The sequence below is a fragment of the Diplotaxodon limnothrissa genome, linkage group LG3, assembly GCF_057381915.1.
Source record: "Diplotaxodon limnothrissa isolate DT_005_m linkage group LG3, D_limnothrissa_male_GT1.1, whole genome shotgun sequence".
NCBI classification, from domain to species: Eukaryota; Metazoa; Chordata; class Actinopteri; order Cichliformes; family Cichlidae; genus Diplotaxodon; species Diplotaxodon limnothrissa.
The window spans coordinates 32,721,087-32,793,175 of NC_140598.1; the positions used below are offsets into that span (position 1 = coordinate 32,721,087).

The following is a 72,089-nucleotide window of genomic DNA, read 5'->3' on the forward strand; positions in this document are numbered from 1 at the left end:
AGTCAGTTCCCATAGGATCCAATGTTAAAATGTCCAGCTCTTAGTATAAATAAATATGTTTTAACCTCAAGATCCTAAAAAAGAAGAGGAAGTAACTAAAGGTACAAGCAAGACTTTGAATATGGAAGAATTTTGTACAGACTTCAGGGAGAAGCTGAGATAGGCTCTTGGTGGTAGGGATATTAACAGGGGACTGAGAAAGTACAGTTTGAAGTGGTGAGGGATATTACCAAGAAGGTGGTTGATGTTTCCTATACACGGAAGAACATCTATGGTATGACAGATGAGTATGACAGTATGACAGGTGGCGGTAAGGATGGTTGCAGATGACATTGTTATCTATTGTGAGAATTAGAGAGCAGTTGGATGAGAGCCTGGTGAGGTAGATGTATGCTCTGGAGAGGAGAGAAATAAAATTCAGAGGAAGTAAGACAGAATACATGTGTGTGAATGTGAAGGAGACAGGGGGGAAGATGAAAATGCAAGGAGCAGAGGTAGTGGAGACAGATGAGTTGAAGTATCTGGGGTAAACAATCCGAAGCAACAAAGAGTGCACAACATAGGTGAAGAAGGGTGAAGTTGTTGGAGATGGCTTACAAAATGGTTGTGACACCTGCTATCATGTCTGGTTTGGAGGCAATAGTATTGACAAAGATAGAGACGAACAAGCTGAATGTTACAGAGCTGAAGATGTTAAGATTTCACCTGGAGTGACCAGAATGGATGAGATTAAAATTGAGCATATCAGAGGGACAGCAGTTTTTGGGATGGGACAGGATCTTTGGACCTGACCAGTCCCATTTGAGGAAGACTTTGGTTGCATGCATAATATATCATGTCATAAATAGTGGCTTTTTACTTGTCAAGTTAAACATCTGAACAGAAGTAAAATATTCTTTCAGTTTTATATTCTCCTTTTGTTTTTCCCAGTTCTTCTTTTAATCCTCGTTAAGACGTCTTCCACCAGTGTTTTGATCCTCCTTTTATAATTTGTCGTACTGACTTTCATTTGTTTAGTCAAAGTAAAAATGGTGAGTTCTAAAACTACTCAGAATTTGTATGAACTCTGGTCCTGGGACCATGCCAGCATCAGCAGTGTTTTAGCAGAGCAGCTGAAGGATAAAACCAGACCTCCTACTGCTAAACTTAGACCAGAAATAATACTTGAATAATCCAAACTCTTCAGCCTTGGACCTCCTTTTGGGTTCCCAGGCCTTGCAAAAATCCCTTAAGGTTTGTGAATCTGAAAAAAAGAAGAAGAAACAAATGGCCTCAGAAGGTGTTTATTTTTGGATGTAAGGTCTTAGAGGAGTTTAACTATTCCTCAGGAACTTTAATAATTCTCAGGCTCTTTGGTATTTGTGATACATTTCTTCCATTTCCCTCGAGGTGAGGATTACAAAGAGAAAAAAGAGCTGTTGTCACTGAAAAGATGTCCTCATGTCTTTATTACATAATTTATTATACATATTTGTTAAGCTTCTTTATGAGCTGCATGGTGTGTTTTAGCCACATCAGTATCACTGCAAATGAGCTGTATTTGTACAGCCTTTACTGGGGAAACCTTAAGTCCTGACAGTTATTTGGATGTTGTTTGGGTCTATGTGGTTACATGTACCACTAACCTCAATATTGCTGCCAACCACACGTCTCCTGCAGGCAACAACCCAATAGCAGGAGGAGAGTGCATTTCTCAGGAAGAGTTTAAGACACTAACTGGAGGCTCCACCTCATAAACAACAAGAATCCAAGGACAGTGTCAAAATAATGGTGCTGGAGACCATAGGAGTCCCTCATTGATGAATTGTTCTTGTAATCAATGTTCTCTTCTAGCAGAATGATCTGTCTGCCACACTGCAAACATTAGGCCATTTCAGAAGCTATCAGGCAGTTTTTGAGCACCTAAACCTCTTTGTGGAACCTCCCCTGTAGGAGTGTCACACTGTCTTCGAGGAAGTCCTGGCCTACTGTTGAAGATGACTGGCTGCCAGCAGATGCAGCACACCTAGGCCTTCAAGGGTAAAGACATTATGTAGCATTCAAACGTGGCCTATCTTGAGATTCTTGCTCACAAGAAGCTGTAAGCAAGATGAATTCTCATGGACTTAAGGGGTCATAATGAACCTAAGAAGGTGGTGAGTATAAAGTGTGAGGATTTGAATATGACGAAATTTTAAGCATTCCGATTAACCCGGGAGCAATTTATACACAAAAAGAAGGGGGAAAAGCACAATAGTAGCTTTTAAAAACGTTGCTGAAGGTGAAAATGTCTGCTGCTGGAAATGAAAACCTGAACTTGTCACCTCAGACTATTACAATGCTGCTATGAAGACCAGTTATCTTCAGCTGCAGCTGTGAGCAGAACAGAAATTACATCCTGCTGCAGCCGAGGGTTTATTGACAGATATAGCAGAATATATTACACACACATTACATAACACATATTCCATGTATCCTCTGTGAATGTGGGGGTCTGAATTCATAGCAGTAGGGTTGTACAGCGCTGTTGTTATTAGATGATTTGCATGCATCTAATGTTGTGGACTTGTGGTATTAATGTTGTGGAGCCGGGAATCTGTCACATTATAGGGACCACTTTTGTGGGTGACAAAGAATAGTGAAATCATCGTGTTTATTATTCAATTTTAGTGTGAAGACATGGAGAAAGTTTGTACACCAATGTAAGTATTATTTACTCTTATACTGTCAGTCTAATATACATGATACTATTGAGAGATTTTATGTTTACAGAGAAATTTGTGAGAATATTAGTGTTATAGTGAGTTATTTTGCTTTTATAAACAATGAACTGTTGCTTATAAACCAGTTTTCTACTCTGTTTTAGCAATCAACACACATTCTTTCCATGTCTAAACACTGTAAACCTAGCCTTCACATACTCACACTTTGATGGATGCGTTCAGGAAAATGCGGCGGTTCAGTATTTTGCCCAAGGATATTGGAACATATAGCCTAGAGGAGTCAAACATCAGACTACCAACCTCAAAATTAGATCTTATCATTTCCAACCTACTTTACTTTACTTCCTGAGCCACAGGTGACTATAACTGCCTTAATTCTACATGACATAGATTCAGCAAAGTTGTAGTAACATTTCTCAGACATCGTGGCCCATATTGGCATGATAGTATTACGCAGTTGCTGTAGATTTGTCAGATTCACATCTATAATATGACCACATTACAAAGGAGCTCTATTAGATTGAAATTTGGTGTCGGTGGAGGCAGTTTGGCTAACCTGAACTCATGTTCAAGAAACCAGTTTGAGGTGATCTCAGCTTTGTGACGTGTATTATCCATCTTCTGATGCCTTCTGATGGCTGCTTCCAACCATTTTGGCCATAAAAACATGGACATGGTCAGCAAAAGGGCTGCAGTTGTAAACGATGCTCAGTTGGTTCAAAGGGGCCCAAAGTGTTCCAAGAAAATATCCCCCACAGGATTACATCAACAGCTGCCACAACTGTTCATACAAAGCAGGATGGATTCATACTTTCCAAATTCTGATCCTAGATCTGAATGCCATAGCAGAAATTGACACTCATCACACTAATGTTTTTCTTCTGCTGTCCAATTTAGGCCTACTTAGCCTTAGTTGTCCTGCTCATAGCTGACAGGAATGGGACCTGGTGTGGTCTGCTGCTGTAGAGCCCTTGTTGTTCCTCATGCATCTTGGAAACAGGTGAAGTTGTGCCAGAAACCTTTATTCTTTGTCCATCTGGCACCAACAACCATGCACAGTCAAACTGAAGTATGACTGTGCATGTTCTTGACTAATGTCTACATGCCTGAATGAACTGAATTTCTGCAATGTGATTGGCTGATTAAATATTTGTGTTAATGACCTTTGCTAGTTAAACTAATTCAACTGCTCATTAATGGGAATCCTTTATCATTGAATCGAATACATTCTGAAAAAGAAATTCTCAAAGTCCCCTTAAGGCCTAGGTTGACAATGCTGGTTTTGGTGAAAAGGATTCAGAACAGTGTTTCAGAGTTTGTTGTGCATGGGCTTGTCTTCAAACGTTTTGGCTGAACCTCCTTATAGTGAGAAAATGGCTGTTGGAACTGGACCATGATGCAACGGAAGAGGATTCAAGAGTTGCCTCAAGTTGCTTTATATTGTAAGGTTAAGACCGTACAATAATACAAGATGAATCATGTTGTTTCCAGCAGCAGGTTTTGTCCTTGCAAACTGTGAACATTGTTTGTGAATGAAGAGTTCAAGCTTGTGACTCAACCTCCGTATTACCTAAGTCTCAATTTAACCGAGTATTTAGGAAAGAAAGAATCTGATCCATGTAGAGCCTACAACGTAACTCCCAGGGCTCAAAGGATCTGCTGCTAACACCTTCACAACACCCTTTCTTCTGCTGTCCACAGATTGACAGTTCATAGCGCTTCCTTACAAAGATGTCTGTGAACTTTGGGCTTCTGTCTGAAAACTTCTTTGAAAGTTAATTTCCTTGCTACTGACCATTTGGTACATCTTAATTAATCATTGTCATTATCTCGCCGCCATATGTCCTAATTGTCTGCTCCACTTCTTGCATCAGAGACTATCACTCTCCACACCTCTCTGCACTTTTTACGGGTGTCAGAACATGAGGCGATCGATAGATAGGGGTGATCTGTGGGTTAATCGATAGTTCATCATACTATGGAGAGGAGATGTGGAGAAAGGCTGTCCATTAATCATGTGGTCTTTAACATGTTTCAGAGAACTGACGATGAACGGAGAAGTCAGAAAGTCACATTGTAGACATGAAACACAGAGAAAGAAAAGCCATTCCAGCACAGGTCATGTGGTTCCTGATGTCCTTTGTAATCAGTGATTACTGGGTATTTTAATTCTACGTAACATCATACTCTGTTACAGTATTTTTAACATTTGCTTGGTTTGAAATCTCAACTGCAAATGTCAGACTTCAGTGTCAGATCCTTTGAGATCAAACAATGAGCACCTCTTTTTCAGTAAGCCTTGATTAATATTTCTGTCTAATTTTACACAGCTGTGGGATTGCTTTCTTACATTGCCAACAATGTTAATCAAATATAATCAAACCACACATTCACGGCCCTAACAAAGTCACAATTTCTCTGTCTTTTGGGTAATATTAATGAAATAATGAATTTCTTCCTTTTTTAAGCATTTGAATTCAGAGTGCAGACAAATAAATATGGAAAACAAAAGGAAACAAAACTTAAAAAACTAAAAAAAAATTTAAAGAAAGCTTTCACTTATTAAATTATTCGTAGCGTTTAACATTTAAAGGTGCAGTTAAAGTCCTGAATATTAGCCTCATGGCACAATGTGACGTATTCTATGATTATTGGTGTCGTTACGGTCAGTACAACTTTGAAAGGAATATATTAGAGTAGGAAGATTATTTCAAGTTTGTGCACACACATTGTCAGAAGAACTTTCCTGAATGTAACAGTTTTAGTACATAACCTTGATCAAGTAGTTACTTTATTGCCTTAACCTAACAGAACATTTTTCTTCTACCTGTTATGATTGTTATTGTTACTGCTGTTGTTGTCTTCACCATGTTGAACTGAGAATACGATCCCTGGTATAAGTTGTAAAGTGATTCCAGTGGTGTGTAAAATGTCCCCCACTGTCTAATGTTGGTTCCTATGACTGAGAATGACTTTGTAAGTGAGCAGCCTGCACTATTCTCACCAGAGATGGGCAGTAATGCGTTACTTACTTTACTCGTTACTTTTTTCAAGTAACGAGTAAAGTAAGGGATTACTATTGCAAAAACGGGAATTAGATTACCGTTACTTTCCCGTAGGAACGCTGTGTTACTGCGTTACTAAAACCGTGATTCTTTGCGAGAATGTCTCACGACAGTGACGTAAGCGAGTGCGACGTTGGTGACAACAGCTGTGTGCAGATCAACAATGGATCACATATCAAGTGTGGGAGAGAGTATGAGCATGCAGCGTTTAAAGTGTGGCAGTACTGACCTTACTTTGAGTTTGATTCCATAAAAAGTGACAAAAACATTAGTGTCCATCGTGCGTGGGAAGAAAACTTATTTTTACAGCGAAAAAAAACCCTAAACTTCCGAGCAAGCACCGAGTCCGCAATGACGTAATGGGAAATTCACAGAGAAAGTCGCGGATTCTTCAACTGACCGCGGCACACCTGCACCAGGGTAAACCTCCGCCTACCGCAGTCCTGCTTTACAGGTGAAAATAGAGCAACAGGACCGCTGAGTCTTTGACTTTATTTATTTTCTGCTGTGTTTTACTTGCATCTATTTGAAAGACTGAGTGTAAACACAAAAAATATTTTATTTTATGTGCTGGAATGTGCAGAAAATAGGTTTAAATATTAAACAAATTTATTCAAGTCAGAATGTTGCATATAATAAAATTTTTGCTTGATGCATAAAGTTAAAAGATTAAAACTAATAAAACAAGTTTTAAAAAGAGACTTTTCCATTTGATTACATTTTGTATGATGGATTATGCAGAAAAAGTAGAATTGGGCTGAAAGATCTATCACTTTATCACCTATTCAGGTTGTAAATCGTGTTTTTAAAAAGTAACTAAGTAATTAATTACTTTTGAAAATAAGTAATCAGTAAAGTAACGGGATATATACTTCTAATGAACTAATAATGCCATATTAAAATATCAAATGATAATGAGAAAAACATCCCCTCCTTATTCTACAGGAAGTAATCAGTAATTAGTTACTGATTACTTTTTTCAAGTAACTTGACCAACACTGATTCTCACTGTGTTTTGTTTATCGCTTTAATTTCATGAGAGTTATAGTGTTGCTACAGAAGAAATTCAGTTGTGGCATTTGCTGTACTGGAGGTCACATACCAATTTTTGTTGTTACTCGCTCAGGGTTGGGAGTGCAGTTAGTGTCAACATTATGCTGTCGTATCTCTGGACAAGCTGCTGTGTTTGTGCCTCTCCACCTATATGTGAAAATCTGCAGCTGAATGCACACAGACTGCAAACAGAAAGAGAATCAGATGAAACCAAAAAGCTGGAGGTGATGGAAACATCCTGGAATGAAATGACTGCTGGAGAAAATAAATCTATGCAAATTAATTGGTAATGCTCAGTTAAAATGAATAAATCGATTAATATTCCTATTATTTATTCAGTTAAATGGATCACATCTCCTCCTACTTTTTCCTTTTTTTGACCAGTGAATTTGAATTAATGTAAATATATTGAAGGTAAAAGAACTGAGCAATGGAAAAACAGGCTTAGATGCCAGCAGTGTTTTTAACAAATTAATACAGATACGTTTTATTCATTTATTCCACATTCAAAGAAATAAAAAAACAAACAAACATACATTTTACATCTATATTTAAATCACATAGTCCCGGGGCAATTTTTTAAAGCATTGAGTGCTTCTTCACAGACAGTGCAGAGCTGATAATGCCATCTGTAGTAATGTGGAAAAAAATAAAGATGAAAAGATGACTGTGTTGTGTGGGGAAGGTCAGACTGAGAGAACTCTCATTGTTTTATGTTTACACACACACACACACACACATACGGGTCTATGTGGTATGGCGGGACTATACTACGTCAATCCGCCCGGTGGTGGTTTAAGTGGACTACCCTTTTGAAAGGACTTAGAGCCAAGGGAGCGAGGTTAAAGTGTTCGAAAAAATCTGAAAAAAATTTGGGTCACTTCAGACCTCATACACTCCCTATAGAAGTCTAGATACACTGATACACACCAACCAGACTCTATTGTGTTTTCTGGAGACATTGTCCACTTGACAACAATGTGTTTTATGAGGTCCAAAAAAAACAATATTGGGTCTTTAAAGGGACAATGATGTAATATGTAAATAGCTCATCATTACCATGAATACACATCTGACAGGACACAGGATTACTGGAACATCATTTTATTAGTGTTCTTGGATCTGAACATTAATTTTAACCATAAATAAAAAAAGAAATCTATGGACAAAAATGCCCACGCTTCCCACAGAAATATAAAAATATAGAAAACAGAAAAATTAAAAACATTTAAAATGAATTTTAATAGTTTAAAGGTAAATATTAAGGGGAGAAAATATGCATTTATAATTTTTTATTTTAAATATAACCCGTCAAAAAAACCCCTAAATAAATTAAATGTAAAAATTATGAAATACAAACTACTTCTGTATTTAACAAGAACTTTTTTTTCTTTAAACAGAACATCAGTGTTAACAACAATTGGCAATCTGACCAAGATGTAAAACCACAGCTCTCTAAACAGTTATTTTAGTTCATTTTTTTCTGCCTTTTTGCAGTTAATCCTCTGTTTCTTACAAAATCTCTTATGTTTTGAACTGTTCTTCCTGCCAACACCGGATCTTCTACCAATTTGCAATGACTGCATTCATTTTTGGTGGCTAGTTTCCCTTCGTTTATGTGGTCTTTCAAATGCCTCATCACTGCAGCAACCTCAGCCTTGGACCACATGTTTTTGGGAGCTCTTCGGGAATTGTGGGATTGAGCAGCATTTTTCTCTGGAAGATATATAAAGTAGTAGTAGTTAAAACAAACAAAAAACCAAACAAAAAAAACAAAAAACATTTGCTTGTTAAAAGAATGGATGCTACCCTGTACTAACTTCTGAAATGTGTTGCTACCATCAATATCAAAACGAGCTAAAATTCTGTTTGAAAATTTATCAAATTTCTAAAATGAGACAACATTTAGTGTTCCGCTGTGAATAAAAGACTGAATAAAAAGTTGAATAAAAGTCTCTTGATGCATGCTCAATCATCCAGGTAAGTAAATCCCAAAACGTTGATTCTGTTAATCTGGACGTAGCGTTTTCAGTGGGAGAAACATTTTGTCACTCATCCAAGTGACTTTTTGCCACCACTCTGCAGTTTGCCATATGTTGCAAAGTGATGAAACAATAATAAGCTTCGAGAACCAACTGCACCCCTTACCTTCAGAGGGAGCAGCAGTCTCACTTGCTGCAGGCATTGTGAGTAGTCCTTCATCTGCTGATTACACAATTTGATTAAGTTTTAATATTTGTAACAAACATTTTATCCACAGAAACCAAGCTAGTGGTAACTTACCACAATCTACAGTGTCTTGGGGCTGCGCTGTGTTTGTGGAATCAGCTACTGCATGTACAGGCTCACTGGTGCCACACGCCGACATTGTGAGTGATGTGTCATCATCATCTGATTCACTCTCACTGTCCTTTGTTTCAGCATCACTTAATGCAATTTCATCTGAGAAATTGTGGGGGAAAAAAACCCAAAAAAACCAAACACATACAACCCCCCCAAAAACCTCACATTAACAACGAGATATGACAAAAAACAGAGCAAATACTGGAAATTATAGTACATAGTTTTACTATTTAAGGCCTGCTGCTGGGTTGTTGCCCTCCTATGGCCTACTCCACATCCAGGTAGCACCTCCATGCTCTGGACACTACACTAACAGACACAGCAAACCTTCTTGCCACAGCTCACATTGATGTGCTACGCTAGATGAGCTGCACTACCTGAGCCACTTGTGTGGGTTGTAGACTGTCTCATGCTACCACTAAAATGAAATCACCGCCAGCATTCAAAAGTGACCATAACATCAGCCAGAAAGAATAAGTGCTGAGAAGTGGTCTGTGGTCACCACCTGCAGAACCAGTCCTTTATTATGGTGAATTGACTATAATTTCCACTTGTTGTCTACTCTATTTGCAAAACAGCATGTGAAACTGGTTGTCAGTGTTACTTCCTAAGTGAACAGTTTGATATAACAGAAGTGTGACTGACTTGGAGTAACATCGCATCGTTTAAGTGTTCCCTTTATTATTTTGAGCAGTTTATGTTATGGAATGGGGAATTGAGGACAATCCCAAGTATACCATTTTTACAAGGTCCTGCACCAATGAGGTAATACTACATTTCTTTAATTAGACGTGACCACCCATTAATTAAAAAGGGAGCAGTGTTCATTTCAGCTAGTCTTAACTTGTTGAACTCCATTAATGCTTTTTACTATATAATGTACCTATTCACTAAATGTCTCACCTTTGCACTTATAGCCAAGCCACTTGAGGGAGGAAACCAGTCCCACACACTGAATGCACTTGTCCAAAGATGATATTGTTGTGCACACCAGACGATGATTGTGACACTGTTAGCAAAATATTGCAACATTTATTTGTTTTGGACAGTTGGAAAGGTGAGGTGTTTTCAATTCAGTTGCAGATATCAACTAATAAACTTCGTCCATGTAAATCACATCACACCCAGGTGACTGCCAAACACACACACACACACACACACACACAGCATCCATAAGGAATGATGATAGATTAAATTATTAGTTCATTAAGTGGTACACTGGATTATATTTACCCTTTCAGGCTCTGGATGTTTCAGGTCCAGATCATTGTTTGGAAAGCTGTTTGGTTGCGGCTTTAGGCAGCTCACAGTCTTCTGAATCTGGCTGGTCTCAGTCTTCGTGTGTAACAGATAGAGAATGAAGACAAAAGAACAGTAATCTGACAGTTACTAAAAATGCATCACTCAAGAGGATGAATAGACCATTTCACTATCGGCAAATAGCGTAAGGTACACATCGTGCATGAGAAACATTCATTAAAATCTGTCCTAGGTCAATGTTACCTCTTCAAAATCTTGCACTGAAGAAGAATGCATGGCTTCTGAGCCTTGCTGAGGCATTTCTTCATCAAGATCCTGCAACAAAGAAAAGATGGCACAAAGATTAGACCAAGTGCTCTTCTTGCAACTGTACTGGGCAGGCCTGTGCTTCTGTCTTTAATTTGCATGTGTGTGTGTGTGTGTGGGGGGGGGGGGGGCTTTCCACTCAAGAAATGTTTTCTTCTGAAAAAAATACTGGCTACAATAGTTAACAACTGATTCCTTTGCAATCATCCATCCTCTTCCACTTATCCTTATCAGGATTGTGGGGTAGCAGTTTTGGGGCCTATACCAGCTACCATAGGGCAGTACAACCTGGACAGATCGCCAGTCTAACATGGAAGGACAAGCATTTGCATTCACACCAAAGGGCAGTTTTGAATCACCAGTTAACCTAACCCCATAAGCTACATCTTTGGACTGTGGGAAGAAGCCAGAGTACACAGCCAGAGAGAGCCCATGCACTACCAGCAGTAAAAAGTGCCTAAAACAAGTTAAGAAGTTGTATAGTACTATCTATCTTAATGTTCAAGCCTGAGTTTCAAAAAATTTCAACATAGAAACAAAGCACATGCAGTCAGCTCTGCATGCTGTAGGTCAAACTGTCAAGACATACGAGAAGACCCCTCCTAAAACCAGAGTGATGTCACCATGAAGCAAACTTTGACGGAGTCCCCCAATAACAGTGTGGTCCTCCTAAGTCACATTTGGGTGGTTAACACACACACACACACACACACACTCAGATGTTATCCAGACTTGCACTTTGAAACAATGAAAAGGACCTACAAGCCACGGTCCATGTAAATCACATCACACCCAGGTGACTGCCAAACACACACACACACACAGCATCCATAAAGAATGATGATAGATTAAATTATTAGTTCATTAAGTGGTACACTGGATTATATTTACCCTTTCAGGCTCTGGATGTTTCAGGTCCAGATCATTGTTTGGAAAGCTGTTTGGTTGCGGCTTTAGGCAGCTCACAGTCTTCTGAATCTGGCTGGTCTCAGTCTTCGTGTGTAACAGATAGAGAATGAAGACAAAAGAACAGTAATCTGACAGTTACTAAAAATGCATCACTCAAGAGGATGAATAGACCATTTCACTATCGGCAAATAGCGTAAGGTACACATCGTGCATGAGAAACATTCATTAAAATCTGTCCTAGGTCAATGTTACCTCTTCAAAATCTTGCACTGAAGAAGAATGCATGGCTTCTGAGCCTTGCTGAGGCATTTCTTCATCAAGATCCTGCAAACAAAGAAAAGATGGCACAAAGATTAGACCAAGTGCTCTTCTTGCAACTGTACTGGGCAGGCCTGTGCTTCTGTCTTTAATTTGCATGTGTGTGTGTGTGTGTGTGTGTGTGGGGGGGGGGGGGGGGGGGGGGGGGGGCTTTCCACTCAAGAAATGTTTTCTTCTGAAAAAAATACTGGCTACAATAGTTAACAACTGATTCCTTTGCAATCATCCATCCTCTTCCACTTATCCTTATCAGGATTGTGGGGTAGCAGTTTTGGGGCCTATACCAGCTACCATAGGGCAGTACAACCTGGACAGATCACCAGTCTAACATGGAAGGACAAGCATTTGCATTCACACCAAAGGGCAGTTTTGAATCACCAGTTAACCTAACCCCATAAGCTACATCTTTGGACTGTGGGAAGAAGCCAGAGTACACAGCCAGAGAGAGCCCATGCACTAAAGCAGTAAAAAGTGCCTAAAACAAGTTAAGAAGTTGTATAGTACTATCTATCTTAATGTTCAAGCCTGAGTTTCAAAAAATTTCAACATAGAAACAAAGCACATGCAGTCAGCTCTGCATGCTGTAGGTCAAACTGTCAAGACATACGAGAAGACCCCTCCTAAAACCAGAGTGATGTCACCATGAAGCAAACTTTGACGGAGTCCCCCAATAACAGTGTGGTCCTCCTAAGTCACATTTGGGTGGTTAACACACACACACACACACACACACTCAGATGTTATCCAGACTTGCACTTTGAAACAATGAAAAGGACCTACAAGCCACGGTCCATGTAAATCACATCACACCCAGGTGACTGCCAAACACACACACACACAGCATCCATAAAGAATGATGATAGATTAAATTATTAGTTCATTAAGTGGTACACTGGATTATATTTACCCTTTCAGGCTCTGGATGTTTCAGGTCCAGATCATTGTTTGGAAAGCTGTTTGGTTGCGGCTTTAGGCAGCTCACAGTCTTCTGAATCTGGCTGGTCTCAGTCTTCGTGTGTAACAGATAGAGAATGAAGACAAAAGAACAGTAATCTGACAGTTACTAAAAATGCATCACTCAAGAGGATGAATAGACCATTTCACTATCGGCAAATAGCGTAAGGTACACATCGTGCATGAGAAACATTCATTAAAATCTGTCCTAGGTCAATGTTACCTCTTCAAAATCTTGCACTGAAGAAGAATGCATGGCTTCTGAGCCTTGCTGAGGCATTTCTTCATCAAGATCCTGCAACAAAGAAAAGATGGCACAAAGATTAGACCAAGTGCTCTTCTTGCAACTGTACTGGGCAGGCCTGTGCTTCTGTCTTTAATTTGCATGTGTGTGTGTGTGGGGGGGGGGGGGCTTTCCACTCAAGAAATGTTTTCTTCTGAAAAAAATACTGGCTACAATAGTTAACAACTGATTCCTTTGCAATCATCCATCCTCTTCCACTTATCCTTATCAGGATTGTGGGGTAGCAGTTTTGGGGCCTATACCAGCTACCATAGGGCAGTACAACCTGGACAGATCACCAGTCTAACATGGAAGGACAAGCATTTGCATTCACACCAAAGGGCAGTTTTGAATCACCAGTTAACCTAACCCCATAAGCTACATCTTTGGACTGTGGGAAGAAGCCAGAGTACACAGCCAGAGAGAGCCCATGCACTAAAGCAGTAAAAAGTGCCTAAAACAAGTTAAGAAGTTGTATAGTACTATCTATCTTAATGTTCAAGCCTGAGTTTCAAAAAATTTCAACATAGAAACAAAGCACATGCAGTCAGCTCTGCATGCTGTAGGTCAAACTGTCAAGACATACGAGAAGACCCCTCCTAAAACCAGAGTGATGTCACCATGAAGCAAACTTTGACGGAGTCCCCCAATAACAGTGTGGTCCTCCTAAGTCACATTTGGGTGGTTAACACACACACACACACACACACACACACTCAGATGTTATCCAGACTTGCACTTTGAAACAATGAAAAGGACCTACAAGCCACGGTCCATGTAAATCACATCACACCCAGGTGACTGCCAAACACACACACACACAGCATCCATAAAGAATGATGATAGATTAAATTATTAGTTCATTAAGTGGTACACTGGATTATATTTACCCTTTCAGGCTCTGGATGTTTCAGGTCCAGATCATTGTTTGGAAAGCTGTTTGGTTGCGGCTTTAGGCAGCTCACAGTCTTCTGAATCTGGCTGGTCTCAGTCTTCGTGTGTAACAGATAGAGAATGAAGACAAAAGAACAGTAATCTGACAGTTACTAAAAATGCATCACTCAAGAGGATGAATAGACCATTTCACTATCGGCAAATAGCGTAAGGTACACATCGTGCATGAGAAACATTCATTAAAATCTGTCCTAGGTCAATGTTACCTTTTCAAAATCTTGCACTGAAGAAGAATGCATGGCTTCTGAGCCTTGCTGAGGCATTTCTTCATCAAGATCCTGCAACAAAGAAAAGATGGCACAAAGATTAGACCAAGTGCTCTTCTTGCAACTGTACTGGGCAGGCCTGTGCTTCTGTTTTTAATTTGCATGTGTGTGTGTGTGTGGGGGGGGGGGGCTTTCCACTCAAGAAATGTTTTCTTCTGAAAAAAATACTGGCTACAATAGTTAACAACTGATTCCTTTGCAATCATCCATCCTCTTCCACTTATCCTTATCAGGATTGTGGGGTAGCAGTTTTGGGGCCTATACCAGCTACCATAGGGCAGTACAACCTGGACAGATCACCAGTCTAACATGGAAGGACAAGCATTTGCATTCACACCAAAGGGCAGTTTTGAATCACCAGTTAACCTAACCCCATAAGCTACATCTTTGGACTGTGGGAAGAAGCCAGAGTACACAGCGAGAGAGCCCATGCACTACCAGCAGTAAAAAGTGCCTAAAACAAGTTAAGTTGTATAGTACTATCTATCTTAATGTTCAAGCCTGAGTTTCAAACCACATAGAAACAAAGCACATGTAGTCAGTTCTGCATGCTGTAGGTCAAACTGTCAAGAAATACGAGAAGACCCCTCCTAAAACCAGAGTGATGTCACCATGAAGCAAACTTTGACGGAGTCTCCCAATAACAGTGTGGTCCTCCTAAGTCACATTTGGGTGGTTAACACACACACACACACACACACACTCAGATGTTATCCAGACTTGCACTTTGAAACAATGAAAAGGACCTACAAGCCACAGTCCATGTAAATCACATCACACCCAGGTGACTGCCAAACACAAACACACACACAGCATCCATAAAGAATGATGATAGATTAAATTATTAGTTCATTAAGTGGTACACTGGATTATATTTACCCTTTCAGGCTCTGGATGTTTCAGGTCCAGATCATTGTTTGGAAAGCTGTTTGGTTGCGGCTTTAGGCAGCTCACAGTCTTCTGAATCTGGCTGGTCTCAGTCTTCGTGTGTAACAGATAGAGAATGAAGACAAAAGAACAGTAATCTGACAGTTACTAAAAATGCATCACTCAAGAGGATGAATAGACCATTTCACTATCGGCAAATAGCGTAAGGTACACATCGTGCATGAGAAACATTCATTAAAATCTGTCCTAGGTCAATGTTACCTCTTCAAAATCTTGCACTGAAGAAGAATGCATGGCTTCTGAGCCTTGCTGAGGCATTTCTTCATCAAGATCCTGCAACAAAGAAAAGATGGCACAAAGATTAGACCAAGTGCTCTTCTTGCAACTGTACTGGGCAGGCCTGTGCTTCTGTCTTTAATTTGCATGTGTGTGTGTGTGTGTGTGGGGGGGGGGGGGGGGGGGGGGGGGGGGGGGCTTTCCACTCAAGAAATGTTTTCTTCTGAAAAAAATACTGGCTACAATAATTAACAACTGATTCCTTTGCAATCATCCATCCTCTTCCACTTATCCTTATCAGGATTGTGGGGTAGCAGTTTTGGGGCCTATACCAGCTACCATAGGGCAGTACAACCTGGACAGATCACCAGTCTAACATGGAAGGACAAGCATTTGCATTCACACCAAAGGGCAGTTTTGAATCACCAGTTAACCTAACCCCATAAGCTACATCTTTGGACTGTGGGAAGAAGCCAGAGTACACAGCCAGAGAGAGCCCATGCACTAAAGCAGTAAAAAGTGCCTAAAACAAGTTAAGAAGTTGTATAGTACTATCTATCTTAATGTTCAAGCCTGAGTTTCAAAAAATTTCAACATAGAAACAAAGCACATGCAGTCAGCTCTGCATGCTGTAGGTCAAACTGTCAAGACATACGAGAAGACCCCTCCTAAAACCAGAGTGATGTCACCATGAAGCAAACTTTGACGGAGTCCCCCAATAACAGTGTGGTCCTCCTAAGTCACATTTGGGTGGTTAACACACACACACACACACACACACTCAGATGTTATCCAGACTTGCACTTTGAAACAATGAAAAGGACCTACAAGCCACGGTCCATGTAAATCACATCACACCCAGGTGACTGCCAAACACACACACACACAGCATCCATAAAGAATGATGATAGATTAAATTATTAGTTCATTAAGTGGTACACTGGATTATATTTACCCTTTCAGGCTCTGGATGTTTCAGGTCCAGATCATTGTTTGGAAAGCTGTTTGGTTGCGGCTTTAGGCAGCTCACAGTCTTCTGAATCTGGCTGGTCTCAGTCTTCGTGTGTAACAGATAGAGAATGAAGACAAAAGAACAGTAATCTGACAGTTACTAAAAATGCATCACTCAAGAGGATGAATAGACCATTTCACTATCGGCAAATAGCGTAAGGTACACATCGTGCATGAGAAACATTCATTAAAATCTGTCCTAGGTCAATGTTACCTCTTCAAAATCTTGCACTGAAGAAGAATGCATGGCTTCTGAGCCTTGCTGAGGCATTTCTTCATCAAGATCCTGCAACAAAGAAAAGATGGCACAAAGATTAGACCAAGTGCTCTTCTTGCAACTGTACTGGGCAGGCCTGTGCTTCTGTCTTTAATTTGCATGTGTGTGTGTGTGTGTGGGGGGGGGGGGGGGGGGGGGGGGGGGGGGCTTTCCACTCAAGAAATGTTTTCTTCTGAAAAAAATACTGGCTACAATAGTTAACAACTGATTCCTTTGCAATCATCCATCCTCTTCCACTTATCCTTATCAGGATTGTGGGGTAGCAGTTTTGGGGCCTATACCAGCTACCATAGGGCAGTACAACCTGGACAGATCACCAGTCTAACATGGAAGGACAAGCATTTGCATTCACACCAAAGGGCAGTTTTGAATCACCAGTTAACCTAACCCCATAAGCTACATCTTTGGACTGTGGGAAGAAGCCAGAGTACACAGCCAGAGAGAGCCCATGCACTAAAGCAGTAAAAAGTGCCTAAAACAAGTTAAGAAGTTGTATAGTACTATCTATCTTAATGTTCAAGCCTGAGTTTCAAAAAATTTCAACATAGAAACAAAGCACATGCAGTCAGCTCTGCATGCTGTAGGTCAAACTGTCAAGACATACGAGAAGACCCCTCCTAAAACCAGAGTGATGTCACCATGAAGCAAACTTTGACGGAGTCCCCCAATAACAGTGTGGTCCTCCTAAGTCACATTTGGGTGGTTAACACACACACACACACACTCAGATGTTATCCAGACTTGCACTTTGAAACAATGAAAAGGACCTACAAGCCACGGTCCATGTAAATCACATCACACCCAGGTGACTGCCAAACACACACACACACAGCATCCATAAAGAATGATGATAGATTAAATTATTAGTTCATTAAGTGGTACACTGGATTATATTTACCCTTTCAGGCTCTGGATGTTTCAGGTCCAGATCATTGTTTGGAAAGCTGTTTGGTTGCGGCTTTAGGCAGCTCACAGTCTTCTGAATCTGGCTGGTCTCAGTCTTCGTGTGTAACAGATAGAGAATGAAGACAAAAGAACAGTAATCTGACAGTTACTAAAAATGCATCACTCAAGAGGATGAATAGACCATTTCACTATCGGCAAATAGCGTAAGGTACACATCGTGCATGAGAAACATTCATTAAAATCTGTCCTAGGTCAATGTTACCTTTTCAAAATCTTGCACTGAAGAAGAATGCATGGCTTCTGAGCCTTGCTGAGGCATTTCTTCATCAAGATCCTGCAACAAAGAAAAGATGGCACAAAGATTAGACCAAGTGCTCTTCTTGCAACTGTACTGGGCAGGCCTGTGCTTCTGTTTTTAATTTGCATGTGTGTGTGTGTGTGGGGGGGGGGGGCTTTCCACTCAAGAAATGTTTTCTTCTGAAAAAAATACTGGCTACAATAGTTAACAACTGATTCCTTTGCAATCATCCATCCTCTTCCACTTATCCTTATCAGGATTGTGGGGTAGCAGTTTTGGGGCCTATACCAGCTACCATAGGGCAGTACAACCTGGACAGATCACCAGTCTAACATGGAAGGACAAGCATTTGCATTCACACCAAAGGGCAGTTTTGAATCACCAGTTAACCTAACCCCATAAGCTACATCTTTGGACTGTGGGAAGAAGCCAGAGTACACAGCGAGAGAGCCCATGCACTACCAGCAGTAAAAAGTGCCTAAAACAAGTTAAGTTGTATAGTACTATCTATCTTAATGTTCAAGCCTGAGTTTCAAACCACATAGAAACAAAGCACATGTAGTCAGTTCTGCATGCTGTAGGTCAAACTGTCAAGAAATACGAGAAGACCCCTCCTAAAACCAGAGTGATGTCACCATGAAGCAAACTTTGACGGAGTCTCCCAATAACAGTGTGGTCCTCCTAAGTCACATTTGGGTGGTTAACACACACACACACACACACACTCAGATGTTATCCAGACTTGCACTTTGAAACAATGAAAAGGACCTACAAGCCACAGTCCATGTAAATCACATCACACCCAGGTGACTGCCAAACACAAACACACACACAGCATCCATAAAGAATGATGATAGATTAAATTATTAGTTCATTAAGTGGTACACTGGATTATATTTACCCTTTCAGGCTCTGGATGTTTCAGGTCCAGATCATTGTTTGGAAAGCTGTTTGGTTGCGGCTTTAGGCAGCTCACAGTCTTCTGAATCTGGCTGGTCTCAGTCTTCGTGTGTAACAGATAGAGAATGAAGACAAAAGAACAGTAATCTGACAGTTACTAAAAATGCATCACTCAAGAGGATGAATAGACCATTTCACTATCGGCAAATAGCGTAAGGTACACATCGTGCATGAGAAACATTCATTAAAATCTGTCCTAGGTCAATGTTACCTTTTCAAAATCTTGCACTGAAGAAGAATGCATGGCTTCTGAGCCTTGCTGAGGCATTTCTTCATCAAGATCCTGCAACAAAGAAAAGATGGCACAAAGATTAGACCAAGTGCTCTTCTTGCAACTGTACTGGGCAGGCCTGTGCTTCTGTCTTTAATTTGCATGTGTGTGTGTGTGTGTGGGGGGGGGGGGGGGGGGGCTTTCCACTCAAGAAATGTTTTCTTCTGAAAAAAATACTGGCTACAATAATTAACAACTGATTCCTTTGCAATCATCCATCCTCTTCCACTTATCCTTATCAGGATTGTGGGGTAGCAGTTTTGGGGCCTATACCAGCTACCATAGGGCAGTACAACCTGGACAGATCACCAGTCTAACATGGAAGGACAAGCATTTGCATTCACACCAAAGGGCAGTTTTGAATCACCAGTTAACCTAACCCCATAAGCTACATCTTTGGACTGTGGGAAGAAGCCAGAGTACACAGCCAGAGAGAGCCCATGCACTAAAGCAGTAAAAAGTGCCTAAAACAAGTTAAGAAGTTGTATAGTACTATCTATCTTAATGTTCAAGCCTGAGTTTCAAAAAATTTCAACATAGAAACAAAGCACATGCAGTCAGCTCTGCATGCTGTAGGTCAAACTGTCAAGACATACGAGAAGACCCCTCCTAAAACCAGAGTGATGTCACCATGAAGCAAACTTTGACGGAGTCCCCCAATAACAGTGTGGTCCTCCTAAGTCACATTTGGGTGGTTAACACACACACACACACACACACACACACTCAGATGTTATCCAGACTTGCACTTTGAAACAATGAAAAGGACCTACAAGCCACGGTCCATGTAAATCACATCACACCCAGGTGACTGCCAAACACACACACACACAGCATCCATAAAGAATGATGATAGATTAAATTATTAGTTCATTAAGTGGTACACTGGATTATATTTACCCTTTCAGGCTCTGGATGTTTCAGGTCCAGATCATTGTTTGGAAAGCTGTTTGGTTGCGGCTTTAGGCAGCTCACAGTCTTCTGAATCTGGCTGGTCTCAGTCTTCGTGTGTAACAGATAGAGAATGAAGACAAAAGAACAGTAATCTGACAGTTACTAAAAATGCATCACTCAAGAGGATGAATAGACCATTTCACTATCGGCAAATAGCGTAAGGTACACATCGTGCATGAGAAACATTCATTAAAATCTGTCCTAGGTCAATGTTACCTCTTCAAAATCTTGCACTGAAGAAGAATGCATGGCTTCTGAGCCTTGCTGAGGCATTTCTTCATCAAGATCCTGCAACAAAGAAAAGATGGCACAAAGATTAGACCAAGTGCTCTTCTTGCAACTGTACTGGGCAGGCCTGTGCTTCTGTCTTTAATTTGCATGTGTGTGTGTGTGTGTGTGTGTGGGGGGGGGGGCTTTCCACTCAAGAAATGTTTTCTTCTGAAAAAAATACTGGCTACAATAGTTAACAACTGATTCCTTTGCAATCATCCATCCTCTTCCACTTATCCTTATCAGGATTGTGGGGTAGCAGTTTTGGGGCCTATACCAGCTACCATAGGGCAGTACAACCTGGACAGATCACCAGTCTAACATGGAAGGACAAGCATTTGCATTCACACCAAAGGGCAGTTTTGAATCACCAGTTAACCTAACCCCATAAGCTACATCTTTGGACTGTGGGAAGAAGCCAGAGTACACAGCCAGAGAGAGCCCATGCACTAAAGCAGTAAAAAGTGCCTAAAACAAGTTAAGAAGTTGTATAGTACTATCTATCTTAATGTTCAAGCCTGAGTTTCAAAAAATTTCAACATAGAAACAAAGCACATGCAGTCAGCTCTGCATGCTGTAGGTCAAACTGTCAAGAAATACGAGAAGACCCCTCCTAAAACCAGAGTGATGTCACCATGAAGCAAACTTTGACGGAGTCTCCCAATAACAGTGTGGTCCTCCTAAGTCACATTTGGGTGGTTAACACACACACACACACACACACACACACTCAGATGTTATCCAGACTTGCACTTTGAAACAATGAAAAGGACCTACAAGCCACGGTCCATGTAAATCACATCACACCCAGGTGACTGCCAAACACACACACACACAGCATCCATAAAGAATGATGATAGATTAAATTATTAGTTCATTAAGTGGTACACTGGATTATATTTACCCTTTCAGGCTCTGGATGTTTCAGGTCCAGATCATTGTTTGGAAAGCTGTTTGGTTGCGGCTTTAGGCAGCTCACAGTCTTCTGAATCTGGCTGGTCTCCGTCTTCGTGTGTAACAGATAGAAAATGAATATACAGTGCATTTTTGAAGAGGCTTTTGAAACATTAAATAAACTGTATGAGAAAGATAAGTTTCAAGCTATTGTCTTTAAAATATTCACTGTCATGTATAGAGAATTTAAGGTCCTATGATTAAGAGACAAATAGTCAGTGTGATTTCTTTATTTTTTAAGCCATTGCTAAAGGAGTAAAACAATCACCTGTAGCAGCAACGAACTGTCACTAGGGCCCATTTATCTTCAAGGGACAAAATTTAAAATGAATCTAACTAAAGAGGCTACACAGCAAAATCTCCAGTGTTAAATTAACACTAGAGAGTGTCTATATGGGTCCACACAACACTGTTGAGTGTTGAATTAACACTTTTGACAGTGTTATATGTTTAAAAGTAACCTAGTCAGTTTTGAAGATTAACAAAGACTAACACTGAGCAGTGCTGATTTTCTAACACTGGAATATTTCTAACATTTTGAGTTATTTTCCAGTGTTAGAAAATCAGCACTGCTCAGTGTTAGCCATTGTTAATCTTCAAAACTGACTAGGTTACTTTTAAACATATAACACTGTCAAAAGTGTTAATTTAACACTCAACAGTGTTGTATTTAACACTCAGAGGTGTGGACCCTTATAGACACTCTCCAGTGTTAATTTAACACTGGAGATTTTGCTGTGTAGAATCACATTAAACATCAATCACTGTTAAAATTTAGAAACCGAAAGCCATTTTTTATTTCTGCATACCTGCTGATATTTTTTTAGTGCTTTTAGAGGGCTTTGATGTGGCAGCCATCACAATTGCCTGTTTTCCATTAGTACCTACCCCTGTTTTTCCAGTAGGTTATAGTACCATGTAGTTTTTCAGTAACTACTGCACCAAGGTTCCAAGTGATCCAAAGTGATCAGAAAATTTGACATAGACTGAATGCCACCAGGTGGCTGGTCAATGGTGTCACTCGATAAGTTATGAGTGCGCCTCCTTCGTGAAAATCCAAGCCATCATTTTTGAAACTCTGAAATGTTTGAAATAGCGACCAAAATTAACAGCGTGATCCCTGAATTGAACACTAAAGTATAGACTGAGCAGCAGGCATTTTGTCACCTTGACGTCCATGCTTGCTGTGGCATTTATATCACTGGATGCTCGGCTGCATTGCTATAGTTACCCCAGGCACAGTAGGTGATACTCAATTTCAGTGAAAAACTAGATGCCCTAAGTCACGTTAAGCCAATTTGAGTAGGTACAAATGTAAAAATGGCTTAGGGTATGCAATTTATCAGTTCCAAAAAGTACAATTGTAGAAATACCTTGCATCTCCAGAGCCAATCCGAGTCACCATAATTATAGTCTATTTCTTCGCCTGGACTTATGTCTCTGCTTGCAAATAAGCATAGATGGGGCTTTCCATTGATATTTAATATTTTCATCTTAGCACTTGGACTGATGTGGTTGTCGTTGACAAGTCTGCCTAATGACCCATCTTCTTGAGATGCATCCACACTGTGGGGTTAGGCAAAAAAGTATTAGCTTAACTAGTTAGTTAGGAAGCTTTTTTTTTCATAAATCAAAAGCAATGTGTCATTTAATCTTAATCAAACTACACTGATATAATACGCACCACCAGAGTTTTCCATCAAACTTGAATTCAAACATGAACACCTTCAGGCTGTCATGATAAACTCTGTGTCTCCGCTCACATTCTTCTTTTGTTATGAGTTTACCTCTGTATTCCAAAAGAAAGTCTCCTTTTTGGAATGGAACAGTCGTGAAAATGCCCCGACCTGAATTGCAGAGGCATACCAAGTGAGTGACAAAAGACAAAGTGAAAAACTCCAAATCTAATCCAAACTAAAGACCAACTTACCTTTGAAGGCATTTATGTAGTGGATATCAAGTCCCAGTTTGTCCCTTCCAGCAGAAACATGACAGACTGCATCCTCCCGTGGAGGAATGCGTCTCCTTCGCATGTTCTCCTGTACGATTGGCTGTATTACCAAAGCATATAAAGTATTACGATTATCGTCATCATTGTCATCATCATCAGTAGTAGCAGAACTAGCAGTAGTGTAGTTTACAGCATAAACACAGCTGACTTATTCATAGTGCTAATTTATGCCTTCTTTTAAAATGTTAAAGGCCTAGTACTCAAAATGGCGACATGTGACATTTCTGTAATGGCGACTGCAGAGAGTGATACAAGTACTGAGAAAGCTTAGGCATCAAAACTGTAAGAAGTTTTTTCTTCAGGCATATAAATAAATACACGACTAAATACACTTATACCCTTGCTTTTATTTTAGGGCTGTCAGCAGAATGGACAGACATTGGACAAACTGCCCGAAATTAGCTAACAGCGACATCAGGGATTTTGACTCAGACTGCGCTGGTTTAATTGTTAATCGCGTTAGTCGCGATGTCGGCATTAACACGTTTAAGCCACAATAATGCTTTAACACCGAGTAAATCCTAACACGGGTTAGCCCGCTTTATCGCGTTGACGCGGTTAGTCGTCAGCCCTATTTTATTTACTCAATGACAAACGCTGGGGCCGTTTTACTTCTTCAAAGACTCACTAACAGTCCATAAAGCATAAATTAAACCAGTTTAATATAGGCCTGTGCACCTATAATTTCATATAGTATTAAAGTCATGGTGCATTTTACATTAAAAAAGGCTTACCTTTGTGTTTTTAATCCGTCTTCGTATTGCCGTCGACATACACTTGTTAAAGGGCACGCGCGCGAAAGTTGTGGCGCCGTTTCCTGTAGGTACCGCCTATATATATAGCCTACCAATCACAATGACTTCCGGCCGTGTGTATTGAAAATGTGTATTAAATTGCAGTACCTACACACATCCACTCTAACTCGAAACGTCGCTGTGCAATACACTGGAATACACAAAAATCAGGTGAGGGGTATAGGTGGACTTTTAAGAAAATCAGAAAATCTTTTAATTATAGTTTAATAAATGAATTTACACTACAGTTTAAGCAAATACAGGTCAAAAGATAAATAATGACCTCATAAGAAGTAGAAAAAATTATTATTTAGACACTTAAAAATGCATTTACAAGTCATGTTTTAGGGGGACACATGAATACACAGCAAAAAGTCGAAATGTCCCCGGAGCCCAGGTACAGCGCAGGTCAAATGTCAATCCATACCACATAGACGCACTCACACACACACACACACACACACACACACACACACACACACACACACACACACAGATGCTGCTGTTTTGTCTGTGTGATGCATTTAAATCACAGACTGTATGTAAAGGATAGACTAGCATGCAATGCGTTGGTTACACATTTAGAAGCTTCAGCATTAGCAGTTTGTTTCACAGCAAGAAGTCACCATGTTTTCATAAGATGACAGAGTGCTAAGTTATCAGCCTACTGTAGCTAGCTTGGTTAGCAAGCTGCATCCATTTGCTGTATAGCTTCAGCACTCAGATACAGAAAATGCTGTTTCAAAGTACTGCATATATTGTTATCTTCTATCTATTAATTGATAATAAAGTGATCTAAACCACCTGATGATGATCATGGGTGTGAATGACACACACACACACACACACACACACACACACACACACACACACACACACACACACACACACACAGTTAGATGTTCAGAAACAAACCAGCAACCACCAAGACTCAAGAGTGCCATGAACCAGAAGCTGCTGGAAAACGAGTGTCACTGTCCACAGTGAAGACAGTTTTACATTGCTATGGACTGAGAAGAAAGAAGCCCCTGTTCTGAAATCAACCCATTCAAGCTTGACTGAAATTTGAAATTCTAATGGTCTGATTAGATGGAAATTTAGCTCTTTGGCCATTGGGGCAAGTGACATGTTTGGAGGAGTAAAGTTGAATGTTCCAAACCTAAAAACACTGTACCAACTGTAAAGCATGGTGGTGGTAGCATCATGCTCTGGGGCTGTTTTGGTGCCAGTGGTACACTGCATTAAAACAAAATGGAATAATAAAGAAAGAGGACCTCCAAATTGTTCAACTTCACTCTAAATCAGCAGCCAGATGGTTGAAACTTGGATACAACTTGTCCATTGATACCAAATCAAAACTGGTTTTGGAATGGATAAAGCATGCTAAGATTAACTAACAGTAACATTAAACTTCTGGAATGACCCTCCCAAAGCCCAAAGCACAACCTTCCTGAAAATTTGTGGACTGCGCTTAAAAGCTAGGTCTATGTCACGAAATCAACCAGCTTCAATGAACTCTACCAATTCCGTCAGGAGTAGTCAAATAATAGAAGTCAAAAAACCTTGCTCATGACTACCAAAAACAAAGCGTAACTTGCTAAGGGACATTTAACCAAATGTAAGTGGGGTGTATGTGTATATTTGATCCTGCATGAATACTTTAGACCCTGTTCCCATGAGTGAAAATCCAAAATGCAACAAATTACAAAGTACACTTAAGCCCCACGCCCCCGGTATCGGGGGCAAAAAGGAGGAGATCACGTTTAATTGGTTATAACATGGGTTGAGAAATATAAGTCCAGACATGTGTGATATCCACAGAAACCTCTGAATATCAGCTAAAATCTCATATAAACCATTTCTACAACCACCAAACACACCGAAAACAAGCCATGATTAAACGAGCAGTTATGTAAATGCGCAGAAGTCCGCTAAACAAACAAAACCGAACCAGAAATTCTTCAGACTTCATATAACCGGCTAAAGACAGGCTGGTTAGCTTCCAGAGCTATTACCGACTCCACACACCAAGTTTCACCACACTCTGACCAAAATTCAGTGAATGAGCCGCAAAAGCAGACCACAAAAACACATAGCAGCGCAAATGCGCTAAGACAGAAATTGGCTTCCCGATTCCTTCCGTTATTTTCGCCGGTAGCCGGTAGCCACGTGATTATCAGTAGTTACCATGCCTACCTAGCCATATCAGAGCCATTTTCCATCAACATGCTCCATTTTAGACCCACCTATACACACGTGACTGGACAGACGCCACATGCAGTAAATATGGGCCCACGTGGGTTTTGGCATTACAACGTCTGATTGGTTGAAATGACGTGAACGTGGCATTGTTACTGTGAATCTATTGGCTCAAACGATTAAAAAGAGGTGTCAATCACGCAAATTGACAAAAAACAACAACAAAGTTACAGCCCCTTGGAGTTTAAAGGGCCAGAGGACAATCAAACGCTCCATGCGCACGGCAGAAAAGGGCCATTACCATGTAAACGTGTGGTTAATTCTTCAAAAATATACTTAAAAACAAAAGCATTTTTAGGCCTGTTAATAAAATTTATTAATTTCTGCTCTTTAATACCTAAAAAATTCAACTGGCATGGTGTCCAATTGTGTGCCAAAATTGGACATATTTGTACAACGTCTGGATATTCATGTATTGACAGTGCTGTAATTTTTCACTGTTTCACTTTAGAAAAATAAATCTTTGCACAGATAATGTTTATATGTTAGTTACTGAATTTCTGGAATGAAATGTGATCTGAGGCATATTTTTAAAAGGGTTATATGCTAAAAATTAAAAATAAAATTAGGCGAGGATAAAATCTACTTACTATTTCTGTGTTCCAATCTCAGTAACTTTGACACAGTAATATCTGCTTCAATATTTACATCTCTGATGAAATTTCCCAAGTTTTAGCTTTATTTTAATACCAAGATTGTAAGGACAGAGTTTGTAATTGCAGAGAAATTATCAATTAAATTTAGGCATTACATTTTCAAGCAGGAAGCTCAGAAATCAGAAAGGCTCAAAGAAGAAGATGTTGTTCTGATGTCTGTTCACTACCGTGAACTGACCAGATTAGTTGCTGTTAAATAAAAAACGGCAACAAAGACAGTTGGGTCTCATTCCTTCATTGCAATAATCTGATCTGAACTCCAACTGTATCCTCCTGTATTCTATGTGGAAGCAACATCAACATTCATTCAGTTCAGGTTTTTTAATCTCCTACCGGTTTTGAGCAGGGAAAGGAGATTAGGGCTTCATCAGGAATGAAACACTGCAAATCTATTCACCAAAAGCTGGAGCACGAAGGACTTGGGTGGTCAACTACAATTAACCACACAGCAAGCTGTATCTTTGTTAGATAACTGCATGAAGTGCATCCAATTAAAGCATCTGCATATCCACTCCTCAGCCCTAATAAAATCTAAAAGAATAACCCTGTACAGCTGTTATGAAGAAGGAAACTATCCATAAAGACCGCAACCATTTCGTTTGATAGCAGGACGTTTATTACTGCTGTAAACACTGACATTTTAATGATGCGAGTTTATGGGAAATGACTCGTTTGGAGCCCCAAGTGGGCATTAGAGGAACTGCAGCATTGGCTTTGCTTCTAAGCCTCCAAGGCTGATGCTCGGTTTAAGTATCTGCTACCTCTTTAAAATGAAGAGTACACTGTCGAAAAATAAGACTCACTGATAGATCTGGAATCTGAGCAGATGTCATTTGTTAGAAAGGAACAACTTTTTTGCTTTCCTGCAAATTAAGATATTTCTCGAATGTAATAAAATGTTAGGATCCTGCCCTCCTCTTTAAAGAGCTGTAAAGTGTGTCATAGTGAGGTTAGGATCACTAAGGGGCCCTACAAAATATAAAAAGGCACCAGCAGAAGTGTGTGGGAGCCAATTTTCGTGTCTCTGGGCTTAGATGGAGCTTGTGTCTGAATAAATGTTTGCTCCAAATTTTCAGAGCTAATAAATGCTGCAGCGCTGCAGACATTTCTGTGCACGACTGAGGACACATCTGTCTGTGCTTTATCTTTTTTTCCATCTGTCAATTTGAAACTGTTGTTTTCCTTCTTTGTTGGCTCTCATTTTTCCATTTGTTCCACTGCGCTGTCACATATCACATACTTGTTTTCTTTTCCTCTTACATTTCTGTCTGCTCTTTCTTCATTTGTCTCTCTGTGTTGGCCCTGTTTCACCTGTTCGGCTGTCTGTGACGCGTCTCCTCACAGTGGGCAAGCGAAACAACCACTTTCTTCACAAATGTCCTGCAGGAGTCAAACAGTGAAGCTGCATAAGAATAGCCCTGCTGCTGTGTCCTCATTTAATGTTCATCTTTCAAGCATAGTTTGACATTTCCCGGTTCCCTTCACCATCCCCTTGTTTCTTTCTCACATTTTCTTAGCTAAATGTATGTTTTCTTATTTTTCTTGTTTCCTCTTCTTCCTCATTTTTTGCTTCTCTAACCCCTTGTTTACTTATTTGCTTACTTCTTATCTTCTCTATTGCCTTGTTTTCTTAACCACCATTCACTGTTCTATGTCCTTTTTATCTTCTCTATCTCCTATTTTGCATCTTTACGTACCCTTTTGTTTCCCTAACTCCTTATTTGAATCTTTACCTCCTTGTTTCATTTCCTGCCTCTTTGTTTCCTTCCTCACTTCATTGTTTCCTTTTCTATACATTGCTTCTCTACCTCCTTATTTACTTGTTTTACCTCCTTGTTATCTTCTCTACCCCCTTTTTCTCCTTCAGTATTACCTTTCTGCCTCCTTTTTTAAAACTTTCTTTCTCTGTGTCCTTGTTGGTGTATCATCTTGTAAGTAAATGTTATTTTCGTTTAATCTCAGTTAAACTACTTTTAATCTTTAAGATTTCCTTTCTTGCTGTTTTTATGAGTTTGATGTTTTAGTCCTGTCGGCTTTTCACTGCATCATCCTGACGTCTGTATCTGCTGTTCACTGTTTACTGACATCTGTTGTTGCTTTGTTGGCTGACACTCTCTTTTATTTCCAGCTGTTAATTTCCTCTATTTGAAGTGTTGCAAAAGCTTCCAAGATGTTAGAGCTTTTAATATATGCAAAGATTCATAAGACTCATCAAACAACCTGAATATATTTGGATGCTGTATAATAACATTTTTACTGCAAATTAAGAAGTCTGATTGTAAGTTTAGGCTCTAAAAATACTTTGTCAGGTTTAGGACCAGAAAACTACTTAGCATGGATTAAAATACACTATGCAAGTTGGAAGTGACAGCACCTGTTATGTGTGCCATGTGTGATCCCAGCTGATTTTCCATAACACTTACGGATTATTTTACACCACAGGAATGAGAATGTTTGCAGTGGATTCCTGCTTCACAGGAGTTCAGCTGTAATATCTGCAGCTCCTGAATGTCAGGTTTAGTGCAGAATAGCATTTCCTTTGACACTGGAAAGCTTTGATGGCAACAATAGATGAAGGTGTTTGTGACAGACACAAAGCTACAAACAGCAGACGCTTGTGCCTTTGTGAAAAAGATAACTTAAAGTGCATATAGAGAACTTTTTTTTTATCCCTCAACCACACCGGTGTTTCTTTTGCCAGAGTTTCCACAGTTAGTTGTTCACAAAAAATGTTTTTCTTTCTGTTACAGTCAAGTTTTTTCCTAGAACATTTCTTAACGAGTCTCCAATAACTTGTTAAGAAAGTAGCTATTTAATGATGAATATGACGCCTGTGTTGATATGACTGCTTAGGTTAAAACAGCACATAATACGGAGACACCATGAAAAGTAAAGTAAACATCTTCAAATGTCTTTTCTAAAACCTCTGGAAGAACTCAAGAACAGTAGACATCAGACTAAAAGTACTGTTAAATATTTTATTTCAGATGTGTTCTTGCCTTTGCTCCATAGCCAAGAGCACATTTGAAATAAAATAGAAGAGAAATCAACCTGGAGAATAGTGTTTTACTAAATGAATATTTAATATTTAGTATTTGCCTTACCTGATGGTCTTAAATTACTTTGGAAAGTGTATATAAGGGGCGATTGTGGCTCAAGCGTTGGGAGTTTGCCTTGTAATCGGAAGGTTGCCGGTTCGAGCCCCGGCTCGGACAGTCTCGGTCGTCGTGTCCTTGGGCAAGACACTTCACCCGTTGCCTACTGGTGGTGGTCAGAGGGCCCGGTGGCGCCAGTGTCCGGCAGCCTCGCCTCTGTCAGTGCGCCCCAGGGTGGCTGTGGCTACAATGTAGCTTGCCGTGAATGGGTGGATGACTGGATATGTAAAGCGCTTTGGGGTCCTTAGGGACTAGTAAAGTGCTATATAAATACAGGCCATTTACCATATGAGTGCTAATTATTACTGTCTTTAAATCTATGGATGACAGGAACCCAACATATGAAATCCTCAACATTATCGGAGTTCAAGAAAATAACAAAAACAAAGAACTTCCAAAGATTGAACAGAAAGAAGGAAAGAAGACTACTGTATTTTCTGCACTATACGGCGCACTTAAAATCTGTCAAAAATTTTCTCAAAAATTGACAGTGCACCTTATACTCTGGTCACCTTGTGTATGAAGTCTGGTTGTGCTTACTGACCTAGCTTCCACCTAAATGTAATATAGCATGTTCTGACTGAGAGATTTCTGAGAAAATTAAAATGTACAGCTCTGCTGTCACTTCCAACAGAAATGAAGACAGAAAACTAAACAGCAGTGACGTTTGTAGGGTTACTGAAGTTGGGCTAGCTGGTATATAATGATGTGCTACGTGGTCACTAGCGGCACAGCTATGTTAGCATAACAACATAAACACAGTGAAGCTGGAGGATGAACGCTAACTTTTTTTCCACTCGATAAAAGTTAACGTGAAAGTTCCTGAAGGTTAGGAACAAATGCAATCGCATGTCAGGATGCTATACACGGACCAAACTTCAGTCAGGAGAACAACTGAGAGAATTCATCCACAATACGAGGTTAGTTATTAATATACTGCAACAACATGGGAATAGAGCAGCTGCCAGAGAATTCAACATTAATGAATCAATGGTATGAAAGTGGAGGAAGCAAGAACAGTTCACTGAGTAAAGTTTGATTTATCTGACTGTTTTGTTTCGCTTATAATTCGGTGAGCCTTATGGTCCAAAAAATACGATACCGTAAAAACAAACAAAGAGTGTGAGCTGACCATAAAATAAGTCACTCAATTCAGGACTCCCAACTCCACTAATTAAGGAGAGAAACGCAGCACTCCATTATAACTGGACTGACTGCAATCACTCTCAGACAAACTGGTGAAGGTTTGCTGTGTGACTAATAAAAGCAGACAGATTACCAACATGTTGCAATCCATCCAAGTCGGTTTACACAGATCAGTGCATTAGTTCGTTTGGAATTATTCTCTTTAGAATTGGTGGCAAGATTCAGTTGGAGGGCATCTGGTGGTATCCCGGTCATATTGCAACGGCTTTTTCATCTCTGTTCGCAAGTTTCTGGATTTCTGTTTTTTTTTAAATAAAACAGACTGAACTTGATTTTTTCCATGTTTGGCAATGTTCACATTCTGTTTTAACTTGTTGCTTTTTAGAAGAAGTGCTGCAGACTAATGAAGACGACTAGTGACAAATATTACAAATATTGCAGTTGTTTGAAATGAACGTTGTCTGAAAACTACTGAAGGATTCATTGTGAATGAGTTTATTATCTAAATAAAGTCGCAGATTTAGATGGGGCGTGAAAATATTTCTTCCTGCCATGTGGGGAATGATGTAAAAAGTTTGAGAACCACTGGCTGAAATGAACAACTAGTTATTATGACCTACCAAACTTAACATTTGTTACCTATTCTACAGTAAATCTGTATTGCCTAATATTGCTTTTCCTTTTATTAGAAAAAACAACAAAACATTGAAAAAATGCTGGCATTTTATATTGAGCAGGTTGGAGTTCATAGTAAGGCCCTGTGAGTAAGTCTGGATAAGGTAGATGTATGTGTATAAATTCTCTTTGGGAGTCATCAATCTATCTCTGCTACAAAACAAGCTCAAAAATGAAGAGTTGTCAAATATTTAGTTTAGAATTTTATAGCCTGAGGCTTAACTTGGAGATAACAACAAAGACATCTGTATTCCAACCCCTGACAAGTCATTTATGAATTGGTGTTGGTGGTGAAATCATGAGTCCGTTGAACCTGCGTTTTATTTTCATCGAGGAAGGGCTCTGATGACTTCCTCTTGTGGGAATCATTCAAGAGTTTAACAAATTAAAAGAATGTTTGCAGTTTCATGGTTTCAAAGAAGAGATTTCATGTTGTTTGCTGTTTCAGGATAAGGCTATTTAACAAGCATTTGTTCTGCTCTACGTACTTTGAGCAACACACTGAGTCACTCTGTCTGCTAGCTCAGAAATTAGCTTTCATTTTATGGCCTTCTTTGCTGTTTTAATCAGGTTTTATGGATAGTTTGCTCCTCTGTTTCATATTTTTATTGAGTCATGAAATAAGTTTTTTTCCCTGCCTTGTGGCAAACACAAAAGCCAGTTTTATTTGGAATCATAATAAGCCACTCATGTGAACAGGAGCCATTTTATTCAGCTTCAGGCTGTGAAACTCAAGCAGATTTTAAAGACGGAGAAGAGACTCGTGGAGCAAATATGAAGTTGAAAATAGTGTTAGAGCCTCACATGGATTCGGTTTTGGTAGATTATGAAAATAAGATAATATCTTTTGGCAGAGATAATATTTCCTTAACGCCTTTGCTGTGTTTGCCATCCAAGAACTATGATAAGATGAACTTAAAATTACAGTGATATGGTTTTGTGAGGTCTTTATGATTAGCCAAGAGCTTGTATATAAGGATTTTGAATTTGATTCTAGAGTTAGAAAGAGAAGCCAATGAGGGAGAAATATATTCTCTCTGTATAACCCCTGTTACATCTCTTGTTGTAGCAATGTGGATGAACTGAAGGCTCTTCAGATGTAGTGGAGATATCAAAGCTAGGCACGGCTGTGGCACTGATTCAGTCTTTGAGCACTACGGTCACCCCGGTGTGTCGGCCAGAACACCACTTAAGGCCAAATTGCCCAGAGCATGAAAGAAGGAGAGAGCTTGAGGTTCCGTTTGAGGCACTTTATTGTCACCGCTTGATTTCTGGGGCTGTAACACAGCGGGTGTACATAAGTGTGTGTCTGGGTGTGTGTGTGTGTGGTTTCTTGTCATTTACGCACACCTAACATGCCCCAGGAATCAGTGCACCCCCTCCGGACCAACACTGCTCAGCCGCCATTAAACTGCCCACCTTACTAACCGGATGATGTCACTAGAAGGTGGGCTGGCCCAAACTGACAGAAGACGGAACATTACATGAACTTATATAAACTTATAAACACCAGTAAAACTATTATATGAACTTTGGGGCCTTTTATACATCAGAGAACTTTTAGAAATCCATGATAATATTCAGTGGCGGTCCTAGCCTTTTTGGCGCCCCGGGCGAACACTCCCTCTGGCGCCCCCCCACCACCCCCCACCCACACACACACAAAACATATTAAATATTATACATTAACATAAAACTGTTGTCAGAACCATACTGAATTTCGCCAGAGAAACACACACACACATGAAGAGAGAGAGAGTATGCATTGTATGCAAACAGCTACCAAACAGCCATTATAATTCATCATACATTGAGAACAGGACAAATCAACAACTGACAATCACTAATTAATATTAAAATCTGTAACATAATGTATTGTTTGGAGTTTAGTCTGTTACTGTTACTATTATTACCATATCTTTTTGGAGTAACTGTAATCCACATTATTTCCTTAGTAATAAAGTATTCTGATTCTGGTTGTTTCAGGATGACCTGCCATTATAAAGTGACACATCTGCTTACCTGCATCTTTTGCTCGTTTCTCCTCCTCTTCTTTTCTATTTTTGCTAAACTGAGCACCTGATGGCTTTGAACTTTTCTTGTCCATCTTCCATTGGTTTTAATTTTGGACTGCAGTATGAACACCCATCCCAAACCCGAGGATCACCACAACATAACCTAACAGACCTACACCTTAGTTCACAGATTCACTTTGTCTAAGGTGTATTTCTGGGATTTCACACAACCCAGGATTCAAATCATGAATGGATAATGGGCTTGGATTTACAACATTATGAATGAAATGTGCTCTATCTGGAAGCAGCAGGGTTCTCCTCCCCTTTCGACGGTTTGTGTGTGAGACTTTAAATCATCAAACTGTAAATTATAAATTTTAAATTGTTATTGATCCCTTTACCCCTGGTCCTAAAGTGTATATTTATTTTCTTACTCTTCTTATATTTATTGTTTGTTTATTTGCACTGCTGTAACTGGAGCCTCGTCGTCTCGTCTCTCTATATACTGGACTGTATGTAGCGGAGATGACAATAAAGTTTACTTTGACTTCAGCAGCGAGCAGGCGCACCGAGGGTTCTCGCGCTCACTTTTCGTATATAGAATTTCAAAAAAACATCGGTGCAAATTATAAGTCTGTATCATAATGTCTGGTGTTTTCGTGTTTGTTGGTTTGTTTTTATTTTGTTTTATTATTATTGTTGTTATTAGGGTGCTGCTCCAGCCAGCCAGAGAATCCCCCCTCGCCCCGCCCTCTCCTCCGTGTGCCGCAAGCAGCAGGCGCACCTCGCAAACAGAGGGCGCCCTTACTCCCAGCAAATGGGCAATAGAAAACCGATCGGTGCCTATGCCATTCCCAATATGCGCCGGCTGATGTCGGGGCAGCATGAGTACGAGCAATTTTTTTTTTTGCCGATGCCCGTGACGCCGCCCCGGGCAACCGCCTGTATCAAAAACCGCTACTGATAATATTGAATTCTGACAGTAGACGTTCTAATACATGAACTAGTTTTTTAGAATCACTCTGAGATGTGATGTTTCTAGTGTTGGAAATATTATGCAAATGTATGAAGGCACCCCTAATTGTTCTTTGATGTGCTCACTGAAGGACATATGTTGGCTTGAAGTGACTCCAAGATTCATCACAGTGTTACTGGAGACAAGATTAGAGTACAATAACCTCAGTTTTTTTTTCAATTTAGAAGCAGGAAATTAGAGGTCATCCAGGTCTTTATGCCTTTAAGACATTCCTGCAATTTAACCAGTGGATGTGTGATGGTTATCTGGTTTCATTGACAGACAGAGGTATTCCATGGGGGGCTGTTCCAGGATAGAAATGAAAATGCATACTATGACTTCAAATGCGGCTTAAGGAAGCATGTATAATATAAAAAGAATTGGTCCTAGCAGAGAACCTTGTGGAACTCCATATTTGATCTTGGTCTGTGAAGAAGACTCCCCATTTACACGAACAAATTGGAGTCTATTTAGCATAAGTGACTTAAAAATTTAACCAATGGGGAAGAGCCAAAAAACTGAAATTCTACAGACAGTTTCCCCCTTCATAACAATAGATGAGTGCTACACTGTAAAACCTGACAAGTTAAGTTAACTCAAATGATTTGGGGAAACCGATTGCACCAATTGATTCAAGTTTTGTAACTTAAACAGTTGTGGGTTATTTAAGTACTTTATTAGAGTCCCAAGAACCCAAAGCAAATATGATAATGTAACTCAAATGCATTATGTTTATTTACTCATTGTTTTTAGTATGTTTTAACTTAAACCATTAAATTTGTTGTACTAAGATGCTGTATTTATTCAAACTTATTTAAAGTGCCAGTCTTGGCAGCCGGGGGTGAGTCCGCCAGGGCCTCCGCTCCTGGCCGCCACCCGGCACACAATGCACCCGACCCCTATGGCGCCTCCTGCGGGTGGTGGGCCTGCGGGAGGATGGGCCCATGTCTCCTCTTCGGGCTGTGCCCGGCCGGGCCCCATGGACTAAGGCCCGGCCACCAGACGCTCGCCCTCGGGCACCCTCCCCGGGCCTGGCTCCAGGGCGGGGCCCCGGTAACCCTATCCCGGGCAGGGTAAACTGTTCCCTCGGTGTCCTTTTCATAAGGGTCTTATGAATCGCTCTTTGTCTGTTCGCGAGTGATGGGAGAAGGGAGCCGGAGATCGACAGACGGATTGGGGCTGCAGCTGCAGTAATGCGGACGCTGCACCGGTCCGTCGTGGTGAAGAGGGAGCTGAGTGTAAAAGCGAAGCTCTCAATTTACCGGTCGATCTACGTCCCTACCCTCACCTATGGCCACGAGCTGTGGGTAGTGACCGAAAGAACGAGATCGCGGATACAAGCGGCGGAAATGAGCTTCCTCCGAAGGGTGGCTGGCCTCTCCCTTAGAGATAGGGTGAGAAGTTCGGCCATCCGGGAGGGGCTCAGAGTAGAGCAGCTGCTGCTCCACATCGAAAGGAGCCAGCTGAGGTGGTTCGGGCATCTGACAAGGATGCCCCCTGGGCGCCTCCTGGGTGAGGTGTTCCAGGCATGTCCCACCGGGAGGAGGCCCCGGGGCAGACCCAGGACACGCTGGAGAGATTATATCTCTCGGCTGGCCTGGGAACGCCTTGGTATTCCCCCGGATAAGCTGGAGGAGGTGGCTGGGGAGAGGGAGGTCTGGGCCTCTTTGCTTAGGCTGCTGCCCCCGCGACCCGGCCCCGGATAAAGCGGATGAAGATGGATGGATGGATGGATTATTTAAAGTGTTACATGCTCATATTCAAATTAAGTTAAATTAACTTAAATAGTTGTATTTAAACAACTTAATCCAATTGGGGAAACCGATTGCACCAAATGGTTCAAGTACTATTAACACAAAACCAAGCTATTATTCTTTCCATTCAGTCTTTATTAACTTTAACTGCAGAGAAAATACAGAATGAATACAACCATACTTTCAGTCATAACCTATGACTGCTAAAGCCATTATCAAATAACAAATAATTAGGCATTTTAAAACTTGCGCTTTTAGGGAATTCTGAATGTTTTTTGTAGCATTTTGAAAATCGATTAAATGTACAGAACACAAATTTAGTAATGTAGACCTGATACATAGGTGCACATAAAAAACAATAGTCTAGAGGCAATTAGAGCCATAACAATTACAATTTTAAGTAACATTTAGTATAATAATGAAATCGCATGCACTACAGCAATGCAACTATAGAAAACAGCTGAACTAAGGATGTCACTAACAAAAAGTATTCTCAAAGGTATTTGTGGCTTCGCAACAGTTTTGCCCAGACCTCGAATCAAGTGAACTGGCACTCATCATACAATTAAAAAATAAAGCATGAAAGTATACTGTACATATTGACTAATTATCAGTTATCTCGCAAAAGATTTCCATGTAACTAAAATGTGTTTTTAGAAATAAGCTTAAGATTACACACTATGTGAAGATTTTTTTCAATCACAAACAAAACGTCAAATATGGATTGTCTCCTTATTCTTAGCTTTCTCCACATTGCCTTTTAGAAAGCTAATTACCCAGAACAAATAAAACTATTGAAGCCATTCACAGATAACTGAAAAAGCACAAATATAGTGACCAGTGAAAAACAAAAATCATCTGCACAAGCTCATTTTTTAGTGTCTGCAATTTTGGTTTTAGTTGCTTTCTCTCATCGTCTAGCTTCAGCAACACTACTTGAATGAACTCAAAAAAGCCAGTACACTTCTTAGGATAGCTCAGATGCAGAGCATATATTAGCCCAAACAAACACACCAGGGCATCAGTCCATGAGTGACGAGTCATAACAACCTGATCTTCAATTTCTATGAACACTTGGCGTGGTGAGAAAGGAACTCCTCCAGGCACCTCCTCTTCATCAACATCAGCAACCAGAGCAATTGTGGCTTCATAGAACTCAATTTCACCCTAAGATATAATACAGAGTGCACAATTATTCATCTGTAATATCTCTGTTAAAAGCATAAATACAAATGGTCAGGCACCTTTCTTCAGTTTTTCAAATTCTATATATCATAACATGTTTTAAGTTGACAGTGAAGGTTCATTTTTCATTCATCCAGGTAGTCAAATCAAGGATGAAAGAAGTTTATAAGTCATTCAACTTCACGTCTTCAACTTTCAACCCAAGTCTAGATGACTTATAAACTCCTTTCAACCTTTTTTAAATTCAAATGTGCAAATTATTGTAATACCAAAGTACCTTGCATGTTTTGAAAATCTCTGAAGAATCCTCTTTGAGGTACATTGGTAGGCCGGCCAGAACTGCTGTTCTAGTTGCATAGATGTCATTTTTGTCCTAAAAAATAAATAAATAAATGTGTATATATATATATATATATATATATATATATATATATATATATATATATATATATATATATATATATATATACACATACACACACATATATACTGGGCAGGGATAGCTCAGTAGGTAGAGTGGTGGCCCCATGATCGGAAGGCTACCTTGGCTACCCTGAGGTACCCCTGAGCAAGGTACCGTCCCTACACACTGCTCCCCGTGTAGGGACGGTACACGGGGAGCAGTGTGTACCGTCCCTACACGGTAGGGACGGTACACACCGTCCCTACAGAAGCAGTGGGTGAATGGGTTAAATGCAGAGGAACTGTTTCCCTATGGGGACTAACACGCACACATTACATTACATTATAGCAGCTGGATAGCGTAGTGGTTAGACTACACGCCTTTGGAACAGAGGATCGCAAGTTCGATTCCTGCCTGGGGCGTCTGTATCCAGTAAGGGTCCTAAGGCTAGACCCCCTATGCTAAGCGAGCCTACCGCAGACATGAGCGAGACAAATAAATATGAAGGCATGCCGGCTCGGTGGGCATCGGTGGGCAAGAGACAAAAACAGGGCGTTGTTGGAATGCTACTACGCAAGTAACCCCGGCCGAAGGGGCTACATGAATAGGATGAGGGACCCATGGATTCTTCGATACCCAACATCCACAATGACGGCGAAACAACTAGTAGCTCAGTGTTCCAACATTCGAAAGAAGGGACTGCTCTCACAGCAGAAACCCAAGAAAGAGGAGGGAAACGAGGAACCATCATGGAAGGACAGGCCCCTGCACGGTATGTACCACCGGCAGATAGAGGAGGTGGCTGATATCCAGAAATCCTACCAGTGGCTGGACAAAGCTGGACTGAAAGACAGCACAGAGGCACTAATCATGGCAGCACAAGAACAAGCTCTGAGTACAAGATCCATAGAGGCTGGGGTCTATCACACCAGGCAAGACCCCAGGTGCAGGCTGTGTAAAGATGCTTACAGAGACAATCCAGCACATAACAGCAGGGTGCAAGATGCTAGCAGGCAAGGCATACATGGAACGCCATAACCAAGTGGCCGGCATAGTGTACAGGAACATCTGTGCTGAGTATAACCTGGAAGTCCCGAGGTCAAAATGGGAGACGCCCCCAAGGGTGGTGGAGAATGACCGAGCTAAGATCCTGTGGGACTTCCAGATACAGACGGACAAAATGGTGGTGGCTAACCAACCGGACATAGTGGTGGTAGACAAACAGAAGAAGACGGCCGTAGTGATCGATGTAGCGGTTCCGAATGACAGCAATATCAGGAAGAAGGAACACGAGAAGCTGGAGAAATACCAAGGGCTCAGAGAAGAGCTCGAGAGGATGTGGAGGGTGAAGGTAACGGTGGTCCCTGTGGTAATCGGTGACTCCCAAGCTAGGCGAGCGGCTCCAGCAGATCCCGGGAATAACATCAGAGATCTCTGTCCAGAAGAGCGCAGTCCTGGGAACAGCTAAGATACTGCGCAGGACCCTCAAGCTCCCAGGCCTCTGGTAGAGGACCCGAGCTTGAAGGATAAACCGCCCGCAGGGGCGTGCTGGGTGTTAAAAAAAAACATGTTGTCTCGTGTTATATATATATATATATATATATAAACATAACAATGGCAACTGCCAAGCAAGCAGAATAATAATTAGTATTTTTTAAATACCTGTTTTCCATATGCCAACAAAAGCTGCTCCATCCTTTCACCGACCCGTCCAGTTTTCCTCTTTTTGTAAAGTCCAATCAGCTGAGGAGCATAATCATCCAGCGCAGCATAAAACACATGTGGTAGATTCTTATTGGTGATCCGATGAAATTCAAAGTAGAGCTGAAGAGAATTCCAAAAATATTATAAGCAAAACACAGCATACTATATGAACAGCAAATGTTATATATGTAGTTGTACTTACCTGTGTCTCATGAAAGAGTGCTGGCCATGGTCCCTCGCCTGGCAAAATTTGAGGTTATTGGATGAGGGCGATTAACTTTGTCAGAATGTTGGTATGGAAAGCGCAGAATTGCTCTGTTTAAGTCTTCTAAGTTAAAATATCTCTTAGAAATCAAACCTTTACACAATGTGCCAACTCCACTGAAACAACACCTTCAAACAGGTCATGTAGGAAGTCAGGTGGGAAGCCTGTGACAGGATGAAAGAAAGAGAGATGGTCAGAAGGAACACAGGTGTTTTTAACACCATAGTTTTCCTTAATGTCATCATTCTGAAGCTCTTGCACAATAATTATCATGAGCATCTTTTGTTCTCATTACATAATTCCCTGTAACAGCATTTTCTGTTTGCATTTCTGTTTGGCAAAACCTACAGAAATATGTAGACCTGAAACTCTCATTGAAACCAGCAAGTCCATGGGCAGCAAGGTTGTCTGCCACAACAGAGTAGACAGTGCCTTTAAGACATTCACCAAGAGTCTCAATGTAGACACCTACTTCTTCAAGAGTTTTCAGATCATTTAAGCGTGGTGACAACATTTCCTTACACCCAAACTGGCGTACATCATTGGAATTGCACAGCAGAGCAAGCTGAGTGCAGTGTAGAGCAGAACGAGATTTAACTGGAAAGTTTTCCAGTGTCCAATAAACTGCAAAGACTTTATGTATTTTCTTTGAGGTACCAAGTGGGTTTGTGATCAAAATCATCCACATAAAGTATCATTGACAATTTCTGTCCCTCTTGTGACAGTAGAACATTTTCCTGGTAGTAGGATCCATCACAAAATGACATGAAATGTCCAGGAATCTGTGTGGGTGCTTGTTTAATTTCTTCAAGCACATCTTTTTTTTTCAACAACAATTGCAAAGATGTGAGAATAGGGACATACATATAAGTGTCCTTTGACGATTCAATTAAATACTCCACAGGTTTGACATATGGAAAATTTTCTTCATAATATGATTCCCTCCTCTTTGCTGTAGATAGTGGTCCTTCAGATGTGACACATTTATGTAAAACATTACTATCAGAAACTGCCTGACAAATCTCATCCACCAGTTTGTCCGTATATGTACAGTTGTGCTTTTTCAGTATATCTACAATGGATTTTCTAACCAAAGGTTGTGATAACAAAAACAACTGATCAATATGCTCAATAATCTCCTGTGTTGCTCTCTGGGACACATGGAGAAGGGTCTGCATTTTCAAGAAAAATCCAGCCAGATTGTATTGCAACTGCTCTTCTAAACCCTCAATTCCACTGATTTCACTGGTGGATGCCACTTGATTGTCATCTGATGACTCTATTGAATCAAGCTGCATGTCATCTTTTTGTTCTACATTTATAACACTTTGCACAATGCCTTCATCGTAACTTGTTGAATTTTGGTGGTCTCTGCATTTGTGGGCATTGAAGGTTGAATAGACATTGATTTTAAAATTGCAGTTCTTGAAAGGACATGGGACAGTTTCTTTTTGTTTTAAATGCCCCCTCAGATGGATAAACATTTGGCTTTCAATAAATGGCTGCTTAAAATTACACATAGAGCAACAAAATCCATAATTATTCAAATCTAGATAAGAACCGTCTTTTCTTTGCGTGGGAGTGTGCATTGTTGACATGTATATCTTTAATGAATTAAATGTACTAAATGTACACATGCATGTGTTGTAGAGACAGGGTAAGGGTGAAATTGTGGAGTACTGACCATGGTTGAGCCGATAATGCTTCAACAACATGACTTTTATGACAGTAGAAAAACTAGACAAACTACACAACTTGCAATTCCACATTTTGATACCAAATTGTTTTAAAATCACCTTTACTGGCTGTCTTTAGTGCCGTGCTGGATGATCTCTTGGCATGCTACTGCTCCTTCAATCGTCAGACTGTAATAACACAAAAGCCATGAGGACAGAAAGCTAGCAGAACAGTTTTTACTTTTAGACTTTTACTTCACTTAAAAACAGTCAATCTGAATAACACAAGCTTGGAAAACAGTAAGATTTATTCTTGCACTACAGTTCATTTTCAATTCAGGTTGGTCAACTACTCTATATGTTATAAAATAATAAAGCAATTTTACACAAGTGAAGTACACAATAGGCTAACCCTTGGAAAGTACAGAGTCAGAAACGTTTAGGTTTGGTGCAGTGCAGCTTTGAAAAGGTAAATTATTTCACGACTAAAATGCCACTAACCATCATATTCAAAATTTGTGAAGGCGAACTTGTCCACTAGACTCTTAAAATTAACACTAAATAAATTTTCTACTATTTTCACTGTGTCAAAAGTAGGCTACATTTGAACTTGATAAAGGTCAGAGTCAGAAAAGTCTAAACACTGATTTTACCAAAGGTTTTGTGGCATGCAGTTTGCAAAAATTAGACTACTTACCAACTATTGATTGAAACAAGCCACCAACCGTTAATTTTTTAAATTGTGAAGGCAGACTTCATATAGCGCTAGGCGGGAATTGTGTGCTGGCAAGCTAAGTTACGAGCTACTACAACAAAGTAGTCTGATAAATTACAACGAAGTACAACTAAAACAAAGCAGTCTGATAAATGTACGTTTTGTATGCTAGAAGTAAGCATTAACAAAAAAACATAAAAATAACTTTATCTTGTACTTTCCACTCTCTTGACGAGGCTCCTGTCTCATGGCCGACAAGTCCAGGCAAAACACTGGGGGCGGGGCTGTGGATGATGAATTAGCATAACTTAAACAGTTTAAAGCAACAGTACTTAAAACGTTACAAAAACACAATGTGTACTTATTACAATAAAGTTATTATATCATATGTATACTTTTGGGTCTATCTAACACACTTCATGAAAGTTACTTTAACTATTTTTCAGAACTGAGTAAGAACAACTTACTTCTTTTAGTAAGATGCACTGTTGGGTTTTACAGTGTAGGCTTCATTTCATCAGATTGGACTCACTGAGCTGGACCTCTCAACCTTATTTGTTCTTTTGTTGTCACATGTAGGATTTTTAATGGTAAAAAATGGCTTGAGGTTTGAAAATGTGCAGTCAAACCCAAAAGGTGACACCATCTTTTATATACTACCTGTGGTTGTTCCACAAAATAGCTCAGTTAGTGTACACAGCCACAATTAATGGGTTTTTGTGATGAACATTTAGCAGGCTGTTATGTCTCTTTCACAGTCATTGCTCAGGCTTGTTTGAAAGTCTTTCTGAACTTCACATTAAATGCCAGCGGCAGAGCTCAGAGTAAGTCTGTTTACTCTTACTGTCTGACATGAAACTGTGCTTGTTTGTGCTGTTTGTGGTTTGAGTGACTGCTCGCTGAGTGTCCAGCTCATTACTGATGCTCAGAGGCTTTAATTTACCCCATTTCAGTCTGACTAACCTCCCCCCGTCTGCACACCCAGTACGGAGCATCTGTCTGAGTGCCATCATTAGCTCCGTCTCCATTTACTCTGTGGTGGTTCTCAACCTGACGATTCAAAAAATAAGAAAAATTTAAAAACCACATACAGAGCAGTGATTTCTTTTTTTCATCACCCCACGCTGCCACCTTTTATTGTTTTTTCTTTTTCCCTTCATGGGAACATTCAGATGAGAAATAACATTTTGCTCCGCACCAAAATGGAAAGGTGACACCCGGGGTTACATAATGATTGGTGACAGGAAATTGAAGTCAGACTGGTGTAGACGATTTTTATTTTATTTTTTATTTTTTAAATTATTAAGATAAACACAGCTGGCATTTTTAAACTCTTATTTACTGGAAAAACAGAAAGTATATTTTATTAAAAGTTAGTTCCTGTTTTTGTTATCGATAATTAGCTCCAGAAAACAAGCCTCCAGTTATAAAGTCTGACAAATATTCTGCATTAGAGTATATTTATCCATCCATCCATCCATCTTCAACCGCTTATCCGAGGCCGGGTCGCGGGGGCAGCAGCCTAAGCAAAGAGGCCCAGACCTCCCTCTCCCCAGCCACCTCCTCCAGCTTATCCGGGGGAATACCAAGGCGTTCCCAGGCCAGCCGAGAGATATAATCTCTCCAGCGTGTCCTGGGTCTTCCCCGGGGCCTCCTCCCGGTCTATCCTTTTTCTTAACCACTGATCCAATTCAGGGTGCTCCCCCACAGTGGGGCTGGAGCCTATCTGAGGTCATCAGACTATCACAGGACTAACAACAAGAGACAATCAGTCTCAGTCAGAGTCAAAACTACAGCCAGTTTTGAAAAACCAAGCATGTCTTTGGACCTTATACTCACAAAAAAGGGAATCATTCTCACAACACATAACCTGTCTATATATCTGCGTTTGTGTGTGTATATATATATATATATATATATATATATATATATATATTTAGCAGCACAGGAACAAGCTCTGAGCACAAGATCCATAGAGGCAGGAGTCTATCACACCAGGCAAGACCCCAGGTGCAATCTGTGGTGTAAAGATACACTTTTCATTTTTCTGTGTGACTTTGTCTCACACATCATTGTGGAGGAATTCTAACCAACTCTTCTTTGGAGGTTTTAAACCCAGAACTTTCCAAAGAGATTATATATCTCATGTGGCCTGCAAGTGTTTCTTGATTGCCCAGGAGAACAGAAAAATATTTTTTGGGAAAAAGGTCATTTTGACTGCACTGTTACAACCAAAGTGACCCACCTTTACATGAGTGGGAAAAAAGGATGCTTTTATTCAATCAGGTTAAAAGATTAGGATAAAAAAATGAGGAAGGACTTAATATTTACCAACTTTTTCATATAAAGTTCTATTGTAAGATGCTTTCCAACGAATTAGTCGAAAAATGTTTTGTTGAAGGTAAAAATAATGAGCCTCACGAAAAAGGATCAATAACATTATATTTGTGTTGGGATGAGGGTTTTTTCTGGAGAAACAATCAGTGCCACTATAGATATGTGAGTTTTAAGCATAAAAGCAGAAGATCTAAAATGTAGATAATTGTCAAAAACCAACAGATGATATCACACTGGATACATCCATGTTTGCTATATAGTCACTGTTTTTGACTCATTTTGCTGGGAGCCTAGAGCCTTGCATATATGGTGTGTGTGCATATGCTTGAGTCTTACTGCCATCTCTTTAAAAAAAAGTGTGTTTGTGTGTAGCTGATTTCCATTAAAAGTGCTTCTTCCTCTCTTAAGGGAAAGTCCATCTTTCAGAAACAAAAGGTCACACACCTTAAAAACCTTGGCAATAAAAACACACACATGCACACGCACACACACCTCCACACACAGAGTGGGTGAGCTGTGACATTAAGACAGCAGTGAAAGCTGCCTTTGCCCTCATGAATGCTAACCACTCTTAATCCTCCTCCTCAAGAATCCAGCTGTGCCTGAGTTTCACGATGAAACAAACATTTTTGGATTTAATTTTCCACAGTGTCTATTTTTGAGAGAAAAGGAAATTAAGGCCGTTATACAGATTTGCAAGCTGAATTAAATTTCATGTGTTAATATTGCAGGTAAACAAACATTTTAATTATAAGTATTTATAGTTTTTTTTTTTGTTTGATTGTTTTTTTGTAGGCTATAATTTCATGTTTAAATATAAAAACTAACATAGTGTGATCCTGCTTGGTTTAGAGGACTGTCTGTACTAATGAAAATTAGTGTCTTGGTGTCAGTATGTTGACATGCCACCAAACTCTGGAGATTCAGGCAGGTTTAACAGAAAATGCTGAACTGTTTTGAGAGATGACACGATTGTGATGACACAACTTGCACACTGAATCCAGTCCTCACCCAGTGCTTCAGTCAACTGACAGAATCCAATTCTGGATACACACAGTTGAAAGAGGAATTCTGGCTAACCCTTAGAGATTGGATAGGGAGTTAAGCCATTCAGGATGCTCCTTCACATTGGAAGAAGTCAGATAAAGTATTTAGCGCATGTCAAACTAAAAGGAGATCTTGGGGTAGATTTTGGGAAATGCTGAAGAGATGTCTTTCACCTTGCTTGGGAAGGTCTTAGTATGCACCAGAAGAGCTGGAGAAGGTGTTCAGGCAAAGGAAGGGCTGGGGACTTCTGCTTAGATTGCTCATTGACACTAAGAGAAATACGGTGCAGTGGCTAAATAACTGCCCCTAAACCTAAAAACTTGGTTGTGCTGCCCCTGGGAGAAAGAACTGCAATCAAGCATTTGTGATAATTGGCAGTAAATGTTTCACATCACTGTGGAAGAATTTTGGTCGATATTGGAGGTTTTTCAAGTATGAATTGTCTGAACGGTTAAAAAAATGCTTTGACATGACCTTAAGCAAAGGTGGACTTGCTGGTGTCCCGCTAGATAACCCAAGTATGCTTGAGCTTCAGGGCATGAATTGAGTACAATGATGTCCTTGACGTAGCCGTAGATTCTCCTTCAGGATTTTCTGACAGAGAGCAGAATGAAGTCATTCAGGTCATGAAGCAGCAAAACAGCCCCAGACCATCACAGTATCACCAACATGTTTGCCTGTTGGTATGATTTTCATGAAATGCTGTGTTAGTTTCATGTCTGATGTAACGGGACTCAAACCTTCCCAAGTGTTCTTTACAGACTGATAGATATCAGTTATTTTGTTTCTCAGGTGTCTTTTTAGATCGAAACATGATGTGTTGCTTTTTGAAATCTTTTAGCCTGCTCAAGTTTTTCAGACAGGTTCTATATTTCTTCTTTCAACAGGTCCAACGATAATGAGGCCTGGGTGTGGCTAGTGACATCAAACTCACAACACCGTATCTTTAGACAAACACTCCTTTTGGCATCAAGAAATTCACATGCAGACTTATATTCTAAATTCTTGAAGTGTCTTTGCCATGTTATGCCTCTGAGATGCCCATAAATGAAACAGTGTTAGTTCTGACTGGTGGAGATAACTACAGGCAGGCATGTTGACAGCAAACAAAAATATAACCAGCAGAATAAAAGAATTAGTAAGGACTTCAGGTATGGGCAGAAATCTGTGCCATCAGAAACTGAATTTGAATACCGTATTTCCCGGACTACAAAGCGCACCTGAATATTAGCCGCACAAGCTAAAATCAGGGGAAAAATCCTGTTTTGTACATACATTAGCCGCACCTGACTAAAAGCCGCAGGTGTTTCAATGTTGACTTATCATATGTAAGAGAATATGCACAAAGGGAATTGTCAGGAAAGAGATGGCTGTTTGGAGACACATCCCTTTTATTTAAATTTTGAAAAACAAGTTATGGGTACATATTTGCATAACTTTTTAGGTATATGTACAAGTAGCGGTAATTACAAGTAGGAAACATGTGCTGTGCTTCATAAATGAGTAACAAATGTAGTACATAACAATAACCTACAGCACGCCAGAAAAATAGATTGGACTACCTTTTAGGCTCAGGTGCAGTGACACGGCTTTAACAAGAAGAAAAGTCAGTCATTCACCACCATCTTTCTCTTCTTCCTGCACACTAAAACCACCAAAGTCCTCTTCTCCAGTGTCGGATACGAACAGGCTCAGGATGGCTACGTCATCCACTCTCAGCTCCTTTCCTTTGTTGTCAGTGTCAGAGTCGAACACCCTCAGAAGGGCCGTGGCGGTGTCCTCCTCTCCATCATGCAGCAGTCCAGCCCTTCGAAATCCGTTGGTGATCGTGGATGTTTTCACACTTTTCCACGCTGTCAGATTCCACCGGTGGAGTTGAGCATAACTTGCTTTTCGCACGTTTATCGCCGCACATCATCCACGACTCATATTTGCACATATTCAACTCTGTATATTTTATATATTTTATTATTATTATTATTATTATTATTTTATTTTATTTTTTTACTATTTAATTTGTAAAAATGTGTATACACACACACACACACACACACACACACACACACACACACACGTAGGAAAATATTTAGTATACACATCCAGAAATGCATACACTATTATATATTGTACATATATTTATTAGTTTCAGGTTGGCCATTCTTGTATTTTGCTCGTTTGTGTTGTTGTGTTTGCACATCTCTGTTGCTTGTGGGGCTCGCACACAAGAATTTCACTCGCATGTGCTGTGCCAGTGTGCCTGCACATGTGATGTGACAATAAAAAGTGATTTGATTTGATTTGATTTGATTTGACTCCCGCTGAACGCATAGCGCTACTTTGAAGTTTGTTTTTCGCGCTACTTGTACGGCACTATGTTGCCTGGCGGATGGACATGTGACCAACATACCACTCTTGAACCCGATACTGTGTGTCTGATCACATGCCCTTCCGCCAGGCAACGTAGTGCCGTACAACACCGGAACAAACAAAACAAATCGTCTTACGATATGACAAAAATCATGGACAATCCATAGAAAAGCCGCACCTGACTAAAAGCCGCAGGGTTCAAAGCTGGTGCAAAAAGTAGCGGCTTATAGCCCGACAATTACGGTAAGTTCAATTTGAATTTGAATTGCTCAGATTGAATCTGAATTGTAACTTGAATAAATGCTTTTGAAAACTGAATTTGAATTAGTCTAATTTGAAATTGAATTTATGGTTTGAAAATGATCATCACTAAATTGAAATTGAATTTTATATTTTGAAAATGAATTGATTTGCTTTGAAACTGCATTTTATCCTTTAAAAATTCAGCTCTCGAATAATTTCAGTTTCACTTCTCACCATTCAGTTTCAGTTCTACAATTCAATTTCAGTTCCAAAATTCAGTTTTTTGGAACTTACATCCGGTTCCGGTTCAAGCGCAGATTAATAGAACTAGGTTTTACTAGCGGACCGAAAGTGTTACTGACGGGAATCTACAGCGTCTTGAGCTGAATTAAGACTTCAGAAGTCATTCGTCATGTCGAATGACCAGCGGATAAACTCTCAGGTTGGTAATAAATGTATTACATGTATAAGAACAAGCGTCATGTTAACAAAAGATAGCCGTACAGTAACTGTTATGCTTATTGTAGCTGTTAGCTAAAAACGCTAATTTAGCGTAGTTTGCCCTGAATTCAGCTTTGACAAACAAATATGATCGACTGTTTCTAGTAGAATTCCAAAGTTGTCATCTTGGACCCTCTCAGAGTACCCCCTCTGTATGCTTGCAGAGACCCCTACAGTAGGGAAACATGCAAAACGGTGTCCAAACCTTTGTATTTTAGCTTTATTTATGCCTTACACAGCATCCCAACTCTTTCGCTAAAGTGAATAGTTAGTCTAATTCATTAGTGCAGCATTACTGGATCACCTCTGTTTGAAGTGATATAATGTGATATACAACTATCACTGTGTTTAACTACTATAATAATTCTTAGGGTACTCAGTGCATGCTTAATTAGATTTTTTTTTTAAAGCATACTGCTCCATTACTATGTTTGACAGGCTGAAGTTGTCGGGTCACCTCCTAAATCGACCATCTTTTACAGGTGTTTTGTGCCAGAAATGGAGTGTCCACTGAAGACTGAAGATACTGAATCTCTACGCCTTGCCATTGATCCCTCTTGTGCCTTCATCTAGACAAGAGACATTAACTTAACCACTCTCATATGCTCTGTACCTACATCACCTTCCCTGACAGTCGTAGCTTGGCTCATCTGAGGGTGAAATTATAAGAATGTGTTATTTTGCAAAGTGCTCTCTAGGGTTCCTAAATAAAATATGGCATTGAGGTCATTTCTTTTGAATGAATCCCTTCTTCTGAAATATAAGAACCTCTCCTGGTTTTAATGGCACTTTGGATTTCTTTACTTTCTGTTCCACTTCCAAACCCAAATAGATGCTGACAAGCTGACACAGTAACATGGAAGAGGGAAAGACGTTGGAAAGGACTACTACAAATAAACCTAATACCTAACAATGAAAAGTGTAAAATAAGAACAATAATAATAATAATAAAGACAACAGATGAAGTAACAAGTTTTTAGTTTTTTGTTTATTCCAAATGATCATCCAGATGTCTGTGACATGTGATGACAAACACCATAATGGAAGGCCTTAGTCATCACATGCTTAAACTCATCATATATTTTTGCATATGCTGAACAGGCAGTCAGACATGCTGTAACTGTGGGGTAGAAAACAGCATGAACACCATACGGCAGGGGTCTCAAACTCCAGTCCTCGAGGGCATGGAAAAGTTGCATGACACTTTGACCCTTGAGGACTGGAGTTTGAGACCCCTGTCATACGGAATATGACAGGTGTGGTTGAACTGAATAGAATAGCCTTTATTGTCATTGTACAGAGTACAACAAAATTGGAGTGCCGCTCTCTTGGTGCAAGTTTCAATAATAAATATAAATGTAAAATATAAAAAGTACAAGAAAAAAACAAAAAAACCAATCGTAAGTACTCAAACAATAGTATGTACAATATATATATTGGTTTAAAATGGAGCACTGTAACAAAAAATAATTTCCCCCAGGGATCAATAAAGTATTCTGATTCTGATTCTGATTCTGATATACAGGATAGCAGCATTAATATAATGACAGTATGAATAGCAGCATAATATAATGACAGTGACGGTATGGAATAGGTTCAATTGTTTTTGTGCTTATTTACTACGGTGATAGCTCTGGGAAAGAAGCTATCCCTGAATCTGTTTGTCCTGGTTTTATGTGACCTGTACCGTCGGCCTGACGGTAATAGTTCAAACAGTTGGTTGCTGGGGTGAGAGTGGTCCTTGATGATATTGCCAGCTCTGCTGAGGTACCGAGAGTTTGCAGTGACCTCCAGGCTGGGCAGAGAGCAGCCAGTGATCTTCTGGGCTGTGTTGATGACCCTCTGCAGTACTTTCCTGTCCGCAGCTGAGCACCCTGCATACCATGTTGTTATGCCGTACGTTAGGATGCTCTCTATGGTGGCTCTGTAAAATGTCACCAGCAGCCTCTCCTCCACGTTGTTCCTCATGAGCACTCTCAGAAAGTAGAGACGCTGCTGGGCCTTTTTAACCACCGCCGTGGTATTTGCAGTCCAGGAGAGGTCATCAGAGATGTGCACGCCCAGAAACCTCATGGAGTGTACCCTCTCCACACAGTTCCCGTGAATGTAAAGTGGGGCCGGGTCTGCTCTGCCCTTCCTGAAGTCCAAGATAAGTTCTTTAGTTTTCGTGGTGTTCAGTTGGAGGTTGTTAACTGAACACCACTCAGTCAGTCTGTTGACCTCATCTCTGTAGTCCGACTCATCCCCCCTTGAGATGAGTCCAACCACTGTGGTGTCATCCGCGAACTTTATGATGGTGTTTGAGAGATGGGTAGGGGAGCAGTCGGATGTGTAGAGCGTAAACAGCAGGGGACTCAAAACACATCCTTGTGGAGACCCGGTGCTGAGTGTGATGGTGCTGGACAGGTGGGGGCCGAGTCTGACAGACTGGTCTATTTGTCAGGAAGTCCTTGATCCAGAGGCAGATGCATGAAGACACTGAAGTTTCTCTTCTCTTCTGGCAGGACAGGAATGTAGCCTTGTCCTGTGAGCCACTGTAAGGATGTACTTAGAGTAGAACTGGACTGTCTCAGGCTCTTCACCCTTTTCAAAGACAAAGCAGTCATTTAGATAAAATATTAGATATTGTTTACCTGTAAATGCACAAAGTAAATTTAGAAATGTTATTATTGTCAAGCGTGAACAAGCACTGATAGTGTAATCTACAGCTGTGGCCAAACGTTTAGAGAATGAGAAGTGTTGTTTGCTTATTTACAAAGTTTGCTGTTTCAGTGATAGTTGTATATCATATTATATCACTTCAAACAGAGGTGATCCAGTAATGCTGCACTAATGAATTAGACTAACTATTCACTTTAGCTAAAGTTATTAAGTTAGCGAAAGAGTTGGATGCTGTGTAAGACATAAATAAAGCTAAAATACAAAGGTTTGGGCACCGTTTTGCATGTTTCCCTACTGTAGGGGTCTCTGCAAGCATACAGAGGGGGTACTCTGAGAGGGTACAAGATGACAACTTTGGAATTCTACTAGAAACAGTCGATCATATTTGTTGTCAAAGCCGAATTCAGGGCAAACTACGCTAAATTAGCGTTTTTAGCTAACAGCTACAATAAGCATAACAGTTACTGTACGGCTATCATTTGTTAACACGACGCTTGTTCTTATACATGTAGTACATTTATTACCAACCTGAGAGTTCATCCGCTGGTCATTCGACATGACGAATGACTTCTGAAGTCTTAATTCAGCTCAAGACGCTGTAGATTCCCGTCGGTAACACTTTCGGTCCGCTAGTAAAACCTAGGTCTATTAATCTGCTCTTGAACCAGAACCGGATGTAAGTTCCAAAAAACTGAATTGTAGAACTGAAACTGAATGGTGAGAAGTGAAACTGAAATTATTCGAGAGCTGAATTTTTAAAGGATAAAATGCAGTTTCAAAGCAAATCAATTCATTTTCAAAATATAAATTTCAATTTCAATTTAGTGATGATCATTTTCAAACCATAAATTCAATTTCAAATTAGACTAATTCAAATTCAGTTTTCAAAAGCATTTATTCAAGTTACAATTCAGATTCAATCTGAGCAATTCAAATTCAAATTGAACTTATTCAAATTCAGTTTCTGATGGCACAGATTTCTGCCCATATTCAGGGCTGGGATGACGCAGAGTAAACCCTTTAGAAGCTGACTCTGTGCCAGGCAGGAGGAAAAGAGGAAGACTACAAAGAAGATTTGCTGATGTAATGAAGAGATTTGGTGTGACAGAGAAGGATACTAAGGACAGGGTGTGATGGAGGAAGATCATCGACTGTGGCGACCCCTAAAGGGACCAGCTGAAAGAGGAAGACATTGTTTGGGGTGAAACACTGGTTACCCAATATTGGACTATATTACTATATTAGTTTGGTTCTTTTAAATAGTCTTTCACATTATACTAAATTAACAAACATAATCTAGATGCTGGTTGAAAGTGCAGACCAGATGCTGTGCACAGATAGATCTGGAATTGTCCACATCAGAACATCTTCTAAAAAAGCAAGTATTAACAGCTGGCTCTTGATCTTAAGCAACACGATTCTTCCTCAAAGAGACACAAAGGAAATACATTTCTGATGCCTCTCTGCAGGTACTGAAGCACTTTGATTGTTACACAGACATGAAGGGGAGTCAGGGGGGGAGACTTCAGTGTGTCTGACTGTGTGGAAAGGTTTCTTTAGCAGATGTGTATGGTACCTCCTCTCCTTCGTCCTCAAGTAACCCTAATACTCAAGAAAGATAAATCCTAATTTGTTCTCTGGTTTCTTCTTTTTATCTCCCCTTTTATTTTATTTTCTTCTTCTTTAGCTCAAGCATTCGGCTCTACGGAGCTTACTAAATCTATTTCCACATCTATTTTGATGGGGAATAGGTTTTCTGTTAACATTCAAACTTCCCATTATATCAGCAAATGTACTGCCTGCAGGTCTGAGTGGTATGTTTGTCACCAAGTGTAGCAGAAGATCACATCCAATCCACTATTGTTATTGTTAATAATAATGTCAAGGCAATACAAGGTTTCACTTGACGCACTGTTTAGTGCTACAGCACTTTATGAAAAGCAGAACAATAAGCACGTATTGTTTCCAAACAGAGAGGAGAATGCATTCAGCTGGATTTAATATAGGCACTGACCTTCTGGAAATTGTTTGTTGCTGTTTTATTTAGATCCAATCCTTTTTTGTTTAAGTCAAAAGAGGATATCATTGACATTCAGTGGGCTTGTGTTTTGAAGCAGGAACTTTTTATACAAGCAAAACCATTTTAGTGCCTCATGTTTTCTTTAATGGTTTATGTTAGGTATTTTAGTACCATGGTAGCATTTACTGGATATTGTTTTATAGTGACATTATGCAGGAAAACTCTGTCATTCAATAAGGCCCCTTTGTTTTAGTTATTTTTCTCTTTGACCCAAGAATTGATGTGTGAGAATCACAGGCTGGTACAAGGTTGAAATACCACAGAGATCACTCCCTCAGCTACATTAGTTTCTTAATCTTTTAGACGCCTGTTGAAGGCCAAATGGTTTGTTTCAGATTTCACTAATGTAAGAACTCTTTGTTTTGTGCCTTGAAAATATGTCGCTGAGATAATCACAATTGTAGCTGAACTAATAAACTACACAAAGGATGCTTCTTCACCCATGGGCAGGAAGACGCTGCCTTATCTTGGTCTGTACTGGTTTAAACTGATAAATCTGCTGTCTCATGAATTTTACCCTCTATATAAACTGTTGTACTTGTGAATAAAGTTGAGTCACTTTGGGAAGACAATCTGAAGCAGTCTCTGTTTTCTTGTTCTCCCAAGCTGCTCCCGAGCTCGTACTAACACGCTGAATGGCATGCTTGAATATTACTTGAGAATATATTTGACTGTGTTACAGACTAAGGGACATTCTCTGCTGATAGGTGAAGGTACATTCTCTGCTGATAGACACCCACGCCTCGAAGGAAGTCGATCCACGGATTAGGCCCTGGAAACCGTTTCCTTCAGTTTACTTTTGTTGGGCTTTAGCCTTGATTTTTTGCTTATGTCCATCAAATCCTCCATCATTTACTACAATTATACCTAACTTAGTCACCAACTATCACATCCAGACTTGAGTGAACATTAAGGTGTAAAAATTATGAATTAAAAATGAAAAAAAGCTCAGTACAGAATATAAATGAACACTAATCTGCAGTAAAAAAAACAAAACTGTGCCGGTGAGAAACTGTAGAAATTAATCCCTGATGAAATGAATCTGATTGGAAGGCGGGTTAAAGATTGTGTTAGCCAGAAGGATGCTGCAAAAGAGGCAATGTGTCTGTTGAGGAAAATTTTCATATGCTCTAATGTAGTTCAAGCCACACTTGACATGAGTTGATGAACCCAGTTAACGCTGAGAGGCAAAACGTCTTTATTTTCTCAATTACTGTATGTTTCATAATGAAGGTCGTTCTGCAACATCTCATTTACTCTTGCACACCCTGGAGATAGATGGAGAAATGCTGCTGCCCCAAATAAGGATTGCTGCTGAAAATGCGCAATTTCCTCCTCTGCTTTGTTAAAATGTCAGCGACTATTTGCTTTTCTCCTTTTTAAACAAAAAGGGAATTTCATAATAGTTTTCAAAGATTTATATCTTTATATCTTTAGTATCAATAACTGTTTGGGGCCTTTAAGCACCACAGAAAGCCAGAGAGGTCTTGGATAATGATATCAAGTTGTGACATTTACCACCAAGGCTCATGGGAAATTATGTTTGCTGAAGGTCATAGTGTATATATAAATAAAAATGCAAGTGGTGTCAGACTTGGCTACATGTGAGTAAGTTATTGATTTCTGTTTTACAAACAGGTCTATAGTACAGTTAGTCATTGTTATCTATCCATTCTCTTCCACTTATCAGGGTTGGCTCGCCCTTTGGAGCCTATGCCAGCTATCAAAGGTATTCCGTAAGCCGAAGTACCAGAGAACAAGGCAGTCGAGTCGAACTCAGGTAAGAGTGCTAACCATAGCACCACTGTGCTACCCTAGCTGTTGTAACGTGGGCATAAATTGGAGAGCTTCAGCTTTAATTTGAGAGTTTATTTGATCAATTTATGGAGAATTAATTTGTAGGCTGTTAGCTCGGTTGTACTGTGGTCAACACCGTTTGTTCACAGCAAGGACATCCCATTTTTAACTGTCTTTGATTTTGCATGGGTCCTCTCTGGGTACTCTGGCATGCATTTGGTTAAGTAAGTGATTCAAAATTGGTTGTAGTTGTGAATGGTTTTCTGTTACTCTGTGTTAGCCCTGCAACAGTTTGCAAACCTGTCCAGTGTGTGTACCCTGGCTCTTAGCCTCTGACAGTTGGGATAGACTCTAAACCAGGGATGGGCAATCTCAGTCCACGAGGGCCGGTGTCCCTGCAGGTTTTAGATGTGTCCTCGAACCAACACAGCTGATTTACAGTTTTTTCTGAATGCTTAAACCCTAACTGTGATTCCTGCAGCACAATTTCTAAAACTATTCAGACTTATAGCAAAACCACTCACTGAGTTTGCAAAACTAAAAGCACAAAAACTGCTTTGCACTCAGTTTGCAATTTTGTAACACACACTTTGCAAAACTGTAGGCACAATTCACTGCACAACACCCAATTACCAAATTTCCAACACACTCCTAGCAAAAGTATACACATGTATGTCTATCATTAACACTAATTTGCCAACTGTCTGGCACACTTTCACATGTGAAAACTGTTTTAGATAATTAGTCCACTTTGCAATCAGCCTAAGCACTATAATACAGGTAAGCTGTGTGTGCGGAGTACAATGGAAGGAGCAGTAAGAGTGAGAAGAGTGAGAATCAGAGGAGGCCGAGGGAGAGGACGTGGAGGTGAAGAAGTTGGAGGAAAAGGACGTGGAGGTGAAGAAGTTGGAGGAAGAGGACGTGGAGGTGAAGAAGTTGGAGGAAGAGGACGTGGAGGAGCAAGAAGAGGACGGGGAGGGGAAAGAGGAAGGGTAAGAAGAGTAAGAAACAGAATAACTGATGACACCAGAGCTACAATAGTGGACCATGTCATCAACCGTGGGATGACCCTGAGGGAAGCTGGCCAACGTGTTCAGCCTAAACTGAGCCGCTACACTGTGGCAAGCATCATTAGGACATTTCGAAATGAGAATCGGTAAGTACTTTGTAGCACTGCCATACTCTAATGGGAAACACAACAGTACCATACATGCAAAAATACAGAAATTGTTACTTTACAGAATTGCTAGACGTCCAGATGTTGGGGGCAGAGGCAGAATGTTCACTCCAGAGCAAGAGACCCATATAGTGAACATGGTGATTGCCAATAATGCAATAAGACTGCGTGAAATACAGCAGCGCATAATGGATGATGACACCATCTTTCAAAATATACACAGTGCAAGCATTTCTACACTAAGTCGTGTACTTGCGCGCCACAGAATAAGAATGAAGCAAATTTACAGAGTTCCTTTCGAGAGGAACACAGAACGTGTAAAGCAACTGCGATATGACTATGTGCAGGTAAGCTAGTGTCATTGGTTCTGAATTTGGAAGTGCATACTGTAGTGTTGTGCATGGGCCTGATGTGTTGCATTTGTTTTGTCTTGTCCAGAGAGTGATGGAACTAGAAGCAGATGCGATGGGACATGAGCTACTTTTTGCAGATGAGGCCGGTTTTAACCTCAGTAAAACCAGGAGACGTGGCAGGAACATTATTGGACACCGTGCCATCATCAATGTCCCAGGACAACGTGGTGGTAACATAACCATGTGTGCAGCTATAAGCCAAAATGGTGTTGTTCACTGTCAGTGGTAGACATTGTTTAAAACACAAGTAAGAGAAATGAGACAACTGCAGACCGACTGTTACGTTTCGGTGTGTCAGTGTTTTGTTTTTGCGTGACTGTCATGTGTTTCCTGTTTTACTTTGAAGGTCTGTTGTTATCTTAGTGTGTTCAGTTTACATTTTCCCTGTCTCGTCAGTTCTGATTTGCCCCAGCTGTGTTTCCCTCCTGTGGTCCATTCCCTAATTGCTCCTTCTATGTATTTAAGCCTTGTGTTTCAGTATGTCATGGTCGCGATCTTCCCCCCGTTGTAAATAGTTTGACGTCTTGTGTTTGGTGATGTAAATAAATGTCGTATCTTGCTTTAAATCTCGTTTTGGGATTATTTTTGTGGAAGCCCGTATTAGTTTTTTCTCGTGTGTTTTCCTTATTTTTATTTTTCTGCGTTGCACCCCGGTTGCCTAGGCCGGGGTGTAACATATGGGGGTTCGTCCAATCGCTGGAGGGTCCGGGGGCCGGTCCGGCCTTCATCCGCCTTCGCTGGAGGATCCGAGGGACCGCTCCAGCCTTCGTTTGTCTTCGCTGGTGGGTCCGAGGGAGGGACCGCTTCAGCCGTCTGTCTTCGCTGGAGGGTCTGAGGGCCGATCCGGCCTTCATCCGCCTTCGCTGGAGGGTCCGTGGGACCGCCCCAGCCTTTGTCGTCGCTGGAGGGTCCATGGGACCGCTCCAGCCTTCATCCGCCTTCGCTGGAGGGTCCGTGGGACCGCCCCAGCCTTTGTCGTCGCTGGAGGGTCCGTGGGACCGCTCCAGCCTTCATCCGCCTTCGCTGGAGGGTCGGTGGGACCGCTCCAGCCTTCCTCCGCCTTCGCTGGAGGGTCCGTGGGACCGCTCCAGCCTTCGTCGTCTGCTGGAGGGTCGGTGGGACCACTCCAGCCTTCATCAGCCTTCGTCAGTCTTCGCTGGAGGGTCCGTTGGAGGGACCGCTTCAGCCTTCGTCCGCCTTCGCTGGAGGGTCCGAGGCACCGCTCCAGCCTTCGTCTGCCTTCGCTGGAGGGTCCGGGGGACCGCTCCAGCCTTCGTCGTCTGCTGGAGGGTCCGTGGGACCGCTCCAGCCTCCACCAGCCTTCATCCGGTTTTGATCAAAACATTTCACTTGGGGTTACATGTTTGATTTTTGGGTAGGGGGAAATGTTACGTTTCGGTGTGTCAGTGTTTTGTTTTTGCGTGACTGTCATGTGTTTCCTGTTTTACTTTGAAGGTCTGTTGTTATCTTAGTGTGTTCAGTTTACATTTTCCCTGTCTCGTCAGTTCTGATTTGCCCCAGCTGTGTTTCCCTCCTGTGGTCCATTCCCTAATTGCTCCTTCTATGTATTTAAGCCTTGTGTTTCAGTATGTCATGGTCGCGATCTTCCCCCCGTTGTAAATAGTTTGACGTCTTGTGTTTGGTGATGTAAATAAATGTCGTATCTTGCTTTAAATCTCGTTTTGGGATTATTTTTGTGGAAGCCCGTATTAGTTTTTTCTCGTGTGTTTTTGCCTTATTTTTATTTTCCTGCGTTGCACCCCGGTTGCCTAGGCCGGGGTGTAACACCGACTCAGAGAGTAATTAGAAAACGTGCGCACGGGTGAATGCCTCTGAGAAGACACACACACCGAGCACAGGCTCGCTGCTTTATTTATAAGGCAAAAATGGGTTACATAGTACTTCCTCTTTTTAACAGTCAGGGAAGAGGTTAAACATGAAATCAGCTTATCTGATCTTTCACACACTGGGATTAAAAATACTGAAGTATATCATGCTTTATCTGACATCACAGACATTATAGGAAAGAATGCATCATTATATCATGCTGTCAAAACATCTCAAACATTTCAGACACTTAAGTAAGGAATGCATTATGTTCTCTTTAACAATAAACTTGATTAGGTAATTCTTCAACAATAGGCTTGGTTATGTGAAAATATATGAACACACAAAATGTAAGGCATACTTGGTTAGAATATAAGGCTCACTTGATTATATTGTATTATAGAGATTTGGTTATAGTGTATAATGTAGAAAATCTCTTAACATTTCCCTCCTGTTGTTAATATATTTCACATGTTTAATATCAATGCATAGTCACTTGTTAAATCACATTTTCAACTTGCATATCATTCAGTGAAGTATCTAAACATCAGCTCTGTTAAGATTAAGATTATCATAGACATTCTCTTCTCTGGTCTCTCTAGTTAGCATATCATACTGGCGAAAGGGATCCTCCATATCTCTCTGGATCAAAACAAAATTTCCTAAAGTACGATTAAACATACTCATCACCATGCGTCTCAGACAAGGGATAATACAAGCAGCAAAAATGCAAAATAGGAACATCATAGTACATAGGGCCAACAGGCCTTTAATCAGCAAAGATTTCCAGGAGCCGCTCAGCAACCAGTCCCACCAGCCATGCTCATCGGTTACGTAGTCCTGTTGCTGAGCGTCTCTTAGTTGTTTCAGAACATTCAAAGCATTTGTCATGTTTAATGAGTGTATGTTGTCAGGTATGTAAGTACAACATGTCTTGTTGAACAGTACGCAGAGACCTCCTTTCTCTGCAAGAACAATGTCCAAAGCTACTCGGTGTTGCATGACAGTGATGCGGATTGCATCAATTTCTTCATTCTGTGATTTGTCAATGCGGGTGGAAGCATTCAAAAACAGTCCAAAGCGATAGTCTAAAGTCTCTATTCGTAGTGCGTGCTTTCCTACTCCTGTCCAAGGAAACAGAGAGTGCATTACCTTTTCGCCGGTATTCCAGAGTTTGAAGTTCTCTGGCATGTCTGTTCCAAGGATTGAATCATGAGGCTTGATTTCGATATCACGCCTAACTCTGGTCTTGTTGTACACAGAGGAGGTCCGTACACCACAGAATTCTTCAGGGCAATGAAGGATTAGGCTAAGTGTAGTGAGATTGTATCATATATATAGGGCTTGGCTTCCTGATCAATGCTCCACTACCAAAAGGAAGCCAAGCCCTGTCACCCTTTACAACAAAACAAGGTGTGATCACATTGATGCCACAATGGACGACTGATCAATGCTCCACTACCAAAAGGAAGCCAAGCCCTGCCACCCTTTACAACAAAACAAGGTGTGATCACATTGATGCCACAATGGACGACTGATCAATGCTCCACTACCAAAAGGAAGCCAAGCCCTGCCACCCTTTACAACAAAACAAGGTGTGATCACATTGATGCCACAATGGACGACTGATCAATGCTCCACTACCAAAAGGAAGCCAAGCCCTGCCACCCTTTACAACAAAACAAGGTGTGATCACATTGATGCCACAATGGACGACTGATCAATGCTCCACTACCAAAAGGAAGCCAAGCCCTGCCACCCTTTACAACAAAAAAAGGTGTGATCACATTGATGCCACAATGGACGACTGATCAATGCTCCACTACCAAAAGGAAGCCAAGCCCTGCCACCCTTTACAACAAAACAAGGTGTGATCACATTGATGCCACAATGGACGACTGATCAATGCTCCACTACCAAAAGGAAGCCTAGCCCTGTCACCCATTACAACAAAACAAGGTGTGATCACATTGATGCCACAATGGACGACTGATCAATGCTCCACTACCAAAAGGAAGCCAAGCCCTGCCACCCTTTACAACAAAACAAGGTGTGATCACATTGATGCCACAATGGACGACTGATCAATGCTCCACTACCAAAAGGAAGCCTAGCCCTGTCACCCATTACAACAAAACAAGGTGTGATCACAGGGCTTGGCTTCCTTTTGGTAGTGGACAATTGATCAGGAAGCCAAGCCAAGGTAAATGCAGACTACAGATACCATGGCAGTGCCAGGATTGTGAGTGATTGCTGAAAATGTTGAAATGTACTCACTCACTTTTTATAATTATTTGTAAAAATGTGTACAAATGGTTGATTGTTTGTACTGTTTTTATCAATAAATCTCAGCAACAAAGGACATACACCCATGTGTGTTGATTTCTCCCTAAGATGGCAAACTGAAACACTCCAAGTTGGTGACTTTTGGAGATTTATTTCCCTGGATGATTGAGAATGCATCAAGACGAACACAAAAGGAAGTTCACAGCTTTTAGCAGCTCCCCCACCCCCTCATTCACACACCCCCACTCCCCTCCAGAATTCCCAGATAACAACCCAATTTACATATGAATGACTAGCCAATTTAGCTTCCACTTGGCTGAAGCTAAAGCTTAGCTAAAAGCCTACCAGCCATTTGGCTGGTGGCGGGTTTTAAAGGTAGAAAGGTAGAAGCCTGGGACTCCTAGTGTTAAAAGTGTGATCTGAAATGAAGATAGGTGCACAGCATCCTGACCAGTTGGGTGGCAACATAAAGTACGCACGCTGTCCGCACAGCCATGCCATACCTTGTACCCAATAGGTGCCATTTACCTGTTGATTTAGGTTGACTGTCCCATACCCTACTCCTCCATAGGTTGTGTTGCAGTTGCTGGTATGGCCCAGAGGGTGGCGTCCTTGCACTGGCGCTTGGTAGAAGCACAGAGGATGCCACTTCTCTGTATGGGTCATAAAAACAGGGAAAGGGACAGAAGCATTTCTGTTTTTTACTGTCATATCTACCCAGAATTTGTCGTCACAGATTCCACCCTTCTTCAGGCCTTTTGCACCTGGGAGTGAAGCTTTCTTGCCGATTGCAAAGTGTTGTCTTCCAATGCTGGCGAAACTTGCTGCACATTCACTTTGCAAGTGACTGTCCATTTTGCGACCATATATGGTGGGGTAGACTGAAGTTGAAGGCATGTGAGAACAGACATAACATTCTTTTTCATCTATGGTGTTGTGTAGGTATCGGTACCAGGCATTGTTCATCCAAGGGTGAATGTGATCTTGGGTCATCTCAGTTAGATGGGAGTTGTCATGGGTCCACCTCTTGAGACGGGGAATAGTTGGTGTTATTCTGCGGGCTCTTCCAGGTATCAGCCAGAAGAGCATCACCCCTAAGATGACACCGGCCACCAGACAGATCAGGCGGCACATGAACCGTTTCCGTTGAAAGTGACAAGCACTTAAGCATAGCAGCTTTGGGGCTGGGGCTGGTGGCTGTTCTTCTTCCAGATTCATCATGCTGGCTCTCTGCATTCTAGGCGTCCCCGGTGTTGTCATTGGTTCCTCTCTTTGGTGGGATGGGTCACTCTTTATTATGTGTTTGTTCTTCAGGGCGACCAGGCACACCTGGGCTCCAAGTGAGGAGACCACTGGCGAGAAGGTAAAGGGCGGGGTATACCCAATCAGCCCTTTCCTTCACCAGGGGATCACTTGAGAGTCGGGGGAACCGGCGTCTTATTGTGGTGCAAACACTTTCTTCACGTGACTTTGATGGATCCACGAAGGTCTTTCAGCGATTTTACAAGCTGTTGGTGTAGTCAGCAACACTTGAAAAGGACCCTCCCACTTCGGAGAACTCCAGTTTTTCCGCTGGAGGACTTTAATCAGAATCCAATCACCGGGGTTCAACCTGCAAGAGACTGGAGATAGATCACTCGGCAGTTGATTGTTTAAAATCACTTCTTTATTTTCAAACAGTTTTGTCATCCATTCTGCCATTGTTGTTTCTGCAATAGATTTATTAATTGGCTCGCTCGTTATGGGAAGAGGGAAGTGTCTGCCATGTACAACTTCAAATGGCGTTAGACCACCTGCTCCTTGAGTTATTCTCATCCATAACTTTACTAAGCTTAGACATTCAGGCCATGGTTTTTTAGTTTCTTCCATACATTTTCTCAATCTTTGTTTAATTGTGCCGTTAGTTCTCTCGACTAATCCTGCACTTTGTGGATGATAAGAACAATGATGTTTTATGCTAAAGCCTAGAGCTTCAGAAACTTTACTTATCACTTCATTTACAAAATGTGTGCCATTGTCTGATCTTATCAGAGACGGAATGCCATATGTTGGAATGAAATGGTTGCACAAACATTTTGCTACTGAGATTGCATCTGCTTTTTTCACTGGGTATATTTCTGGCCACTTGGAAAATACATCTATTATCACAAGTGCATACTTGGAGGATTGAGATTCATTTAGTTCTATAAAATCCATGTGGATAGTATGGAATGGGTGTGGGGGTGTAGGGAACCGGCCTCGCTTTGGTCGTAAATTACCTTGAGCATTGTGTTTTTGGCAAATCATGCATGTTCTAATAAACTCTTTTGCTGAACTTTCAAAATTTTTTGTATAGAACTGTTTATTGAGTATATTAATCATCCCTCCGCTTGACACATGCGTTCTGCCGTGTGTCACTAATGCAGCAGTTTTATGCAAATTTTTTGGAAGGACTGGTTTGCCATTACACATCATGAGAGTATCTTTTAATTCTGCTCCATCTTTCAACCAAGATTTTTGTTCACTCAGCGATGCTGTTTTCTGTGCATCTGCTAGTATTTCTAATGGTATTAAATCTATGGTTTCTGTTGTTAAAACATCAATGTGTTTTTCTGCAGCTGCTTTGGCTGCTTTGTCAGCAAAGTTATTTCCTCTTGTTATTTCTGTGTCATCCTTTTGATGAGCTGCACATTTGCATAGTGCTAATTCTTTTGGCAACGTTATTACTTCTAATAGCTTTTTTAGAAGGTTTGCATGTTGAACTGGGTTGCCTGAGGACGTTGTCATTCCTCTGTTATGCCATATTTTTGCGAAATGATGAACTGCTGAATAGACATATTGGCTATCTGTGTGTATATTGACACTTTGACCTTCGTACAGTGTACATGCTCTGATGACTGCGGTCAATTCTGCGCTTTGAGCAGAGTTTGAGGAACTGAGAGCTTTTGCCTCTACCACTGCATCAACAGTTGTGACCGCGTAACCCACACAATTTCTACCGTAAATATCTTTTGACGCTGAGCCGTCTACAAAAACATTACTGAAACTGCTCTGGGGGGAACTGTGTATATCATTGCGAGGCTTTGTGTCTTCCTCTAATTTTTTAATGCAACAATGTTGTTCTCCATCCAGAGGGGTCGGCAAAAGTGTGCTTGGGTTTAGCTGGCCACACTTCTCTATTGTTATGTGTGATTGCGAAAGTAAAATCCCCACATAAGAAAGTTGTCTGGCATGTGTGAGGAAAGAGAGATTTTCTTGGAGCAAAATAGAGGTCACAGCATGTGGGACTTTAATGATCAACTTATGTCCCAAAACAATGTCTGCACATTTTTTAACTGCCTCTGCTGCTGCTGCGCATGCCTGTACACAGGTAGGTAATCCAGCAGCTACAGAGTCAAGTTTGCATGAGTAGAAAGCTAATGGGCGTTGTTTTTCTCCAAAAGCTTGAGTTAACACTGCTTTCATGTACCCTCCTGCACCATCAACATGGAGAATGAACTGTTTTTCATAGTCTGGTAAAGCTAAGACGGTACATGTCTGCAATGCTATTTTTAAATCAACAAAAGCTTTTTCTGCTTCTGGGGTCCATTGTATTTTGTCTTTTAGTGCTAGGTCTTTACCATAAATGAGGTCCTGTAGTGGCTGGGCCAGCAGTGCATACTCTGGAATCCAGCATCTACAGAAATTGCACAGACCTAAATAACTCATCATTTGTTGTTTAGTAATTGGCTTTGGAGCATTTTGTACAGCTACTTTTCTGCTGTCTAACAGCTGTCTGCCTTGTCCTGTTAGTTTGTGGCCAAGGTATGTCACTTCCTGGCTCCACAACTGCAATTTATGCTGTGATACCTTATGGCCTTGCTCTGCGAGATGTTGCAAAACTGTCAGTGTGTTTGTTTTGCACTCATCCTGTGTATGGCCCGTAATCAATATATCATCTACATACAGCAAGAATTGCCCTGGAGCAGGGAGGGAGCAAGATGACATTGATTTTCTCAAAGCCTCTGCATAAAGCGTGGGGCTATTCTGGAATCCTTGAGGCAACCTTGTATAAGTATACTTTTGATTGTTAAAGGTGAATCCGAATAGCTTCTGTGAGTCAGGGTGTAGAGGCACAGAGAAGAAAGCATTGGACAAGTCTATTACAGAAAACCACTGTTCTTTTGGTGTTACTTGATTTAAAATTGTGTGTGGATTTGCAACCACCGGAGGTATTTGCTCTGTTACCTCGTTTATTGCTCTTAGATCATGAACTAGGCGATATTTTCCTGTATTAGCCTTTTTTACTGGAAAAATTGGTGTATTACACGTGGCTTCATTAGTTTTCACGAGAATACCTGCTTTTTGCATATCTGCTATGACTGGTCCAATTCCTTCTCTCGCCTCTGCACTCAAAGGATATTGTGGTTTCACAGGCCTATATGTGGTTGTAGTTTTCACCACTACTGGATCTGCTTCTTTTATTAGGCCTACATCTGTGGGTCCTTGAGACCATAATGTTTGTGGTAGCTTTTCTAGTTCAGGATGTGTTTCAACTGTTAACACTTGTCATTCGTCTTGCTCTGTTGTGGCTAAATGTGTAGCCGGTGTGGCTGTCACCGGCCAACACAGCGTGAGTCTCATGCACCCTGTTCTACGGCCTTTTTGCCAGCCCTCACACTCTGTTTTGTCATATCTGTCCATTTCTACATTTCTCAGCACTGTGCCTAACTCAGACCAAGGCGTTTGGTCGTTGCATGCAACAGATACATGAGGGTTCAACATTTTATTTATGCGTTGCACTGCATCTGTCTGTAACACTGAGCATACTGCGTTGCCACTCTGTGTTACATACAGGTGTTGTAGGACTAGTTTTTGTGGTCCTAGTCTGTGCACTTGCTGATCATAAATTTTGTCTGGGCCTGGGACATGTTTATACCACAGGGTGTTGTGGTATGCTGCTGGGTCCTGCCTCTGTGAGTGTTCAGGTAAGTACACATTAGCCTTGGCCTCCAGAGGTTCAAGTTTTGGTAAATCTAAAGTCCAGTAATAATTTGGCTCACCTAAACCTTCACAAACAAAAATGTCTTCAGTTTGGCTCTGACTTTCAGAGAGTAGGAGTCTGGCTTGCATGCCACTTTCTTCAGGGATAACTCCTATTTTTAATTTAGTTAAAGCATCTCTTCCTAACAAATTTAGTGGACAAGATGGGTCATAGATGCACTGATTTTTGCAGCCACGACCACTTTCTCTATGTGACATAAAGAGGGGAACGGTTAGCTGTTGCAATGTCACATGTCCTGTGGCTGATTTCACAATTAAAGTGTCTTTTGAGAAAGTTACATTTGGGACTTCTACTGTTAAGACAGATCTACACGCTCCTGTGTCACAAAGGAATTTTACTGGGACACCATTCACGTGTACTATAACTGTTGGCTTTGCTTCTGATCCTAGCAGTAGTTGTTCAATATTGTAAACTTCCCCTTCACTTGTTTCACTTCCTTCCTCTCGTGCTAGTCATTCATCACGGCGTCTGCGCCTGTCATCATCACTTTCTTGCTCCTGGCTTACACTTCTACAGTCTCGAGCGAAGTGCCCGTATTTACCACAGTTATAACATTGTATATCTCTTTTGTCTCTTCTTTGTCCTACTTTCTGCTTTCCCTTACGTGGCTTAAAACCTGCTGTGTGTTTTTGTTGTCCTGAGAAAGCTATAAAGCCTGTCTCTGGGTCAATCATGAAAACTCCTTCTGTTTTTTCTTTCTGTTTATACACTTTAACTGCATGCTCAGCATATTGCAGGGCGTCAGGCAGAGTGCCTGTGTTTTGTGTCACCCAGTGTTTGTCTACGTGTGTTTTTATTTTGGGCATTAGGCCATTCAGGAAGGCATTTTTTAATTGTTGTTGAAAAGCAGACTGTGGATTTGGATCGTGATCCAGTCCTGAATTTTGCCCGAAAACAGGACGTAAGCGATCCAGATAGTCTGATGCTGTCTCTCCTTCCTTTTGTTTGCACTCTCCTATTTTTCCATAATCTGGCCTTGGGGCTAAATTGATTTCTATTCTGCCGTACAAGTCATTTATTTGTTGATCTAACTGAGGAGTGTCTGGTCCTAGAACATCACCGTTTTGGTCGTTTCCTGTGTAGGCTCCTCTGACTCTAGGAAAACGTAAACCTAATAAATCTTGAAGAACCTGTTGCATCTCATGACCATTCAAACCCCAACCACGACGAATCAATTCTACTGCATGTCGCCACTGTTGAAAACCTTCATTAAGGGGTGGGACATCTTTTAGCACATTCTCTCTGTCCTTATGGGACCAGGGTCTGAATGCGTATATCAGAGGTTCTCCATCTATTGGTATGATTCCTTGGGCGTCTACAGGCCCACTGGGTTGCCCATACCTAGGATTTGATAAGGCAACCATTGGAAACTGACCTACAGTTCCTTCTTTTTTGTAGTGATTATGTTTAGTCATAAGATTAAGCTGATGTTTTGCCTCTGCATAGGGGTCTGGAGCAAAAGGGTTGTGAGGAGAGATTACAGGAAGCGGTGACGCAGGAATTGGTGCAGCTGCTGCTGCTGCTGCTGTCTGTGTGGGCTGAGAGGAAGGTGCATAAGGAGGGGGGTTTTTTTCCTCTCCTGCAGCTCTCTGTTTATCTTTATTTTCTTGTTTTTGGGCACGTTTAGCACTGCGTTTATCATTTTCTGCCTCCCATGCTTTGAAAAGTCGCCATTCTGCTACACGTTTTGCTTTTTTCTTTTGACTTTTTTCCTCAAATAGTTCTTTTTGCAAAGCAGCTTTTAAAGCAGTTATTGACTTTTGATTGCATTTGCCTTGCCAGGCTGGACAATAAATTTTATGTGGATTTCTCCACCTATTTGCACTGACTTTTCCTGCATTTTGACAGTTTCTTTCAAGCTTTTCTTCATCTGCTGTTAATTTTACTTTAGTTTTAGAATTACCCATTTTGAACTAATTACGTCAGAACTGTGACACCTTCTTTGGCATGTAAAAGTGAGAATGGGTTTTCAATAACAGCCTTCTACTCACTCGCTATTCGAGTGAGCGGTTATTGATTTTACGTGATGAAGCACAACCCTTTTTCCACTTTAACCAATACGTGAGTGTACACAGGAAAACAGTTTGAGAAGTGGTTCGACCGCTTATTGGGTCGTAAAAACAACTCACTCCTCTATTTCAACACAAACAAAGCGCGTTTTTATAATTTTTATTGAGATTTTCCATAGGCCTATTTCATGTAACCTTCAACCTGTTCCGTTGCAGCCACTCCTAGAGTGACCGGAACTCGTTCCGTTACAGCTGCTACCCAGAGCAACCGGAACTTTTAATAGCGATTTCTAGAATATCGCTCTTGCCTGTTGTCTCCTTAAGTCCCTCTCTGGACTGAGATCTGTCGGCGCTCACCAGGCTTACACTATTTTAAAGGAAAATCTCAATATCAACGTATTTTAACGCTTGATGGAATGCAGTGTTTCATATTCACCTTACTGTGGCGCTGCGTTCTGAATTCGGTTCATCTGGTCCTGGCGCCGTGGGGCCTGTATAAGACGCTGACCGGAGGTCGAATTCACGCTCCCGGATTTTCTTTTGCTGTGCACAGACTCTTTTCCAGCGCAGGCGTCACGACGTCAGGATCCGATGAAGACCGCTGTGGAAAACTAGACGTTAAAAATAACAGTCAGTTCTCCGGCTCGAAGGACCAATTAAATGTCAGTGGTAGACATTGTTTAAAACACAAGTAAGAGAAATGAGACAACTGCAGACCGACTCAGAGAGTAATTAGAAAACGTGCGCACGGGTGAATGCCTCTGAGAAGACACACACACCGAGCACAGGCTCGCTGCTTTATTTATAAGGCAAAAATGGGTTACATAGTACTTCCTCTTTTTAACAGTCAGGGAAGAGGTTAAACATGAAATCAGCTTATCTGATCTTTCACACACTGGGATTAAAAATACTGAAGTATATCATGCTTTATCTGACATCACAGACATTATAGGAAAGAATGCATCATTATATCATGCTGTCAAAACATCTCAAACATTTCAGACACTTAAGTAAGGAATGCATTATGTTCTCTTTAACAATAAACTTGATTAGGTAATTCTTCAACAATAGGCTTGGTTATGTGAAAATATATGAACACACAAAATGTAAGGCATACTTGGTTAGAATATAAGGCTCACTTGATTATATTGTATTATAGAGATTTGGTTATAGTGTATAATGTAGAAAATCTCTTAACATTCACCATCATGCAACCATAGGCCCATACAACACTGCACACATTATTGCATTCCTGGACACCTTGCATGACATGCTCACTGTTCAGAGACCAGAGCAGGCCCGATATGTCATCATATGGGACAATGTTAGTTTCCATAGGGTTGCTTTGGTCCGCAACTGGTTTACAGACCATCCATCCTTCATGGCACTCAACCTCCCTCCATACTCTCCATTCTTGAATCCCATCGAGGAGTTCTTCTCTGCCTGGCGCTGGAAAGTATATGACCGTCATCCTCATCAACAGGTAGCCCTTTTACAGGCAATGGAGGAGGCATGTGGAGATATTGACCAGGCATCATGTCAGGCCTGGATACGGCATTCAAGGAGATATTTTCCCCGGTGCCTTGGACTGGAGGATATCGCATGCGATGTGGACGAAATTTTGTGGCCGGACCCAGAAAGACGACATGATGTAGGCTGATTGTCTTTTTTTTTTCCTTTTATTTGTGGAATTCCTATTTTGTGTTCTGACTTTGTCTTGGTTTTGATGAGTGTGAATAAACACCAATACTTGACGTTTGGTTCCTTGTATGTTTACATGACACTATGACAAAGGTGTGACCTCAAATTGACATCTGTACACAGAGAAAGCAAAAGCCAGATGTGTTTTGTATTCATACCATCAGTGTGCAGTTGGCGCATTGTGTGCTTAGTAGATGATGGCTTGTGTGTACTGTTTGATACGAAAACACCATTTTTATAAAGGTGTGAAGAGTTAATCTAGCTGTGTTCACTTTTGCAAGAGAACTAAAATGTTTTGATAATTGGGTGACAGGTTTTTTTTATTTGTGTGTAGAGTTTTGCAAAATTAGCCAATAGTTACAAAAAATGTGCTTAAGCAATCAGAAAAAACTGTAAATGGCTAAATTAGCTCATCAACATGTCCTGAAGTTCTTCAGAGGCCTGGTAACGAACTAATCATGTGATTCCGGTGTGTTGACCCAAGGTGAGATCTAAAACCTGCAGGACACCGGCCCTCGTGGACTGAGACTGCCCACCCCTGCTCTAAACCCACCACCCCCCAGCTGACGGGTTCCTTAGTCTAGAACCCAAAAATTAGTTTCAAGTTCTGTCTTTATTGGTGAAATGTAGCTCCATCAAGCTGAAGTTAGGAACTTTCTTTAGCTCTTAAAGGACTTTATGATCATGCACCACTAGAAAATATTCCCACTGTCTAAAGGTTTGCCTTCGCCAGTGCAGTGCAGCTGTATTGGGTTGTGGTCAGCGGGTTTTCATTTGCCATCACACACCACTGCAAAATATTCTTGTCACTTATTTTCTCTCAAAATTTCCTGGATTGTTTTCACTCAGTGTCCATTTTAACTGGTAAACACTGTCATTTCTACTTTATTTGGCTTAAAGCTAAAGGAGAATATGATTCAATACATTTAAGGATCATCTGAATCATCAGTAAGGCACCAGCGTACAACATTGTTTCCAATGTATTTTATGTCTTCATGGCTTTTTTCTTCCAGTTATCCTGGCATAAGGTGATGTCACTTATATCTGCCTATCTGGCGTTTCTGTTTTTCCGGCTAATGAATGTTCTTTTGCAACTTGTGCTAAACCCTCAGAATTTCACCTGAGGTCTTGTTTATATGACAGGATTGGATAATTGTATGCCTTCCTCCTGGGTATTGTTCAAAATATGTTGTCTTTTCTTTACCATGACAAGGATCCTGCAATCATCCATCACTTGTGCCTTTTGTTTATTTTTCGCTGAAGTCTTTTTCTGCTGATGAGCTCACAAATGTTTTCTTTGTCTCAGTGTACCAAACTCTTATTTTTTTTTTCTGTGCTAACTTTCCCACTTCCTTTGTGATGGATGTGTTTGCTTTGGAAATCTAAGGATGGCTGGTTTGATTGTCATTTATAGCTTCCCATACTGCATGTTGTGGGTTGACAGAAGCTTCCAAATTTAAATGCCACGAATGGAACTTTTGTTTAACTAATTGATAAATAGATTATGAAGAACTGACCCACGTCTGTACATTAAACACCTGATGAGTGAATTAAACAGATACATTTGAGCTCTTAAAAAACAAAATGAAATTCTGCAATTTCCCAATGATAAAACCAAATATTTTATTCAACACCCCCAAATAAACCTGAATGTAATACATGTAACTATAGTTTGAAGGTTTAGATAGACAACTATACACATTATCCACACCAT

At 40.7% G+C, this 72,089-nt stretch overlaps 2 protein-coding genes across 2 annotated transcripts; both read right to left on the reverse strand.

Annotated features, from left to right (window-relative positions):
- Nucleotides 1-21,401: 21,401 nt before the first annotated feature.
- Nucleotides 21,402-24,539, reverse strand: LOC146635435 (histone-lysine N-methyltransferase set-1-like). Its single transcript, XM_085350553.1, has 4 exons — nucleotides 23,409-24,539; nucleotides 23,163-23,325; nucleotides 22,852-23,044; nucleotides 21,402-21,530 (listed from the first exon to the last, which is right to left on the reverse strand). Exons 1-4 carry the CDS (start codon nucleotides 23,509-23,511, stop codon nucleotides 21,402-21,404), a joined length of 588 nt encoding a protein of 195 aa, XP_085206679.1. The 5' UTR covers nucleotides 23,512-24,539.
- A 13,223-nt stretch (nucleotides 24,540-37,762) lies between these two features.
- Nucleotides 37,763-45,490, reverse strand: LOC146635436 (uncharacterized). The gene is made up of 7 exons (XM_085350116.1): nucleotides 45,485-45,490; nucleotides 43,870-43,956; nucleotides 40,864-41,080; nucleotides 40,453-40,490; nucleotides 40,209-40,370; nucleotides 38,421-38,516; nucleotides 37,763-38,125 (listed from the first exon to the last, which is right to left on the reverse strand). The coding sequence occupies exons 1-7, from the start codon at nucleotides 45,488-45,490 to the stop codon at nucleotides 37,763-37,765; spliced, it is 969 nt and encodes a 322-aa protein (XP_085206242.1).
- Between the last annotated feature and the right edge of the window lie 26,599 nt (nucleotides 45,491-72,089).

Excerpts from the sequence above, each read along its gene's own strand:
- LOC146635435 (XM_085350553.1), bottom strand. The coding sequence starts at position 23,511 with ATGCGAAGGAGACGCATTCCTCCACGGGAGGATGCAGTCTGTCATGTT. Across the intron at positions 23,326-23,408 it reads CTACATAAATGCCTTCAAAG|GTCGGGGCATTTTCACGACT; the intron begins GTAAGTTGGTCT and ends TCTGCAATTCAG. Across the intron at positions 23,045-23,162 it reads TTTGATGGAAAACTCTGGTG|TGTGGATGCATCTCAAGAAG; the intron begins GTGCGTATTATA and ends CTAACCCCACAG.
- LOC146635436 (XM_085350116.1), bottom strand. Across the intron at positions 40,491-40,863 it reads TTTCAGGTCTACATATTTCT|GCGAGGGACCATGGCCAGCA; the intron begins GTAGGTTTTGCC and ends AAATTTTGCCAG. Across the intron at positions 38,126-38,420 it reads AGATTTTCAAAACATGCAAG|GGTGAAATTGAGTTCTATGA; the intron begins GTACTTTGGTAT and ends ATTATATCTTAG.